Source organism: Lygodium microphyllum, chromosome 2, assembly GCF_053477565.2.
Source record: "Lygodium microphyllum isolate KBCC chromosome 2, Lygodium_microphyllum_v1.1.10, whole genome shotgun sequence".
Lineage (NCBI taxonomy): Eukaryota > Viridiplantae > Streptophyta > Polypodiopsida > Schizaeales > Lygodiaceae > Lygodium > Lygodium microphyllum.
In genome coordinates this window covers 69,485,582-69,557,670 of record NC_141136.1, presented here as the reverse complement: position 1 = coordinate 69,557,670, position 72,089 = coordinate 69,485,582, and positions in this window count along the sequence as shown.

The window sequence follows — 72,089 nt, the reverse complement described above, 5'->3', positions numbered from 1 at the left end:
CTGAAGTACAATTCAAGCTTATTTATCCATTCCTTCCACTCCAAAGATGAAGCATTATCCCCTTTGAAATTAGTGATATTGATCTTTTCCTTATACTCCTTTTCATTGTAAGATGGTTTCCCATAAGAATGTTGCTTCCATGACTCTTGGTTCCAAGAGTTTTGCCTAAAATTAGGTGGATCAAATCCATGGAATGAGGGTTGACCATTTGAAACATGCTCTTTGTTTGAAATATCATGGGATGATATTCTCTCATCATGTCTCCCACCTTCATGAACTTGATTGTTGACTACATTTCGTTTTTGTACATTTGAGGGCTGATGGTAAAAAGGCTTATAGAAGGGGTTGCATCCATGATGATCATCATCCCATCGATTGTTGTTTTGTTCTCTTTCATGTCTATGAATATCTTTTGGGCTGCTAAATTCAGGCCTTGATTTGTGAAGGGTGATGGTTGCCCCTCACTCTAGATGGTTCTCCCCTTTCAAAAGTATGCATAATTGGCTAAGAACTTTATTTGTTTGGATGTGGAGGATTGCCAAAAAGAGAAGCTACATGTGGATCTTCAATAGTTTGAGGTTCCCTTTGTGGCTTGCTCCCAATTTCCTTTATGGCTGAAATGAGTTCTTGGAATAAAGACTTGTTGCTTTGCTCTGTAGATCAGAGATTCCCTTGTTTACTTGTGTCATCCCTTGCAACAAACCTTGATTCAATGCATTAAGCCTTTGTTCAAAGTCTTCAAATCCTTGGAAAGGCCTTCATTCATATGTCGCAATTCTTTTGAAAGTAAAAGGTAATCATTCACTGTCAAGATTGTGGGAGAGAAGGAAGGAGTCTCGCTTGAAGCTTTCTTGCTTGCACAATGGGGGAAGACACACAAGGGTGGAGGCTGAAAACAGTTTTTCCTCTTCTTAGTTGTGTAAGCCAAAAGAACTCAAGTACAAAGAAATAGAAGAACCCTCTATATGGGTCTCAAACCAAACTCAACTAACTAAGGTGGCATACTAATTGAGCCACGAACTAGAGTAGATAAGGATAGCTATCATGTAGCTATTATTCATGGGCGGTGTACCAACCACGTCTGCAACTAACAAGTCGGTGACATAAATACACAACGGTCACCCTGGCGTATCACGAGTGGAGCTCGATATCTCAACACTCCCCCTCGAGCTCAATCCCAATTCCTGCACACCAAGCAGGTCTCTGAACTTGCGCAGCTTCTCTGCGCCCAATGCCTTCGTGAATATGTCAGCTACCTGATCCTCTGTGCTGACATAAACTAGATCAATAAGACTTAGTAAAACCCTCTCTCGCACATAGTAATAATGCACCTCAATGTGCTTTGTTCTAGCATGATAGACTGGGTTATTTGCCAAGTGTATACTACTCATGTTGTCACAATAAATGACAACTGGTCCATCTGTAGACTGATGCATATCATAAAGTAGCTTATGCAACCAAGCTACCTCACATGCAGCCATTGCTGCACCCCTGTACTCAGCCTCTGTGCTAGACAAGGCAACTGTAGGCTGTTTCTTGCTGCTCCAAGTGACTGCAGCACTCCCAAAAGAGAACACATATCCACTGGTAGATCGTCTATCAGAAATACTACCAGCCCAATCAGCATCAGTGTATCCATGCAACTGTATCTGAACCCCAGTCTCATAAAATAGTCCATACTGCAATGTGGACTTCACATACCTGAGTATGCGTCTAGCCGCATCCAAATGTGGTTTCCTTGGAGCCTGCAGAAACTGACTTACCAATCCAACAGCATAGCTCAAATCTGGCCTGGTAATAGTCATATAAATCAAACTTCCTACTATGCGTCTGTACATAGTAGGGTCTTCTAGAAGCTCACCTGCATCTATGCTCAGCTTCACATTCTGCTCCAAAGGAACTGAAATAGGCTTACAGTCTGTCATCCCATATTTGGACAGCATGTCCAATCCATACTGCCTCTGCAAAAGCTGTATCCCACTTGGTGATCTAATCACCTCAATGCCCAAGAAATAACGCAGCTCTCCCAAATCCTTCATCTCAAACTTCTGCTTCAATAGCATTTTCACATGAAGGATATCTTCATCACTATCACCTGTCATAATCAAATCATCAACATAAATGACAAGTAGCATAATACCTTTCTCTGTTTTTCTCACGTAAAGTGAGAAATCTGCCTTGGAAATCTGAAAGCCAATAGTGACAAGATACTGTCCTATCTTGTCAGACCATGCTCTAGGTGCTTGCTTCAAGCCATACAAGGCTTTCTTCAACCTGCAAACAAACTCAGGATGAACAGCATGCACATAACCTGGTGGCTGCTCCATATAGACCTCTTCTTGCAAATCACCATGCAAGAAGGCATTCTTTACATCCATCTGATGTAAAGACCATCCCTTTGATGCATCCATAGCAATGACCGCTCTTACGGTTGCCATCCTTGCAACCGGACTGAATGTTTCTTCATAGTCAATACCATATGTTTGTGCATACCCCTTGACTACTAATCTTGCCTTGTATCTGTTCACAGAACCATCTGCATTGTGCTTCACCTTATAAACCCACTTACAGCCAATTGCATTTTTACCTTTAGGCAAAGGTACCAATTCCCATGTAGCATTAGCTTCCAAGGCATCCATTTCTTCATCCATGGCTTTCTCCCATTTTTCTTTTCCCATGGCTTCCTCAAAAGAAGTGGGTTCTGGTTCCTGTATCACTTTGACCATATATGCATAGTGAATGGCTGTAAATCCATCATATTTCAGCCTATCCACAGGATACCTAGCTCTCGTAGACCTGCGCAAAGTAGGTTCACTCCCAGGTGCTCTCAAAACATCCCTGGTCTTCCTTACTCCAGGTGTAACAATAGAAGGAATACCCAACTCATCATCAATGCTCTGTTCTGAGCCACTGGATTCACCATCCACATAAGAGTGACCTACATTCACATCAAACATGGGCTGATCAACCTTCTCTTTTCCTTTTCGTGATACATGCATACCACTATCTGCATTACTTTGAGAAGATTCTCCTGATCTCAATCTGCCTGTCCATGGCAAAGAATGTGAACCACTGCTAGAGGACGCTCCAGGTCCACTAATATTTTGTGATTGCTGCTGTGAATTCTGTGCAGCATTACCATTTTGTGCATCTCCATCATCAATCACATTTACTGGTTTATACCAGCTACTCATCTCATAAAAAACATCTCTGCTCACTGTAAACTTACGAGTATAAGGGTTATAGCATCTATACCCTTTTTGCTGTAGAGAGTAACCAATAAAGATGCACTTCTCAGCTTTTGGATCCAACTTGGATCTCAACTCATCTGGCACATGTACATAGGCAATGCAACAAAAAATTTTCAAATGAGAAATATCTGGTTTCCTACCATTATACCTCTTCTCTGGAGTCATTCCATGTATTGCTGCAGTGGGAGTCCTGTTCATTATGTAGACTGCTGTAGCAACTACTTCAGCCCAATAAAAATCTGGCAAGTCTTTTTCATTGAGCATGGCACGAGATACCTCTCCAATATGCCTGTTTTTCCTTTCTGCAATTCCATTTTGTTGTGGGATATGACTGCATGAATATTGCTGCTTTATGCCATGCTCCTGCAGGAACCTTGCAAACTCATTTGAGAGGTACTCTCCCCCTCCATCTGACCTTAGGCATTTTATTTGCAGGCCTGTTTCTTTTTCAACCATCGCTTTAAGAGTTTTGAAATGCCCAAAAACTTCACTTTTCTTTTTCATAAAATACACCCAAACTTTTCTGCTATAGTCATCAATAAAACTGACAAAATAATGACAGCCTCCAAGAGATGCAGCTTTAGTTGTCCACACATCAGAGTGGATTAATTCCAATGGCTTCTTACTCTCTTGAACATGTCTAGGAAATGGTTTCCTTGCCTGTTTTCCAAATTGGCAGGCTTCACATACCTTATGCATTTCTGCAACCTTGAATTTTGGCAAACCTGCAACAATATTTTGGGCCTGCATTGATTTAAGTCGCTGTACATTAACATGACCAATGTGTTTATGCCAGATATCAATATCTGCAACTACACCGGTCCCATGTGCAAACATTGCTGCACTCAATTCAGACATGTCTGCATCCAATGTAAACATTATGCTCTTCTTCTTTCCTTTTGCTATCAAGCGACCTTTATTTTTCATATCCTCAACAAAGCATCCATGAAGATTAAATCTGACCTGCAAGCCCTGTTCAACCATTTGACCAACAGAAACCAGATTCTTGGTGATATTCGGGACATGAAATACATCGGACAGGTATTTCTTTTTCCCATCCTGCATAGACAAGGGAATTTTTCCAATCTGCACAATAGGATGTGCAGTATCATCACCAGTCTCCACAAATCCTGGTTTTTCCATTTTCCTTGCATCCTCCATCCATTCTGCATGACCTGTCATGTGGTTTGATGCACCTGAGTCAACATACCATACATCATTGCTTTCTTCTGCATTTGTCACAGAATTGTTCATGTGCTGCACCATAAACAGATGCTCATTTCTGTCATCACCCTGTCTACTAGAGGATGCATAATTTCCTTGTTATAGTTTTTCATTCATGATGTCATTCTGCTTTTTATAGCAGTCTTTAGCCATATGACCCATTTTACCACAATAGTAGCATTCAACATTACTGTTTGCATTTTGGCCTCTTTGCCATCCACCATGACCTCTTTGGCTCCCCCTGCCTCTAGAGTTACCACGTCCTCCTCCATAGGACTGTTTTTCTTGAGTTTGCTGCATATTCTGATTTCTACCACGGCCTCCATATCGGCCTCCTCTACCTCTGCCTCTACCTCTTCCAGCATTTGAGTAGAAGACAGCTTCTTTTGAAGTTCCTCCTGAAGAAGATGCACCACCATTTCTTTGCTCCTCAGAAATTAGAAGAGCAATCAGCTCCTCAAAATCAGGAAATCTTTCACGAACTGAAATGGATGTCCGAAACTGTGCATAATCCTTTCCTAGACCATTCAAGGTCACAGAAACTAAATCATCATCTTCCACTGGTGACCCAATGGAAGCAAGTGCATCTGCAATCTTCTTCACCTTCATGTGGTAGTCGTTGATGCTCATATTTTCTCTTTGCACATTGTGCAACTCTTGCTTGAGCTGCATTTTCCTGGCTTGCGTATTTGTGCTATACATTTTTGACAAAGTATCCCATGCCTCCTTTGGCATACTTGCATCCTGAATATGCACAATCATAGAGTCTGAAATGCTGATAGATAGCCAATACATAACTTTCCTGGCTCTCTCATGCCATGCTTTAAATGCCTGCATTTGCTGTTGATTGGGAATATCAGGAAGAACTGGTTCTTCTTCATTTCCTGCAACAAATTCCCAATATCCTTTTCCCATAAGAAAATTCGTCATTCTAAACTTCCATGCTTGGAAGTTGTTCTTGTCAAGCTTTTCAGTGACAATCTGTGAAAGAGAATCAGATGCCATTACAGAAGACTGCAAAAAATTCTGTCACTGCAAAAACCACAGCTTCACCCTCACAAGGGAAAATCTGCAAAACTGGCGAAAGTGGTATTTGACCACACAGTCACTTCCTAGTGACGATTTTGCATCAACAGGCAACAGGGATGATTCTGTAACTCCCAATGTCTCTGCGCACAAGCATACAATGCAATTTTTATAGTAACTATTCACCGACTTGTAGAACAGTGGCTGCACAGCATAAAACTGAGCCTTTTCCTGAGTGCGTGCAGAAAACTTCCACCTCCAAAACAGGCCCCGAAATGGCCTCAAATAAAAAAAACAAGGTCGCCAAGGGCTAAAGGCCTCGCCCGCAGCATATACTGCCCTCTTGCTTCACCGCGAAGGGCGTCTCAACCTGAGACAATGCACTCCTGCACTTTCCGGCTGTGCTACCTACAGAGATCTGCTCCCACAACAGAAGATGAAAGCAACACTGCTCCTCTTACCAGAACACCGCGAGCTTGGCTTGCTTTTTTGAGCTCCTTACCACGAACAAGGCTCTGATACCATGTCAAGATTGTGGGAGAGAAGGAAGGAGTCTCGCTTGAAGCTTTCTTGCTTGCACAATGGGGAAAGACACACAAGGGTGGAGGCTGAAAACAATTTTTCCTCTTCTTAGTTGTGTAAGCCAAAAGAACTCAAGTACAAAGAAATAGAAGAACCCTCTATATGGGTCTCAAACCAAACTCAACTAACTAAGGTGGCATACTAACTGAGCCACGAACTAGAGTAGATAAGGATAGCTATCATGTAGCTATTATTCATGGGCGGTGTACCAACCGCGTCTGCAACTGACAAGTCGGTGACATAAATACACAACGGTCACCCTGGCGTATCACGAGTGGAGCTCGATATCTCAACATTCACTGCATGCACTTCATGTGTGTCATCCCTTCCTTGGTGTGTGCTGTAAGCAATCCCAATGCTTAAATCTTCATCTATTTGTTCAACATTATGGGCTTCATTTGTGTAATTTGGATCCTCTAGAAAGTTCATGACACCATCATTTAATGCTTCAATAATGGGGTCTTTCTTCTTATTCATAGCCATTAGGAGACGATTTGTCAATAAATCCCCTACTTCTCTTAGAATATAGTCCCAATCCCAATGCTTAATAGATCTATGGGAAGATTATTATATGGGGATATATATTTCAAAAGATATAGACTTGGGTTGGAAACTTTGGGTGGAACAATGACAAACAATGACTCCCCATGTATGTTGTCTCGGTATTATCTCACTATAACTAGTGTAAAAAAATCAGCAATAACTTGAGCTTCCGATATCGGATTGCCAAATTTTTTTATTTAAATCAAAGCTTAGGATCCCCTCTTCAAATGAAGCTATCAAGTTCACAATTCGGATTAGGAAAATTTTTTATGTAATTAAATCTTTAGGTCTTATAAATAAAAGTTTCATGCACCCTGTCTTCCACCTCTGTAAGTACCTTGTTTGACCCTGTGGAAGTACCTTGAGTGGAAAAATCCCTTGTAAACCTTTGTAGCAACCTGAGGATGGTTATGGGGCACATGTAGGGATCAAGGATAACTTGTAGATTGGTAGGCACCTATTGTAAGACTTGTAAAACTATGACCACCACCTGTAAGTATCCTAAGAGTAGGAGATGCCCTGCATCTCTTCCAATCTTGTTCCAATGGAACCTTTAACCACTTGGGTACCCTAAATAGAGATGATCACTATTGTAATATTTCCAAAATTGACAATGGGGAATGTACCTGCACCTGAATTTGAAAATTTCATGGCCTTCGAGACTTGAGGGGCATGCAAAGTTCCTCCTCAAGTGAGGTTGTGCATCCCTTCCAGGTGATAATCAGGAAGTGAAGGTCACCTCTCTTTTATCTTCTCGATGAAAGGGAAGTGGAATCCAGGAGGAAGAAGCTTGGCGGTGAGAGCTATGGTGGATGGAGAGTAAGAGCCAAGAGAGAGAGAGACTCAAAAGTGAAAACTCCAACAATCACAATGTGTCGCCGGGCCTTCCTTTATTCAAACTGTCACTAAAAGAATAAAGAATAAGTGCCAGACGGGTGCTCACCATCTGCAATGTGCAGTGGTGGGTACTGTTAGTGTAGTAATACATGGGCGGCTAGGCAGAGGCACCTTTACCCCCAACAATCTCCCACTTAAAGGTGTATTTGTCCCAGTGAGAGAGAAAAAGAAAAGACAGTACAACATGTACACATGTACAACAGGACGAGGAAAAAGACATCATCTCATCCAATGCCCATCAATCTCCTAAGGAAGGCAAAGTGCTCGATAGTGAGGCTTTTCATGAGCAAGTCTACACGATTTTGCTCAGGCGAATCTTGGCAAGGTCAACAGAACTGTCCTCAATGACCTCACGAATGAAGTGATACCTCACCTCAATATGTTTCGTCTTCGCATGGAAGACCGGATTCTTGGCTAACTGAATGGCACTCATTGAATCCGAATGCAGTGTAGGCATAGCATATGTTATACCAAGGTCTGCAATCAAACGGCCTAACTAGATAGCCTCCTTGCAAGACCTTGGTCATATTTGGTGGACATATGCTTCTCTTGGTGAAATCCACCCTTTCAGCTAGTTCTAGTAGTAGTTTTAGTGCATTTTCTACTAATTACAGCAACCTGCAATTTTTCTTTTTTGCTTTGATTTGGGACAGTATGGATGGTCATTTGAAAGATACAACTCTCTTTAACATTGCCAAGTTGGATGGTACCAAGTATGGGTAATGGAAGTCTCAAATATGGAAGGTTTTTGTGCAGAAGTTGCAGATTAAACCCTTGCATTTCAAGGGTGTCAAACTTGAGGATATGGATGATGATGTTTGGATGGAAGTTGATGAGCTATGCAAGTCTACCATTATTTTGTCACTCTCAGAAGAGGTCCATCATAATGTTGTTGAAGATGAAAATCAGAGTGCATGGGATTTATGGGAGAAGATTCAAGAGCTCTATGCGCAACAGAGTTGTGCGTCACTGATGTATTGACTGAAGCAGTTAATGGACCTTCGCATGAAGGAGGGGACCTCCCTTTCATCTCATTTCAGTCAGTTTCATGCTATCATGAAGAGTTTGTTGTCACACGGTATTGAGTTCAAAGACAACCTGCACCCGTTGTTTCTGCTTGGCACCTTGCCTGAATCATGGGATGTCTTTTGTACTGCCATATGCACGAACAAGCTTGATGGGCTGAAAATCAAAGATGTTGAGAGTGCTTTATTGACTGAGGAAATCAAAAAGAGAAACAATGATGCTTCCCGCTCTTCACATGCATTGACCATTAGAGGTGCTAGACATGGCAGACATGATAATGATCATAAGGGTAGGGACTCTCAAAAGTCTAGGTCCAAGTCACGTGGTCGCAGTAAGTCCCGTGGACGAAAGTCTAATCTTACCTGTCATTATTGTGAGAAAGTAGGACATATTAGGCCGCAGTGCCATAAAATGCGCGATGATAAGAGTAAGGAAAAGGGAAAAGAAAAAGAGTAGGAAAAGTCTTTTAAGCATAGTATTGTACCTGCAAAGTCTAGTGTGAAGATAGAAGAGGTTAATGTCATGAAGGCCATTGATTGAGATGATGATTACATACTTGTAGCTTCTTCATGCCATGCCTTACAGACTTCTGAGATACATTCTATGTATGCGCAGTGTTGTCTCTTGGATTCGGGTGCGTCCTTTCATGTGACACCCTGTAGAGATTGGTTTCATACCTATCATACCATGTCTGGTTCTGTATGTCTTGGTGATGACATGTCTCTTGACATTGTGGACATTGGAGATGTTAGGCTGCAATTTTCTTCTAGCAGTTCTTTTGTCAATCATAATCAGTTCTAGGTTGAATTCTACATGCCCTCCAATGGGGAATAAGGGGATCTATTACACTCAATCTCTCTTATCAACAATAGGACTGGTTCAACAATTGGATGAAAAGAGAGATTAAGCTTAAAGAAATAGAATTTCCTCTTTAATATTGATGAAGAGTAGTAGATGAATCCATCCCATCAATATTCCACATAAACCACCATTCATGGACCAAGATTGAAGATCATAAGGCCGGTTTCAAGAATGTTGGGGGTAAAGGCGCCTCCGCCTAGCCGCCCGTGTATTACTACACTGACAGTCACCGCCACTGCACACTGCAGGTGTGGGCGCCCATCACCGTCACTTTATTCTTTATTCTTTTAGTGACAATTTTAATAAAGGAAGGCCTGGTCACACATTGTGACTGTTGGAGCTCCCATTTCTGGTCTCTCTCTTTCTTGCTCTTGCTTTCCCATCATAGCTCTCGAGTGCAAGCTTTGATCCTTCTCTCCTTTCAACTCGTATCAGAGCACGGCTTCCAACTCTTGGCTCGTGGCATTCTCAACTGTCTATCGACTCCCCACTCGCATTGGGTCTCCTTCCCGACAGCCATAGCTCATTCTCTTGAGCTCCCGTCACTCCCCGGATTCCCGAGCTTCTTCCCAGCCTATTGAGGCACCATCAGGGCATTGATATTGAGGTATTGCTTCATTATTTCAGAGATTTATCTCAGTCCACAGGTCTAGGTAAACAAGGTTTTCACAGATTGTGGGCAGCCATAGCTCACACCTCTTGGAGCTTCCTTCACCTAGATCTTGCTTCCAACCTATCAAGGCTTGCTGAGGCTTGGTGTAGGCCTTCTTTGGCCCCCATTTATGCCCCCATTGGGCCCCATTGTTGACACGTGGAATAGCAGACCCCCCAGCCAGTTCACGTTTTTTTTTGCGCCTATTTCAAAATCTGGCAAAAAAAAAAACACTCTTTTTGTCATATCTTGGGTATTCGGAACCCAATTCAGGCAAGGTAAGAGTCTAAGTTGGGATTTCGGCACACTTTGGACGCGATGGTGATGTCGGATTTGCCAAATTCTGATGACAGAATATTTTGCAACAGATTTCAGGTCTGAGACAGCATGTATTTGTATGCCTATGGCTTATGTGATGCTTCTACTAATATCTATTGATACCGGATCACTTGTGGATGTTATGCCTCTTATGTGAGATGCATTTGGAGCTGATTTAGCTCAGACATTGACTATTTTGAACAATCCCAGATCTGTCCAAAACAGGGCAGCCACCCGTTACTTCAATTTTATGGTTACAAGTCTTGGCATTTGATGCCCGATTATGCCCGGTTGGTGCCTATACATACGGGAAGAAGTGTGCATTTTTCAAGCGACAGATTGAATATCTGGGATTCATTGTATCAACGGAAGGAATTTCAATAGATCCGGCCAAGGTCAGAGACGTTCTGGAGTGGCCAACACCAACTTCTGTCAAAGAGATACGTAGCTTTCTTGGATTGACAGGATGGTACAAGGTCTTTATAAAAAAACTATGCTTTGATTGCAGCGCCTCTAACTGATCTATTAAAGAAGCAAATATCAATTGTATGGTCTGCTGAACAGACCAACTTTGACAAACTAAAGCAAAGCCTCGTATCAGCATCCATCCTGAAACTTCCTAATCTTAGTAAGAAGTTTGAAGTAACAACTGATGCTAGCGCACTTGCCTTGGGATATGTGCTCATGCAAGAAGGTCATCCCGTAGCATAATCTTCAAGAAAACTGGTTTGTATATGGATTTGAGCTTGGATTGAGCACTGATGTAAAGAAATCAGTCCTTATCATTGCATAATAGATAATGCATGTGTGTTTGTACATCTTTGCATGATATTGTTAGAGTGAGAATTACTTCTTCTCACTCTCATGTTGATTGTAACTGAGCTCTTCCCTAAGGGACTTGGGTTGAGCAGAAATACATTCCTTCGGGGGGGAGGGGGGGTTTGCCCATCTTCAACCGTCAATCTTGTCTCCATTACTTTTACATTTTCATGGCTGTAATTTTGTGAGTAATTTTCATTTTCAGCTTTAAGTGTTCGTTCTCTTTTATATTAAATCTCGAAAACAATCGAATATCATAATTGTTAAGCATACTACGTTGTTTGGGGCATTTACATCATTTCAGATAGAGACTCCAAATTCACAAGTAACTTTTGGCGTGCTTTATTTGAGAATTTGGGAACCACTTTAAAATTCTCCTCAGCTTTTCATCCTCAAACTGATGGCCAAACAGAGGTGATGAATCTCACTCTTTTGGATATGTTGAAAGCTTATGTTAGTGAACATAAGTCACAATGGGAGAAATATCTTCCATTATTGGAGTTTCCTTACAACAATACAGTGCACTCATCCACAGGGAAAGGTCCAAATGAAATAGTACAGGGTAAAGTGATTCCTCCTCCAATTATTCGCACTAAAGATAAGATTTTTGATGCTGATGAGTTTGCTTCAGATTTAAAAACCGCAATGGATCAAGTTCGAGCCACTATCAAAGTTGCCCAAGAGCGACAAAAGAAGCAAGTAGATAAATGAATAAGACCTTTGGCTTTTGAAAAAGGTCAATATGTCTTGCCAAAGTTTGATAAAAGCAGGCTCAAACAAGGTTCTGGTCAAAATTCATCTTTTCCAAAGCTCTCCAGTAGATACTTTGTACCCTTCAAAGTGATTGAGAAAATAAATGAAGTTTCTTATCGACTTGAGCTTCCTACTCATTGGAAAATACACAATGCTTTTCATGTAAGTTTGCTAAAACCTTACATAGGACCAGAACCAAAGGAACCCATTACTGAAGATCCCCCAGAAGTTGAAGAAACAGAGCAACTCTTGGAACCTGAAAAGATTTTGTTTCTCAAGGATCGAACCACGAGAAGTGGCCTTGTGACACGAAAATTCTTACTAAAATTCAAGAATCTACCCACAACAGATGCACAGCGGGTAGATGAAAAATTCATGAAGGATTACCCAAATATTCTACATCAATATCAAGAAGCTTTTCAGCTGAGGACAGCTGAATAAAAGCCAGAGGGCTGTCACAACTCTATAGAAACAGAATTTGTATCCTTTTTCATTAATTTGTCTATATAATGATTTAATAAATTTATTTCCTTTGCACTAATTAGATATAAAGAAAAGTGCATTGAAGCTAGCCATTGATGAGTGGTCACAGGTTATGGTGGACCCACACGGTGGGTTAGAGAAAAGATAGTTCACACTTCCACCTATATGGCCCGATTGGGCGCCTGTGACCAGAACTCACGCATATCAGGGTTAGACTCGCACACAGAAAAGATTGATGCCTTGAAGTGTGGGCTAGATCCACCAGAACAGACAGTTACAATCAACAAGATGGCATGATCATGAAATGCTTGTATAATGTGCAAGTGTGGGCTGAAAGCTTGAAATGCACATTTCTTTGCATAGGAAAGTCACATGAAGATTCGGATACCATTTTTGCGATGTACACGGAAAAAGCTTTCATATGACACCCATATTGGGGGGGGGGGGTCCCTAAATTTTAGGAGATCCCTAAATTTTAGGAGGTCCCTAAATTTTAGGAGCCTCGAATTAGCCTAAAAATGCTAGTCCTAAAAAATAGGGATGTCATTCTAAAAATAGTAAGTTCTATACTCTGACTGTGCTTACTAAATTTGGTTGTTTCTATTCTTGACAGTATTCAACCCAAAAAGGAAGGCCATAGAGAAGAGACAAGTGTCAAGACACTTGTCACACAAGTTTCCAAGTGTCCCACCACTTGTCACATCTCATGACATGTGGCTGGACACTTGTCTTGTGCTACTCCACTTTCCCCTTTTCTACTAGCTCTTCCCTCTCCTATAAATAAGAGCTCGTTTTTCTTCATTCAGCATCATTTTTCTTTGCTGTAAACTCATGTACAGCACCCACAGATAGCCAAAAACTAGCCCCATCCATCCCCATCATCATCCCCCACTTCTCCATTATCAAATTCCTCCATATTCCCTCTTTTATCACTGCTGTTTTACAGAACAGCAAGCCTGTAAATTCATTATATCACCTCCTTTTCAAGCTCTTTCTTCCATTTTAGCAACAAGAAGCAAGCCCTATCCATGTACTACTGTTCAACGATGGAGAAGGCTGATTTCCCCTTTTTCTTCTCTCATACTGTAAAGAAATCAGTCCTTATCATTGCATAATAGATAATGCATGTGTGTTTGTACATCTTTGCATGATATTGTGAGAGTGAGAATTACTTCTTCTCACTCTCGGGTTGATTGTAACTGAGCTCTTCCCTAAGGAACTTGGGTTGAGCAGAAATGCGTTCCTTCGGGGGGGGGGGGGGGGGGGTTGCCCATCTTCAACCCTCAATCTTGTCTCCATTACTTTTACATTTTCATGGCTGTAATTTTGTGAGTAATTTTCATTTTCAGCTTTAAGTGTTCATTCTCTTTTATATTAAATCTTGAAAACAAGCGAATATCATAATTGTTAAGCATATTACGCTCAGTTTACAAAGGTAATATGCTACTAGAAACTTCAGGGCTGAAGCTATTTATGCTACAGTTGGGTTATGCCTATTGGTCACGGGGTGCTTGGTATGATGTCATGATGTATTTGGACTATGTCACATGTCTTGTTTATGCTCCGGAATGCTTTTAAGCTAAGATTAAAGCTCGATTTGGGTTTGACTGCCACTTCTTTGTAGCTGGCATTTCATCTATGACATGGTTTATGCCTAGGCTACCCAGTACGTGTTATGATGTCTTGGTGAATGCTTTATGCTTTGGCTATGGATGGCAGTTGTTTAAGCTCGTCTCGACATTGATTTGAGTATTCCCTTGAGTAGTTGGACATTGACTTGGATTTTTCTGTTATGACTTGGCTTTTTCCATTACAACCTTGGATACTATTGAGGCATTGTCTTGGTTACTTGTCTTTGGTACTTTGACTTGGTTTGCTTGAGTTGTTGAGCTCGTTTATCCGCCTTTTGAGCCAGTGGGAGCATCTTGTATGCTTGATCGACATTGAGCAGGAGGTTTATGCTATTTGAGCATTTTGCAGATACTTGAGACTTTGGGATCTCTTACACTTACATGTTGCATGGTTCATGCACTGATATCTTGGAGTTGCTTTTGACCTGAGCTTGGGCTTTGCACTCTTGTGAGCATACACCTACTGGTGTCAGGTCTTGCCAGTGTTATGTATACTTTGCCCTACTATCCAGGTGGTATGCCTACTCATTGACGGATGCTTTGGTGACATATTTGGGTGTTTGCTCAGGGTCTTGATGACTGTTTGGTGTTGATTTATGCCCATTTATGGCTGGTCATGTCTTGGTTGTCATTTATTGACTTGGTGCAATGATTTGGTCAGAAATTGAACTCTCACAGTACCGTGCTGTCATTTATTACAGCAAGCATATAACTCCAGACTGACATGGATTTTTCATTGTTCTTAGGCATTTTAGCCTATACCCAGACTGGTTCTCAACCAATGCAAGCCATCTTTGAAACACAGCCAAGACATCGGATTTCAGCTTAATGGGATAAGCCCAAACTTTTCATGAAAAATCATCTATGAACGTAACAAAATACTTTGCACCACCCATAGACTGACAAGGCATGGGCCCACAGACATCTGAACGTACCAATGCTAAGGGCTCACTCATGCGTGGTCTACTAGACTTCTTCTGCGTAGACCTAGTTTGCCTGCCATAAAGACAATGCTCACATGAATCAAAACATGCATAATCAAGAGGTAGTAACTACTACAAACCAGAAAGCATTTTCATTCCCTTCAAAGACATATGGCCCAAACGAGCATGCCAAAGAGATACATGTGGGATAGAACCCACAGACAAAACATGATCAAGGGAAGAAGCGGATACAATCAAGGGGGGATAGAGGTTGCCAGCCTTGGCACCTCTCGCAATCACAAGTCTGCCACGAGTGATCTTCCATATAGAGTCTCCAAGAGATACATGATAACTTGCGTCATCAAGTTGTCCAGTTGACATGAGACTGCCTGTCAAAGCAGGTACATGCTGCCAGAAGGAAACTGCATCCTGACATCACCAATGCCCACAATATCAAGAAAGCTGTCATCACCTAAGCGCACAGAACCCGAAACAGTATAGTATGAATGAAGCCACTCTCGGCAAGGTCTCACATGAAAGGACGCACCTGATTCCAAGAGCCAGCACTGTGCATACATAGAGTGTATCTCTGTCATCTGTGAAACACTAGAAGAAGCTGCAAGGATATAATCATCATCAACATCCTCATGCTGCATAACATTGATCTTTTCAATTTTAACACTAGACTTTGCAGGCACTATGCTGCGATCAGAAGACTTATCCTGCACTTTGTCTTTTCCCTTATCTTTGCGCCTTTCATTGCACAGTTCATGGCATTGTGGCCTAATATGGCCCTTTTTCCCACAATGGTGACAAGTAACATCTGCATTCCTGCCATGGGATTTGCTACATGACTTCCCACGAGACTTGGACCGAGATTTTTGAGAATCCCGTCCACGGCCACTACCACTGCGATGCTTTCCATATCCATCATTCCTGCCTCTAACTGTCATAGCATGCGACACACGAGAGGCATCCAAATTTTTACGGTTAATCTCTTCTTGTAGAAGAGCACTCTCAACATCAGATAATTTCAAGGTAGTAGTAGAGGCACATAATGCACTGCGGAATACATCCCATGACTCATTAAGAGTACCAAGCAAGAAAAGATGAGTGACGTCCTCTGCAAAAGTGATGTCCTGCGAAGTCAAGTTCTTGAGTATAGCATGGAACTGGCTCAAGTGAGAAGACATAGTCACATTCTCCTTCATGAGCAGATCCATAAGCTACTTCAGCCAATACATCTGACTCGCTAGACTTTTCTTGTCATAGAGATTCTTGATTTTATCCCACAACTGCCATGCACTCTGTTCTTCCTCAAATACATTGTAATGAACCTGTTCTGTGAGAGATAATACAATAGTGGACTTGCATAACTCATCAAGCTCAAGCCATTCCTCATCTGGCATAGTTGCAGGCGGATGCCCGCTCAACCTCAATGGTTTGATCTGCGATTTCTGCACCAACACATGCCAAATCTGGCTCTTCTAATAAGAGTAATTTGTATCATCAAGCTTAGTGATGTTGAAAATAGCATGATCAGTGGACGAACTCACCGTAATGTAGGCTGGAAGACTGCAGACAGTTCAAAAACTGCTTGCTGTTTACTGCAGAAAATGACCAAAAAATCACCAAAATCGAGAGAAAAGTGTAACCAAAGCTGCTGCACACCAAGTACTAGTGAAAGTACATCATTTTAAAATATTTTAACATGAGGGGTGAGTATGTCTCATGTGATTTTGAGCAGTTATGTGATGAGAGGGGGCTTAAGCGACAGTTGACTGCCCCCTACAACCCCCCCCCCTCCCCCCCCGAATGGTTTGGCTAAGCGGATGAATAGAACTATCCAAGAGCGTGTACGTAGTATGCTTAGCCATGCAAGCCTACCACAAAGCTTTTGGGCTGAGGCAGTTAGTACAGCTATGCATATCATAAACAGATCACCTTCTAGTGGTTTGGATTTCCAGGTTGCAGAGGAGGTATGGATTGGAAAACCTCCCTCTTATGTGCATCTCCGTGTCTTTGGATGTGAGCCATTTTGCCATGTGCCCAGGGACAAGAGAAGTAAGCTAGATCCTAAGAGTGTCAAATGCATTTTCCTTGGTTATGGGGATGCAGGCGAGATGGGTTATCGTCTCTGGGATCCGCAGGCACAGAAAATCATCTGCAGTCATGATGTAGTCTTCCATGAAGATAAGATGCATCGGCAGCCTGAGAGAGTTGTTGAGATCCATAGGGTCATATTTTAGGAGGAGCCGAGAGCTGCCGCACAGCCAGTTGGACAGCCTATAGCTGCAGCAGATGCTCATGGTCACGGTGTTGGACAGGCAGTTGGGCAGGCAACAGAGATGGTCTACTAGAGACAGACGTCCACCTGATAGATTTTAGCCCTCGATACATTTATTCTTGGTTACAGATGCAGGAGAGCCTTTCACTTATGATGAGGCTGTGCGCAGGGGAGATAGTCACTTCTAGGAAAGGGATATCCAGTCTGAGATAGACTCCTTGCATAAGAATGACCCTTGGGATTTGGTTTCCTTGCCTATGAGTAAGAAGGCTTTGCCATGCAAGTTGGTGTACAAGCTGAAAAGTACCCCTGGACACCCCAAGCCGGCATACAAGGCTAGATTGGTGGCAAAGGGTTTTGAGCAGGAGCATGGTGTGGAATTTGATGAGGTCTTTTCTTCTGTGGTTAAGATGACCACCCTGCGCTTAGTCTTGGCTTTGGTTGCTCAACTTGACTTAAATTTATACCAGATGGATGTCAAGACGGCTTTCTTACATGGGGACTTGCATGATGAGATTTATATGGAGCAGCCTAAGGGCTTTGTAGAACCTGTCAAGGAGCACCTAGTGTGCAAATTGAAGAAAAATATTTATGGCTTAAAGCAGGCACCTAGGGAGTGGTATCATAAGTTTGATGCCTTTATGCAGTCACAGGGCTATAGCAGGAGTGCTATGGATCCATGTCTTTACATGAAGAAAGCCCATGATGGTTCTTTATTGATTTTGGTACTCTATGTGGATGATATTCTGATAGCAGGGAAAGCTCATGATGAGCTAGATGCTCTTAAGGCTCAGCTCAAGAAGAGCTTTGAGATGAAAGATCTGGGACATGCCTCTCACATACTTGGTATGTGTATTAGATGCAATAGGCATCAAGGTCTCCTCTACTTGTCACAGAGGGAGTACATTCATAAAGTTCTTGAGCGCTTTCGCATGCAGGACGTAAAGTCTATTGGTTGTCCATTGCCTTCTTATGTGAAGGTATCACAGGCTGATTGTCCACAGATAGATGAGCAGAGGGTCGAGATGGCCAAGATTCCCTATGCATCCGCAGTGGGTAGTCTTATGTATGCCATGATCGCCACTCATCCAGATATTGCCTTTGCAATTGGTGTTGTGGCATGCTATATGGCTACACCTAGCAAGAAGCATTGGGATGCCGTGAAGGGTATCATGAGTTACCTGAAGGGCACTACAGATATGTGCATATGCTATGGCAACCAGGATACAGGAGTCATGGGGTACACTGACTTTGATTATGCAGGACATGCAGATAGTAGGAAGTCCACTTCCGGCTATGTATTCACCTATGCTGGAGGTGCTGTTTCTTAGATGTCCAGGGTGTAGAAATGCACGGCCCTTTCTACTACAGAGGCTGAGTATTTTGCAGCCACTGAGGCTTGCAAGGAGGCCATTTGGTTGGGTCGTTTGATTGCTGACCTTGATATTGATGCTACCCCTACACTGCATTCGGATTCTATGAGTGCTATTCAGTTAGCCAAGAATCTAGTCTTCCATGCGAAGACGAAACACATTGAGGTCAGGTATCACTTCATACGTGGGGTCATTGAGGACAAGTCTGTTGATCTTGTCAAGATCTCGGCTGACCAGAATCCTACAGATCTGCTCACGAAAAGCCTCTCTACAGAGTGCTTTGCCTTCCTCAAGAGGTTGATGGGCGTGGGATGAGATGATGTCTTTCCTCATCCTGTTGTACATGTGTACATGTTGTACTGCCTTTTTTTTTCTTTTTCTTTTCACTCCTCACTAGGGCAGATTCACCTTTAAGTGGGAGGTTGTTGGGGGTAAAGGCACCTCCGCCTAGCCGCCCGTGTATTACTACACTGACAGTCACCGCCACTGCACACTGTAGGTGGCGAGCGCCCGTCACCGTCACTTTATTCTTTATTCTTTTAGTGACAGTTTGAATAAAGGAAGGCCCGGTCACACATTGTGACTGTTGGAGTTCCCATTTCTGGTCTCTCTCTCTTTCTTACTCTTTCTCTCTCGCCATAGCTCTTGAGTGCAAGCTTCGATCCTTCTCTCCTTTCAAAGAAAGCTTTGTCCCATGTGATTGATCCCATATAATTTTCAGCTCCCAATAAGATTTCTCCAATGAAATCAAGAGAATCCAATGATTTGATAGAAGTCTACAATGGCTTGTTGGAGAATATCCTTTGAGCTTTGAAAAGTGTAAATTCTTGTTAGAGTCAAGGATTCCAAGAATTTTCAGACATTGCCATGTTCAAGAGGTTGAAAATGCCTTCAATCTTGAAGAAATTCTTCAATATAAGCCTAATATTGATGGAATACCTTCAATTAAACCTTCTCAGGGTTGTAGACAACAAAAGCCCTATGAATTGAAGCCTCAAGGAAGCAAATTTTGATTAAGATTGATGGCTGCCCTGTTTTCCCCAATCTGAGATGAGAAAAATGCTTCAATCTTGTTTGGAAGCTCCAATGTTTGGCCAATGTCGATTGTAGATGCTTTATTTTCACTTCTTGAAGCCTATAGAGACCAAGATTGACTCAAAACTTCAAGAAATTGCTAAAATCTTCTCCATTTTCAACCATAGCTAGGGTTGTGAAGGAAGCTTCAGGGTTGAAGGAGAATGAAAGATCAAGTATTAGAGGGTAAGTACTTTATGTCAAGACTGGCATTAATCATTCAAATGAGGTAGAAGCTTGAATGGTGGAGAAGATGGCTAAATATCTAGGAAGAGATGAGCAGGAAAGAATGACACAAACTATCTAGGCCCTTCTCTTGCATTACATGGTCACTATTTTGCTAAAGGTCAAGCACAAGGGTAGTCAATAGTTTGCCCAAGACATCAAGAATCATCCCCTTTAGATTGCATGAAGAGAAATAGCCATGGCAGAGAGAAATGAGAAGAGTTATCCATGGCAGTTTTCAGCAAGAAGCTTGGAAAGAGGAAAGAGAAGCTTGCTCCAAAAAGTAACCATGGTTTAACCCTTCTAAACCCCGTTTAGGCTTTAGTTAAGTCCATGTCATTCAAAAATGGTCCCAAATTGACCACAAACAACCAAAATGACCATGAATCCGCCATTATTTCTTCAAACATTCATCAAGACCATCAAATCTAGTCATGACTTACTGTAGAGACCTTAACTAGTCATTGTTTTAACTGTGTCAAATCGTGTGACTAATTCTTGTCCCCAGTTACTTTGTGCCATAAATTTGTAACTAGATTCACCATGAAAATGACCTTCCCATTGGATCAAATATGTGCACAAAGAAATAGACTATTTAACCAAGAAACCATAGCCAAAGTGGCTAGGCATGAAATGATATTTACCATTGTTGGCTGAGAATCAAATGATGAGAGGTTGCAACATGGTATGCATCCCAATCTATGGTGGCCAAGAGTATGCACCTCTTAGATTGTGGAGGTAGAGACCTCAAGTATGTAATGTTGTGAAATGGCAAAAAGATGCAAGGCTAGTTACAACTTAGCCTTTTATACTTAACCCTAGTCAGCTAAATATTGACTAAGGCATTTAGGCACTTTTACTCCATTACAATGTCATACAAAGCTTAGTGTTGAGTGGATGAAAAAATCGGGTTGTTTAGGTGACTATATGAACTTATATGTGTGTGCTTCTGCTGTGGTGTAAGAAAAAATGAGAGTTAGAGCGCCAAGGTGCAAGGCCTAAGAGGAGTGTTAATCTAAACATTTGATGGGTGTCGTAAGATGGCTGAAGGGTTGTGTTCATAGAACTACCTAAGATACACATGGGTACACACATGCATGCACAAGTGCACACTCACATACACTAATGCACACTCATGTATAAAAGTGCTCCTATGCATACCAACACACAATGTTTTACTAGATTATACACTTTTGCATTTATTACAACAATGCTATAATTATTGTTTTCAGCATTCTTTTGGAGAGTAGATACTTTGCTTTGGCATTCTTTTGATTGTAGTTTGTGGATAGCTATACCCTCATTTTTTTCTATCCATTTGCCCACCCTTTTTGGGGATGTTTTGATGTAATTACAACAATAAATACTATTGTCATTTATAGTCCTTTGTAGTCATTATGGAAGGTACTTCGCATGCAACAACTAATAGTGCTATTTTCAACATTGAAAAAGTTGATGGTAACAACTTCCAATACTCGAAGGTGCAAATATGATAAGTTTTGGTGTAGAAGAAGCAAGTTAAGCCAATGAAGTTAGAGGGCATAAATCCCAAGCTTTATGATGCAGATGATTGGGAAAAGCTTAATGATCTATGCACGTCCAATATTATTTTGTCATTATCAAAGTAGGTGTACTTTGATATCATTAACACAGTGATGCTTATGCATTATGGAAAAATATTTGTGATCTTTATGACAAGCAAAGTCCTACATCTCAGTTGTATTGGCTGAAGAAGCTTGTGGACCTTCACATAAAGGAGTTCACACCTATGTCTACTCATTTGAATGAGTTTCACTCTATTTTCGATCAACTTGTTTCATAGAACATCAAGTTTGAGGATAATATAAAGTTTTTGTTCTTGCTGGTCACGCTGCTTGAGTCATGGGATACTTTTTGTAGTGCTATGAGTGCTAATCCCCATGAGGCTGATTTTAAATGCATTGATGTAGAGCTCTAGTGGCAAAATAAGTAAGCAGGAAGAATATCAATGCAGCCCACACTTATCATGCATAAGCTGTTAGATGCAAAAATGGTGAAATTTGTAATAATAATCATGGTAGAGACACACCCCAATAGGGGTGAGTCTCAATTTCTTAGACAATCTTGTAAGTCCCATGGTCATAAGTCCTCTTTGGCATGCCATTATTGGGGGCAACAAGGTCACCATGTTGCAATGCATGTGCAATGAGAAAGGTAAGGAAAAAGTACAAGAAAATTGCAAAGTCCACTGATATTGTACCTAAGTCCAATGTGAAGATAGAGAAGATAAATGCATTGGAGTACAATTTTGATGACTACACTCTTGCAGTTTTATCTCTTGATGCCACTCAATTGACTGATGTACTATGTGCTTACTTTCAATATTGGCTTCTTAATTTGGGGGCTTCCTTTCTTATTATCCTACATCGCCATTGGTTTCATAGCTACCACATTGTTATGGGTTCAATTAGATTGGGAGATGACACTACATTGGATATCATTGACAAAGGTGATGTTGAACTGCAATTTGGTATTGATACTCCTTTTATGCTCCATGATGTTCATCATGTATTGGCTTTGACTAAAAGCCTTATTTAAGTAGGGCAATTGGATGATGACAAGTACCACGCATCTTTTGGCGATTTCTCCATTTTAAACCATCATTTAGGCAACTTAAGTCTCATTGAACATGGGAATGGAACTAGAGTATTTACCACTACTCTTATTAAGAGGTTGACATCAATAATACTATTTTCAACTTGAAGAAAGAGATAAAGAAAGCCGTCAATCTATACATGTACTTTGAGAAATCCAAATATCAAGAGAGATTTAGAGAGCACATTAAATAACAAATAAAAAAGAGTTGATTTGTCTTTCCTGATGCACCTAGTATGCTTGCGATTACTCTTATAAAAAAACCTACTATTGTTGCTAGATCTACTGATATTACTCATTCAAGCTTGTAGACATGTTGATGCTCCTTTCTATATGCAAACTGCACTCTTGATACTTCTTGCTACATTTTCACTTGCATGGCTACTACAACAAGAATTGGTATTATTAATGAGGTGAAATTTCTTGCATTGTTAAGTCTTGTTACTACTTAGATAGCAACACTCTTTTTTCCTCAAGTGCCTTGTTAGAATAGGGTGCAACAACAATGGAAGTATAAGAATCTATTGTAATAAATTGCACAAATACAAGGAAAGAAGAGAAACACACGGAAATAAGAACATTACAAAAGAACTTAGAAGATAGATGCTCAAGAAATGGAATCCATATACCAGGGTAAGAGACAATATAGAACCAATAGTGAGTCACTGATTGAATAATCGAAGGAGGAAGAGACTACCTAAATATAGGCCCCAAACATGAACTAGTCGGCTAGCAATAATGCATCGCATAAATGTAGGTTAGTAGATACAAAAAGCTAGTGCAAATGATGTAGTCATAATAAATACCAATTGGCTATAAATCCTCTTAGATCATGGGTGATCTAGTACAATATATGATAATGAATCATCATAGCACATACAACAATGATACTAAATTAGAAGCATGGATACCCAAGCAGTGGGTGATGAAGCAATCACCAAGGTGCCTCAAAGAGAGTCTTATGTTGATGTTGATCATAGCAACCCTAAAAATAGAATGCAGTCATAGTAGTTCTCTATGTCTACCAACAATGCCTATATAGTAAGCATACATGACCATACATTCCCCACATTTCACTAAACTACACATGTCCCCCCTCATAAGAGCTTAAACTAGGAGCAAGGCCCACTCTCTGAGCACAATAGCTCGTTATGAACTTGGATGTCAATCTTGACTTTGAGATTTCAAACTTTCCAAACTTCATCCATACATAAGGGAAGCTGCTCTTCAATCCCTTTGCACTTGCATATGGATAAGGCTCAATAGCCCCACCACCCTCTCACTCCCTCTTCGGCACTTGAGAGTCATGAGGGATGACCGCATCACCAAAACTAAAAGACAAAAGAGGGTGCACGGAGAAATGCAAGTAGCATTAACTTTGACCGAGTTAATACAACATATAGCATCCCCCACCACAAGAAGCAACTTATTTGGGGATAGTGGTGTTGTAGTGTGTTGTAGCTGTGAGGGATCTTGAAACATAATAGTAGTCCACTTGGAGCTTCGACAGTATTCTAGGAAGATTATATCAATAAATGCAGGTTCAAGACTACAAAATGTAGATCTGATTAGGTTTGTGATGATGTCAACTCTTTAGATGATAGCAAGAGGCTATATGATATATGGGAATGTCTCCAATCGGGTCATTTGAAACAAAACTAGTGTTGCTAGGTTGTAGATGGTGTCATGTAGTAATGGAAGCCTCAAGAAGAACTTGTGGAAGTTGGAACATGTTATGCATTGCAGAAGATTTATCTAATAGTATCTCTATGTAAAGATTCGCCATTGATGGTGATTTTTCCAAACAAGTAGCATGCTAAGATGGAGTAGCAATAGCTTCGGATGGTGTGTAGGCAGTAATGTGAGGGTAGAGGGATGATGCATGATGGCTGAGTGTGTAATAACGAGGAATAAAGGATGCACTATAGATTTGACTCCATGGAGACTAATCAAACTTTGAGCTAGTTTATTAAGCTCTTGAGAGGAAGGTCATTGATCTCTAATGGGCCTATAAGACCAAATATTGGCATAACACATAGATCCACTATCCAGAGTAACAATCGACTATCCTTCCATACTCAATACAAAAATCATATCTACCTTGTTCATAGCCAAGAACTTAAGGTTTCATCCTCACACAAAGGTCCACTACAACTATGTCTAGTAGTTAATCCTTGATGGATATAGTCCTATTAATGTTGACATGGAGACACTAAGGCTCTTTAACTACCTATATTATTTTTCATCTGTGCTCATTAGGAGCCTAGTTCACCCAGGACCTCAGAAGGGGTTGAATATAGTCATCCCTTTGCTAGTGAGCCCCCATACAAAGGACTGGAAATAGGTATCCAGGTCCTATAAAACAAGAGATTACATTTTGCCACATGAGAGTAGTAATCAATATATAACTGATAGTAGGCTCTTCTAGACGAATGCAATGACAAGGGATTTACTAGACATTTTCCCGCATATACATGAAGCTTATTTGCATTTCAAGGTTTTAAACAAGGGTTTAACATAAATGAAAACATTAGCAATTCTAGTTAGGAAAAATGGGCCCACCAAGATAAATAGACAATATACCTATAAGCATGTGCATTATGCTAAAAAAAAGGGTTTTGTCTACCAAATATATTGTTCATATTTTATAATCAATTTGGAAGCACCATAAACATTGCACACACCATTTTAGGGATAGATAGGCAGCACGTGATGGTAGCTAGTATATCTCATTATAATGTTGTGATAGTACAAGCCAACTCATGCTAAGAGTCTCTTAACATTTCTCCAATCCCTTCAAATAGAGTAAGCCACTTATTCTTCTTATTAACATTCTTCCTAGCTTTACATGTTCCCACATGATCCTGCCTCTATCATGCCCCATGACTCTCTACCCCCAACTTGATTGTGAAACATGAACATGGCATTTGAAGCACAAAGCAAAATTCAAATGCAACCTCACTTAGAGCTTGCAATGGAAAATCCCACGTATTTTTCTTCTCTCATACAAGTTTAACCACTCACGTAGGATCTACTACGCAATCGTGTTGTATGTTGTGCATGTTGTTGTTCAGTTGGTCTAGAACACCGACAAAGCACTTACTATAAGCAAGCTTAAGAATAGTGCAATGCTTGTTGAAGTCACTTCTTTGTAGAATCAATGTAGATTATACAATATTTTTCATGGAGAAAGTAATTGAGAACCTATAAGGTAAGACACTTGTATAAGTCATATCAATCAATCTTTGGACTAGAGAAGAGTTGGCATCTATAATGGAATATCAATGTCTAGAACATCATGCATCTTGGGATTGTCCTTGTAACAATTGGTTTTTGCCTTGTCCCTAGTGTTTAGTAAAGCTATAATTGACACTACCAATCAAAGTCAAAATAAATATTGAATCTTGATCACATCCCTTTCATATTTGAGAACCTAGTTTTCAACAATTATATGAGGATAAATAGCAATGTAAATAAAAATCTACCTTTCATTTCGATGAAGATAAAAATACACTCCCCCACTCAATTGGTTTACAAACATGATAAGGTTGAAGCGTAAGCATAGAAGTACAAACAATGCTCAATCCAATAGGTTCCATGTGTTGCTCCGACATGCTTCCACAACTTCAAACACTATAGATCTTATCTTTGTCCCTTGTTAGTTGCTTTTGACATCTTGGCCCCTTCCATCTCTTGTGCATAATCGTAAGATCACCATCATAGCTATTCATCACCAGAATCTGATGCATCTAAATCATCTAAAATGTCATCCACTAGCAAGCCATCATCGCCATCTGACTCGAGTTCACCTTTTGAGCACCCCAAATCACTATTAGTTAGATTATCTTTGGTACCACCCAACTCTGTTTCTAAAGAAACTTCATCATGCGAGTGTGCATCATTGCTTTATTACCTTTTGCAAAAAGTCAAATTTTGGCTCTATAGCCTCATGGATGCTCATGACTAGTAGTTGTGGAAAGTTTGGGACCATTGTGGCCACATCATGAGCACTGAGACCTACATCTAACAAGTAGGCTACTCTTTCATGGCCAACGACTCCTTTATATAGAGCATCTTTAGCAACTTCTCCAATATTCTTGGCACATCACAAGGATCCACCGTCACATGCTTCACAAGCCACCGTGTCTTTCTCTGTAGCTTCTCATCTAGATTTTCTCCTTAAGTATCAGAAAATTGAGTTACAACATCAGCTAAAGCCTCCTTTCTCACACCAGCTTCAAGAAGCCTATCTATTATAGGTTGCATTAAATCCGAGTCCAAGCTCAACCCCAGTAAGTAGGGTATTATAAGGTTCATAAGTAATTCCACCTTAGGCTTGATTGTGTTTGTCACTCTCATTCCCAAAATCTCAGGATATTGCATCAGCATGGGACTGAGGGACTGTGTTTTGACCCGAATGCTCACGAGATAAGCTACAGAGGTACTTATTGTACCCTCCAGTCTAAAGCCTAGCACTTTAGGGAACCACACCAAAACATGTGCAATGTCCACTTTCTTGATGTCCAAACCACATAGAAAATCAATAATTGGATGTGACACAAAGCTTAGGGCACCACACCAAAACATGTGCAATGTCCACTTTCTTGATGTCCAAACCACATAGAAAATCAATAATTGGCCTCAAACACTACACTGAAGGACCATGGGGTACTCTCTAAGAAGGCCAAACAACTTGTTGGATGTGACACCAAGCTGCTTGAGGTAGTCCAGCATCAGGATTATATTCTTCTTAATGCTGCAGTTGATGACAAGGGGATATTATTGATATCATCCTTACTTAGCCCTAGCTTCTGCAGAAACTTGATCTGCTCCTGTACCACATCCAGGGAACTAGCCTAAACTCGATAAGAGCTTCAGTAGGTCTTTTTGAAGACATTCCTACAGGAACTGTCTTCACTTTCTTGTCCGTGATTTCAATACAAACAGAACCAGCTACACTTGCTTCAAAATCCTATCTTCTTCCTTGCCTTCTTCTGAAAGAAGTACAAGCAGAAAAGGTATGCAATTGAGAAATTCAGTTTATAATCGACTGTAGTATGCAACCACAACTTTCACTCTGTACACAATCTCCTAATCACTGCAATTCCAAGGCGTACTTTGCAGCTTCCAAGTTAGCAAGGCCAAATCCAACTTTTAGTGCTAGGTTCAATCATAGAGTCACACACAAAGCATACTTCCGTAATTCACCATGTGAACTACAGTGATTTTTATGCATTCTTCATATCCAGTGAATGTCAACAACAAAGAAAAACCCAAACTTTCAACTTCCAGACTTCGGCAATGAGCCGAATGAACACAAAAAAGACTCCATGATTGTTCTTGAATGATATAAATGGAGAATTCTAGTCATCCAGTTAATGTCAGTAACCAAGGAAAACCTAATATTTCAGCATCTCAGTCTTTGGCAATAAGCCTAATGAACATGAAAAGACTCCATGATTGTTCCCTGAATGATATCAAATGGAGAAGTTAGGCAATTCCCTTTTATGTCTCAACATGTTTTCTTTGTTTCTTAATCTTCTTGTACTTATGACATGCATGAGGTAGCATATACCACTGGCTTCTCATTCAAGAAGCTCCTTCCCTCCAAGAGCATCAAAGTCGAAGCTATCGTGTTCTGATCCTTTGTCAGAAGCTGCTCTAGTTGTGCAAGACGGCCGACTATAGGAAGAAGAAGGAGAAGAAGGAGGCCGCGGGCGCTTGAGGCTTGGTTATAGCTCCGCATCGGACGCCATCGCTCCAGGCTTGCTTCCTGGCATGTCGAGATTCAGGGTTTTGTGTTTGATCGCAGTTTGTTTGAATTGGGGTGGACATAATAAAATCCCTTCAATCCACATGCCAACATGGGACTTCAAGAAAGCTCGGGCGAAGATTAGCAGCTCAAAACTCACAAGCTAGCCACTATTTAAAATCACAAATTTGCTATTGAACCCTATGCTCTCATTCTACCTACCCTTCATCAAATTGGGGCCAAAGGAAGAGAAACAATGAAACTCCACCTTTGGCAACTTCTTATGGGGAAAGATGTCCAGGAAAAGATACTACATTGCCCTCATCTCAATAAATACACTCAAGCTTCCAAAATGTCGTGGAAGTTCGACCTTGCTTCAAAAAGCACTACCCCAAGAGCCAAGCTTCTAAAGCAATGTTGGATGCAAGACACCCCTTGGGTTTGTATGCTAGTTGATATTCTCTTCATCTTTGTTCAGAAATTCTGCAATTCTTGTTCTAAGAATGGATTAGAGATCATTCAATCACATTTAATCAACAAAGTTAGAACACTTGGGCTCTTGAGATGCTTCCTAAAGGACTGAGCAACACCGATCTTGAGAAAGGCGAAAGGCAAACGTGCCCCCAAAAATATAGAAATGAATGAGAATGTCTTTTGATCAGAGTGTTTTGATCCCCTGCCCTGGTAGTTGTTGAGCTTGGCAAAAGAGGCATCTATTTGGCTAAGGCTAGCTGCTTTCACTTCAAGCATTGTGGCTGAAGCCCAACCTTAGTGAGGAGTCACTCCTGGACTGTTCTAATGGAATTAGTATTTAGCCTTTCCACTTAATGAATTTTTTTAATTATGGAGGGTCATGGTTAGGGCACTATTCTATGGCCAAAAGCTAAAGAAGAGAGACATGACAAGTGGCTTGTGCAGTTGTGGATAGGAGGAATCCTTTGAACCCATCTTTTGGAATGGATGCTTTGCATGCCAAACCTAGGCCCTAGTTCACTTGGATTTCACAATATTAGGGGACAACCCTCATCAACACATGAAGGCTTGGATTTATGGTATCAATAGCATTAAGAGTAAGCAAAAGCTACTAACATTCAATGTGATGAGGCGGTTTATGATCCTTAGAATACTATGCAAGACCAGAAATGCAAGAGTCTTCAAAGGAAACATTGCTGAGATTGTCTAGAAGGAAATAACCCTCAAAGCATCATGGTTTTTTGAAATGTCACATAGTCTTGGTAATCTGAGGAAATCTAATAGGACCAAGTGTTTGGCTTATATCATGTTCCCAATAACTTCTAACTCCTGATATTTACTAATTCAACTAACTATCTTTTTGTGTGGAAAATCTAATAGCAACCCTCTCTCTCTTTCACCCTCTGCACATGACTAACCAAGGTAAGTCATGGCCAATAAAGGTTCCATGAACTACATTTTGATCAAATGGATTTTTGGCACACATGATGCAAGTTTAATCAGTGTAGTGAACCATTTTAAGTAAATGTGATAAGCAAAAGTGAGCTTTTAAAAGCCAACTCCACCTTTTACTTCTCACACATGGAGCTATTATACATATGACCTATGGTTTAAGGATTGAACACACAATTTTCCCATAGTTATCAGAGTAGTCTCAATCGATTAAAAGATTAGCCAAAACCTTTATTCTTTCACAAATAAAAGCTCAAAATTTAAAGTGTTTTAGTTTTCAAGATTGTGAGAAAATCTCAAGTTAGATCATGTATGGACTTTTGTAACGTGTCCGCTTGACCACTTCTGGGACACTCTTAGCAGCCCATCGGGAGGGGAGTCTAGAAAGCGCCACCTGGGACTCGCAAGGAATGTCACAGGGTTTGCGATCTAGGTCTTCTTGAGTTTGCCCCGAAGCGAAAGTGTCCTGACGTTCCCACTTAGGACCATCCTAAAGTCAGGGTTTCTTTCCTATCAGCCAAGTCTCTAGGAAGTAGCTAGCATCGAGCTCCAGATGACCCACTTTGAGTAGGAACAACAGAGTCGAAGCAAATTTATGCTGCACTTGGTTCATAGAGAATGGGAAACGAGAGGGATGCACCGCTCAACCTAAAGTCATCCGCTTGTGAGAAGCCTCCCAGTTCTCTAGGACCACCCAGCCGTAGGACAGACCCGTCGAGGGATTCCGTCCATCCGCTTCCCTTGATAGCTTTAGTTGTCTAATTAGGTCCTACCACATTTAAAATCAGCTTCATTAATTAAGCCTTTTAGGGCACAGAGTTCGTTCATGTAATTTACAACACATACACAAAAACAAAACAAGTAGTCCTTTTATCAAACAAGTTCCTTAACTTATCTTTAAGTTAATCTTTGTCTCTTGCCCATACAGGAGAATTATGTATCCCTTCTGTCTAACAGAAGTACCGGGTCCAAATCTCATGGCACCAAAATTTCCATCCTTTATCTAGAATAGGATCTTCCAACATCCCAGACGTTGGGCTCACGGGGATCTCCAACTCCATTCTGGATAGGCAAGGGGTGTCTAGAGCTCCACCTGACCCACAAGTGGTCTAGGAGTGAGATGCCATTTCCGTGGTTGGCCTTTTCACCACTCGACCATTGGCCTGTGAATCGAATAGTGCCCTCTCGGGATAATCCGCGATGTGATCTTAGAGATGATCCACGCGTGCAAAATATCATTCCTTAATTAATCCAATTAAAATTCAAGCATAATCAAAGCAATCAGCCCTAATATCATATTCTAGAAAAACATTCCTTTATTCCCATGGCAACTTGTGATTACAGACCCCTGCCATGCATTTGCCATCAACACAAGCCTTGGAATATTTATCCAAATCATAATGCAACAATCCCTTGATTGAAAGAAAAACATTTAGGGTGTTGTTCAATCAACCAACAAAACTAATTGTATTTTTCCCAAACAATACAATAATAGACACGACAATAAGTCCATCGCATATTCGCTCTCCGCCTTGGGGCCAAAGAGTAGAATTTACTTAATATTCCCTTCTTTAGCCTAAGGCATATGCTAAAGGTTCTAATACTATACATGACGTAAGTCCTATCATTCCAATGCAAATTAATCAATCTAGCAAGAGCATTTATACCTCTTCTCTAAGTGACAATTATCTTTTAGCATTTCCCTACTATGCAACATTTTTTTCTTGGCTTTATCTTCCTTTCTCCTAAGGCAAGGAGCCGCATGTCATCGATGTAAAGTTTACATAATCTCTCCCATGTATGTACCGTGTATATGCATTTGCGAACTTTAAATAATATTATCCTCTATAAAGATTAATCAAAGACTCATTGATGCTCAATACTTTAGTGTCCCATATGTTGCTTATGCTATGCATGGATTCATCACATAGTAACTAGGTGCAATTTAACTCCCTTTGATACAAGCACCTCACAAACTTTATCTTTGAATATTTGAGATGTGATTTATCCTTTTCAATGACCTATTCTAGCACCACAAGGTACAGAGCCTAATGCATATCTTGCGAGCATTAAAACTAGCATCTATCAATTTGAAAATACATTACTTACGACCGGTACCGCAATTGGATTGATAGTGATGCCTTCGCCCGAAGCTCTATTGCTAGTTGTAGGATTGTCATCCGCACGCGACATTCTTCTCTTGGAGGCCATCGTCCGCAAGTAGGCTCAAGAGATTAAGAAGGTGGAATAGATTTGAGATGGGCGAGCGAAAGAGAAGATGGTTTAATCGAGGATCGAGATAGAGGGAAATAGTGTAGCCTCTCGAGGTAACTCCTCTCTCTCTCTCTCTCTCTCTCTCTCTCAAGCTCTCTCTCACAATCTCTTGGAGGGATATACTCTCTCTCTCCCTCTCTCTTGCAGACTTTCGGGGTCTCCTTATGCTCCCTTGTGCCTCCCCATGCCTCATATTTATAATAGATTAAGTTTGAGAACAAGAGTGGAGGGGATCTTAGAAGACTCAGTGATCTGATGCTTAGATCATAAATCTGATGGTTGCATTGGCTCCAAAAGGGGGGTAAAACTCCAAGACACTTGTTTAGAAAGCTCTTAGTTCACTCCTTTTTCTTTTCTCTGTTCGAAGTGTTGTCTATTGCCTGTAGACTGCGATCGCGGTGCGCACGATTTTGCCAGTCACTTTTCTTTATTTCTCTTTTTATAAAATCTCCAAAACTAACTAAAACATCACTTGTATTTTCTTTTAAATGACTTTTAGTTCTATCTTTTTATGATAATATCTAAAATATAATAGTTTTTTTTCCTCCCCCAAGAATCTAATATTTTTGGACCATTCAAACTATACACATTAATACTAGTGATTAATATGGCTCATAAGTCCCGTTCACATTGTACTTTTCGTGAAGGGTGGCTACGGTCCTTATCAATCCAAGAAAAATGTCAGATTTATGAATCTCGATTTTTTAAATATATTTTTTATTAAATGAAAAGTATTAGCTATTAATGCTAGTCAATTTTTACCTTAGTTAGTCTTTAGTTAGTAATCTTACTAACTTATTAATTGACTAACTAACTTTCAAACTAACCAACTAACTTTTATTGCGTGGAAATATTACAACTTTTAAACTACAAGAGATTGTCAAGATTGTGGGAGAGAAGGAAGGAGTCTCACTTGTAGCTTTCTTGCTTGCACAATGGGGGAAGACACACAAGGGTGGAGGCTGAAAACAGTTTTCCTCTTCTTAGTTGTGTAAGCCAAAAGAACTCAAATACAAAGAAATAGAAGAACCCTATATATGGGTCTCAAACCAAACTCAACTAACTAAGGTGGCATACTAACTGAGCCACGAACTAGAGTAGATAAGGATAGCTATCATGTAGCTATTATTCATGGACGGTGTACCAACCGCATCTGCAACTGACAAGTCGGTGACATAAATACACAACGGTCACCCTGGCATATCACGAGTGGAGCTCGATATCTCAACACTCCCCCTCGAGCTCAATCCCAATTCCTGCACACCAAGCAGGTCTCTGAACTTGCGCAGCTTCTCTGCGTCCAATGCCTTCGTGAATATGTCAGCTACCTGATCCTCTGTGCTGACATAAACTAGATCAATTAGACCTAGTAAAACCCTCTCTCGCACATAGTGATAATGCACCTCAATGTGCTTTGTTCTAGCATGATAGACTGGGTTATTTGCCAAGTGTATACTACTCATGTTGTCACAATAAATGACAACTGGCCCATCTGTAGACTGATGCATATCATAAAGTAGCTTATGCAACCAAGCTACCTCACATGCAGCCATTGCTGCACCCCTGTACTCAGCCTCTGTGCTGGACAAGGCAACTGTAGGCTGTTTCTTGCTGCTCCAAGTGACTGCAGCACTCCCAAAAGAGAACACATATCCACTCCTAGATCGTCTATCAGAAATACAACCAGCCCAATCAGCATCAGTGTATCCATGCAACTGTATCTGAACCCCAGTCTCATAAAATAGTCCATACTACAATGTGGACTTCACATACCTGAGTATGCGTCTAGCCGCATCCAAATGTGGTTTCCTTGGAGCCTGCATAAACTGACTTACCAATCCAACAACATAGCTCAAATCTGGCCTGGTAATAGTCATATAAATCAAACTTCCTACTATGCGTCTGTACATAGTAGGGTCTTCTAGAAGCTCACCTGCATCTGTTCTCAACTTCACATTCTGCTCCAAAGGAACTAAAATATGCTTACAGCCTGTCATCCCATATTTGGACAGCATGTCCAATCCATACTGCCTCTGCAAGAGCTGTATCCCACTTGGTGATCTAATCACCTCAATGCCCAAGAAATAACGCAGCTCTCCCAAATCCTTCATCTCAAACTTCTGCTTCAATAGCATTTTCACATGAAGGATATCTTCATCACTGTCACCTGTCATAATCAAATCATCAACATAAATGACAAGTAGCATAATACCTTTCTCTGTTTTCCTCACATAAAGTGAGAAATCTGCCTTGGAAATTTGAAAGCCAATAGTGACAAGATACTGTCCTATCTTGTCAGACCATGCTCTAGGTGCTTGCTTCAAGCCATACAAGGCTTTCTTCAACCTGCAAACAAACTCAGGATGAACAACATGCACATAACCTGATGGCTGCTCCATATAGACCTCTTCTTGCAAATCACCATGCAAGAAGGCATTCTTTACATCCATCTGATGTAAAGACCATCCCTTTGATGCAGCCATAGCAATGACTGCTCTTACGGTTTCCATCCTTGCAACCGGACTGAATGTTTCTTCATAGTCAATGCCATATGTTTGTGCATACCCCTTGACTACTAATCTTGCCTTGTATCTGTTCACAGAACCATCTGCATTGTGCTTCACCTTATAAACCCACTTACAGCCAATTGCATTTTTACCTTTAGGAAAAAGTACCAATTCCCATGTAGCATTTGCTTCCAAGGCATCCATTTCTTCATCCATGGCTTTCTCCCATTTTTCTTTTCCCATGGCTTGCTCAAAAGAAGTGGGTTCTGGTTCCTGTATCACTTTGACCATATATGCATAGTGAATGGCTGTAAATCCATCATATTTCAGCCTATCCACAGGATACCTAGCTCTCGTAGACCTGCGCAAAGTAGGTTCACTCCCAGGTGCTCTCAAAACATCCCTGATCTTCCTTACTCCAGGTGTAACAATAGAAGGAATACCCAACTCATCATCAATGCTCTGCTCTGAGCCACTGGATTCACCATCCACATAAGAGTGACCTGCATTCACATCAAACATGGGCTGATCAACCTTCTCTTTTCCTTTTCGTGATACCTGCATACCACTATCTGCATTGCTTTGAGAAGATTCTCCTGATCTCAATCTTCCTGTCCATGGCGAAGAATGTGAACCACTGCTAGAGGATGCTCCAGGTCCACTAATATTTTGTGACTGCTGCTGTGAATTCTGTGCAGCATTACCATTTTGTGCATCTACATCATCAATCACATTTACTAGTTTATACCAGCTACTCATCTCATCAAAAACAACATCTCTGCTCACTGTAAACTTACGAGTAGAAGGGTTATAGCATCTATACCCTTTTTGCTGCAGAGAGTAACCAATAAAGATGCACTTCTCAGCTCATCTGGCACATGTACATAGCAATGCAACCAAAAATTTTCAAATGAGAAATATCTGGTTTCTTACCAGTATACCTCTCCTCTGGAGTCATTCCATGTATTGCTGCAGTGGGAGTCCTGTTCATTATGTAGACTGCTGTAGCAACTGCTTCAGCCCAATAAAAATCTGGCAAGTCTTTTTCATTGAGCATGGCACGAGATACCTCTCCAATATGCATGTTTTTCCTTTCTGCAATTCCATTTTGTTGTGGGGTATAACTGCATGAATATTGCTGCTTTATGCCATGCTCCTGCAAGAACTTTGCAAACTCATTTGAGAGGTACTCTCCCCCTCCATCTGACCTTAGGCATTTTATTTGCAGACCTGTTTCTTTTTCAGCCATAGCTTTAAGGGTTTTGAAATGCCCAAAAACTTCACTTTTCTTTTTCATAAAATACACCCAAACTTTTTTGCTATAGTCATCAATAAAAGTGACAAAATAATGACAGCCTCCAAGAGATGCAGCTTTAGTAGTCCACACATCAGAGTGGATTAATTCCAATGGCTTCTCACTCTCTTGAACATGTCTAGGAAATGGTTTCCTTGCCTGTTTTCCAAACTGACAGGCTTCACATACCTTATGCATTTCTGCAACCTTGAATTTTGGCAATCCTGCAACAATATTTTGGGCCTGCATTGATTTAAGTCGCTGTACATTAACATGACCAATGCGTTTATGCCAGATATCAATATCTGCAACTACACCGGTCCCATGTGCAAACATTGCTGCACTCAATTCAGACATGTCTGCATCCAATGTAAACATTCTGCCCTTCTTCTTTCCTTTTGCTATCAAGCGACCTTTATTTTTCATATCCTCAACAAAGCATCCATGAGGATTAAATCTGACCTGCAAGCCCTGCTCAACCATTTGACCAACAGAAACCAGATTCTTGGTGATATTCGGGACATGAAATACATCGGAGAGGTATTTCTTTTTCCCATCCTGCATAGACAAAGGAATTTTTCCAATCTGCACAATAGGATGTGCAGTATCATCACTAGTCTCCACAAATCCTGGTTTTTCCATTTTCCTTGCATCCTCCATCCATTCTGCATGACCTGTCATGTGGTTTGATGCACCTGAGTCAACATACCATACATCATTGCTTTCTTCTGCACTTGTAACAGAATTATTCATGTGCTGCACCATAAACAGATGCTCATTTCTGTCATCACCCTGTCTACTAGAGGATGCATAATTTCCTTGTTGCAGTTTTCCATTCATGATGTCATTCTGCTTTTTATAGCAGTCTTTAGCCATATGACCCATTTTACCACAATAGTAGCATTCAACATTAGTGTTTGCATTTTGGCCTCTTTGCCATCCACCACGACCTCAAAATCAGGAAATCTTTCACGAACTGAAATGGATGTCCGAAACTGTGCATAATCCTTTCCTAGACCATTCAAGGTCACAGAAACTAAATCATCATCTTCCACTGGTGACCCAATGGAAGCAAGTGCATCTGCAATCTTCTTCACCTTCATGTGGTAGTCGTTGATGCTCATATTTTCTCTTTGCACATTGTGCAACTCTTGCTTGAGCTGCATTTTCCTGGCTTGCGTATTTGTGCTATACATTTTTGACAAAGTATCCCATGCCTCCTTTGGCGTACTTGCATCCTGAATATGCACAATCATAGAGCCTGAAATGCTCATAGACAGCCAATACATAACTTTCCTGGCTCTCTCATGCCATGCTTTAAATGCCTGCATTTGCTGTTGATTGGGAACATCAGGATGAACTGGTTCTTCTTCATTTCTTGCAACAAATTCCCAATATCCTTTTCCCATAAGGAAATTCGTCATTCTAAACTTCCATGCTTGGAAGTTGTTCTTGTCAAGCTTTTCAGTGACAATCTGTGAAAGAGAATCAGATGCCATTACAGAAGACTGCAAAAAATTCTGTCACTGCAAAAACCATAGCTTCACCCTCACAAGGGAAAATCTGCAAAACTGGCGAAAGTGGTATTTGACCACATAGTCACTTCCTAGTGACGATTTTGCATCAACAGGCAACATGGATGATTCTGTAACTCCCAATGTCTCTGTGCACAAGCATACAATGCAATTTTTATAGTAACTATTCACCGACATGTAGAACAGTGGCTGCACAGCATAAAACTGGGCATTTTCCTGAGTGCGTGCAGAAAACTTCCGCCTCCAAAACAGGCCCCGAAATGGCCTCAAATAAAAAAAACAAGGTCGTCAAGGGCTAAAGCCCTTACCCGCAGCATATACTGCTCTCTGGCTTCACCGCGAAGGGCGTCTCAACCTGAGACAATGCACTCCTGCACTTTCCGGCTGTGCTACCTGCAGAGATCTGCTCCCAAAACAGAAAATGAAAGCAACACTGCTCCTCTTACCAGAACACCGCGAGCTTGGCTTGCTTTCTTGAGCTCCTTACCACGAACAAGGCTCTGATACCATGTCAAGATTGTGGGAGAGAAGGAAGGAGTCTCACTTGTAGCTTTCTTGCTTGCACAATGGGGGAAGATACACAAGGGTGGAGGCTGAAAACAGTTTTCCTCTTCTTAGTTGTGTAAGCCAAAAGAACTCAAATACAAAGAAATAGAAGAACCTTATATATGGGTCTCAAACCAAACTCAACTAACTAAGGTGGCATACTAATTGAGCCACGAACTAGAGTAGATAAGGATAGCTATCATGTAGCTATTATTCATGGACGGTGTACCAACCGCATCTGCAACTGACAAGTCGGTGACATAAATACACAACGGTCACCCTCGCGTATCACGAGTGGAGGTCGATATCTCAACAGAGATTGCAACTACAAATCTCTCTCCCATGCATATGCTTCCCCTTGGCCTTTTTTAAACTTATTAGTATTTTATTATGAGATTCTCAACTTACAAAATCCTGCTTGTGACATTTCTAAATAGATGTGCACCCTCATTTTTGTTGTACCATAATATCATTTGTCTCTTCCATTATGTATTCTTTGTAATGCTATTATATATCTTTCCACTTATTCCATACTAAATTTAAGAGAATGTGATTTGACACTCGTGCCTTTCACTATAGTAATGTGATTATTGTGTTGTTACATTAGGGCTTTTCTCACTTTGATTTAAGTCTAATTTGATGCAGATCATTGAAGATGTTGGTGAGCATAAGGACACTTTGGAAGATAAGTACCCTTACAATGACGTTACCAATGTCGGATAACATAATGTTGTGGAGCAATTCGACTGACAGTTAGGTTGTAACTACTTGGCATACGCTTGTAGAATCATGTAGTGAGAAGGTGGTGCAAGTCCCAAAAATATTACCCTTTATTAACTTAAGTTAAGTGGTCCACTTAGCCTTGAATGTGTGGATACCTTACTTTTTGAGAAAGAAAAGTTTCTTTTAGAAAATTAAACAAAAAGGGTGTTCTCTCTCTCTCTCTCTCTCTACGTGTGTCTTTCTCTCTCTGTCTCTCTCTCAACAAGACTGCCACCTTTAACTCTTTTTTCACATTCCACTTAGCCTTGAAATGCGTGGATATCTTCCTTTTTGGAAAATGAAAATTTATTTTAGAAAATTAAAGAAAAAGGGTGTTCTCTCTCTCTCTCTCTCTCTCTCTCTCTCTCTCTCTCTCAAAACAAGAGTCTTGCCACATTTAGCTATTTTTTCACATGTTAGTAGGATATATTTTTGAGTTGCACAACATGGTTGCTACTTTAGGCCAGGATTTCACATACTAGGAGTCTTGCCATTAATCAATTAGATCTTCTAAAGGCACCGTGTGCAATTTGTAGTTAGTCTCAAATTACAACATTTTCATATGCATAAAAGGGTGATACAAAATATCATATTGATCATATTGATATTTTGGATTATGGTCTCATACATTTCAAGGTCTCCTTCAAAGTGTGTGCTAGACTAAAATGCCTTAATCACTTCATGTAGAGTCAATCTTGATAGTACTATGGAATATATGTGGCTAGGGGGATATAATTAAAATATTAGTGCAATGGAATGTATGTGGTTATGTAATATATTGAACTCTCTCTCCCCTCATTTTTTCATTCCACACCCTCATGTGAACCCCCCCCTTACCCCCTCCCTTACTTTTACAATTGGAGAAGGAAGTTAATGGGAGCCTACCTCTAATGTATACCCTTATGTACTTTTTTGGAAAACTCCCCTTTCTTGCACTTACGTGATTCCATAAGTTGGCCATGCTGAACCCCCTCAGGAGCCTATAATCCTAATTATGTTACACAAGGATGTGATTCTCCATTGAATGATTTAGTTAAGCAATGTTATAAAGATATAGGTAAATAAGTGCATATACATATACAAGTGAGCTATTTTCCAAGAATGGGCGTATTTTCTTTGTTAATTCATCAAACCCTCTCATGGGTCTCTCCAATAAAACTACCTAATCACTTGGAGAGACATGATGCATGGAAATTACTTAGGATGGGATGTTATAGCTGTGTGTGTGTGAGAGAGAGAGAGAGAGAGAGAGAGAGAGAGAGAGAGAGAGAGAGAGAGAGAGAGAGAGAGAGAGAGAGAGAGAGAGAGAGAGAGAGAGAGAGAGAGAGAGAGAGAGAGAGAGAGAGAGAGAGAGAGAGAGAGAGAGAGAGAGAGAGAGAGAGAGCGAGAGAGAGAGAGAGAATCAAGTCTAACTATTGACTCCCCTCCTCCACCTTTCCCCCCACCCTTTCCCACTCCATAGTCCCCCTCCATAGCCCTCTTGAGCCCCCCCCCCCTTCGAAAAGTGTAGTTTTGAAAAACTTTGAATTGAAAAACCCCTAATGTAAAGTTTACATGAGGTACATTTATAAACCCCTCCCATTTTTGAAAAGTTGTAATTCAACATAATAAAATTATCATTTATTTTAACCTCATGTGGCACATTACATGTTTTACAAGGTGACTTGAGGTAGGTTGGTCCACTACTAGGTTGGATTATTCAAACAATTCATCAAAAATAGGCAATGCTCAATTATGGAAGCATGACTCTCTGGCTAGGGATCTTGCATAATGCAAGCCTCTCATCGGGGGCTAGGATAGCCCTAAAAGGTTATGGTTGTTAAGTCAAGGGACATCATAAGGAGCAACAACGAGATTGTTTCCTTATGGGGATCTATCATGAGAATCGAGGTGTCTTGTGCATCTCTCTAACTCAAATTTTCATAGGCCAATCAATATTATGCTCTTCAGTGAATGGGAGAATAAGGTGGCAAGAATTTGCATCTAATCTTGCCCGTCCTTAGGAGAATGAATGTATTGGGGCTCTCCATGTAATAGTGTTCATATCTTGTGGAATATGGTGGGATATGGTGGAATTTGGTAGGATCTATATCTTCTACCCAACACTTTCATCCTTGTTAGACTAACAAGTTACCTTTAAGTAGAGTTTTGAGTGAAATGGTAACTTTAGTTGATACAAGAGCTAGAATCATGGTTATGCTTCAATGGTTGTGTAGACATAATGCAACTTGCTTACATTAGGAACAAGAGAGGTCTCTTGTTTGATAGGTTGTGACTTGAATAGGGGTTCAGTTGTGATAGCATAGAGTTTTTCTTGGAGAGTTGAATAGGATAGGCTTTGAAGGCTTAAGATCTCATCGACACACCCTATCAACAACTCATCTTCAGTTGCCTTTACCCATTCTTTGACCTTGTTGATTGGAACTAGCTCTATTCAGCTAGGTCAAGATATACCTTGTCCTTGGAAATGATTTTTTCAGCAGTTTGCAGTGTTGTTAGGGCAACCAAAATAGTTACTATCTCTAGTGCAAACATTGCCATGACATCACTGCAAACTTCTAAAGAAATCATCGCCAAAGATAACTAAGTTATATCCTGACCTAGTTTAGTAGCTAGTTGCAATCGATAAGGTTAAAGAATGGGTAAAGGAAACTCAAGACAGGTTGTAGATAAGGTATGTTAATGAGATCTTGAGCCTTCCAAGCCTGTCTCATGCATCTTCATAGGAGAATCCCTGACAACTCAAGGATTAATCTTCATAGGAGAAGCCCATTAATCTAACAAGGATTAAGTATTAAGTAAAAGGTATGAACCTTGTTAGATCCCACCATATTCCACAACCCAGCTTTAGTGCAACCCCAACCCTAAGTGTTTTAGGGGCAAACACATTTTGGGTCGACCCATACACCACTCTCTACATGTAGACCCTTGGATGTACTATTCATCCAAAAATTGTAGATATTGGAGCTAGTGTAAGCATAGTTAATCAAGATGTACTCTAAGCCTGGGAAAGTCCACTAATTGAACCAATACACTTTAATATGATAATTACCGATGGATTTAAAGTTGGAACAATGGGAGTTTTAAGAGATTGGATGATCAAGATTGTGGGAGTGCAATTCAAAGTTAATTTTAGGTGTAGACTACGACCTGTTGCTCGACTGACCATGGATGTGCAATTCAAAGTCCTAGAAATTCTCACAAGTCAACTTGGACACTATCTCAACACTTTTACATGGAGAGGCCCAATGTATTCCCTTTCTTGAGGATGAGCAAGATTGCATGTAGATTCTTGCCACCTTGGAATTGCCATTCATAGAAGATCCAAAATATCAATCGACCTATGAACACTTGAGTCAAAGAGATACACAAGACACCTAAATTCTCATGATAGATCCCCATAAGGAAACAATCTCAATGCCGCTCCTTATGAGGTCTCTCGACTCAACAATTGCAACCTTTTAGGGCTACCTACCCCAATGAGAAGCTTTCATTATGCAACATCCTCAGCTAGTGGCAGCTACACTTCCATAATTGAGTATTGACTATCTTGACAAATTATTGAACAACCCCACCCAATAGTGGATCCTGTTCAATTCCCATAACAACCGATTATCTCACCGATAAAGGAGAAAGGTATTGAGATGTCAAGCTCAACGTGAGCTACACTCACGTACCTAGATGACCATTTTTACATTCATATCACTGACATAGTTGGTACTTTCATTGGTATATCATTCTAGTGATACTTTACAGTTGGGTCCACCTACCCAAGTTATGAGATATCTATCTAGTCATCTTTCTACTTAGCGTGTTCACACTATGGGCTACTTGTATATTATGTAGTTGTACTCTCTTTTATTCTTGGTAGACTCCTATAGTGAAGAAGAAGAAGAAGAAGAAGAAGAAAGACTAGGGTTTCAACTTCCTATATTGTGTGCATTCTCTCTGTGTTTTTTGTCTCTTGCAAGAGTTCAAGCTCCCTCTCTCTCTCCACCCCATCTTTTCATGGTGTCACAGTGGTATTCAAGTAAGGAGTTGTGAACCATAAGCACAAGATTCTACAAGGAAACAAGTCTATTTTGGAGTATACTTGTGGACATCTCTCTCATACTATCTCTAATTGGTGACTTGCCTTTGGGAGCTTGTAGTACTCGAGGGAATGCTATAAATTGTGTGGTTGGATTCACATATCGGGTGCATTTCGGCTTTTGTTTGGGAGTTTGAGGCTATTCATATGCAAATTGGGTAAGCAAACAAGTTGTAGCTATTGGGTGTGACACACAATATGTGTATACTATAAAACATTAGAGGTCTTGTTTTGTGGATTTTATTGCACAATATGTAAGGGATTTAATATGATTTTTGGCATGCAACAAGCTTGACAAACATAGCTTCCATGCTTGTTAGTTTTGACTGACCAATTTCCTTATGGGTAAAGGTTATTGAGAGTACATCAAAGGAGATAATGCTAAGGCTCTAAAGCTATCAAAGAAAAATGCCATGCCTAAGCAGACCAAGGCATTTAAGGAATGGAACCAGGGCGCTCAGAATGTTATGTACTAGCTTTCCATCAATGTTTTAGATAATATGATTGGGCATATGCAAGATGTAGACAATCTTGTAGGAGCATGGAATAATTTGGTCAAACTATTTGGTACAAATACTAAAGCTAGAAAGTTGTAGTTTGGAAGATTAAGAGTATTGTTGAAGCTCTTGGATCTATTAAAGTGCATGTTGATAATGATGATATAGTGGCTATATGTTTGGATGGATTGAGTGAGTAGTACAAGCAATTTCAAACCTCCATTAATACAAGAGACACCATCATTGATTTTGCAGATCTAATATCTATGTTGATATTAGAAGAGAAAAATTTAGGTCTTGTTGCATCTTTGCCTCAGAAAAGCAGGAATAGTTTAAAATATGTGCTCTACTCTAACATAAGTAGAGGCAGAGAGTGGTGACAGAGGCTGTGGTGATAGCCATTAAGGGCAATCTCATGACTCATAGGAGCAATCACATACATGTGGTAGAGGCCAGAGTCTTGAGGTAGGGGGAGCCATAGAGGATGTGGTAGGTAAAATGGAGGTTATGATAATAAAGAATTCTCTAATTATGGTTAAAAATGTCATATTTCCATAACAAAAATGGGAGAAGACAACATAACAATTATGCATCTACTAGTAATCAAGTTGATAATGAGAAGTGATTTGTTATGCATCATATGATGAATGCAGTAAGTGCAAATGCATCAGTAATGATTGATGATATATGGTATGTAGATTCAAGTGCTTCTAACCATATGATGTCTCATGGAGAATGGTTTAGAGAAATGAAAAATCCCGAAATGCCTAGTTTTATGAAAACAAGTGATAATATAATGTATCCTATTGCTCATATTGGGAGTGTTCCATTGTCTATGCCACAGGATGGAAAAGTTAAGTGTTTGGTTTGATGTGCTACATGTGCATAGCATCACAAAGAACCTATTTTCTATTGGGAAAATTCTTGGGTAGAGATTGCAAGTAAAGCTCAATTAGAATGGTTGCTTTATAGAAGATTTCTAGAGCGGAGGTAAACTAGTTACAAAAGGCAAGCATGTGGGAAGGATGTTTACCTTAGATGTAAATGTACTCAAGTTGAAGGCTACTATATTTGCATAAGGTGTAGGAGTTGTGGTTGATATTGACATTTGGTATAAATGCATTGGCCATATAAATGTGTAGAAGTTGAAAAATATGCAATCACATGTAATTGTGATGGGCTTGTCTAAGTTTAAAGTGGTTGATATACATAAAGTGTGTGAAGGATACCAATTTGAAAAATAGATCAGGCATGCATTTGCTCATGATAAACATATAAGCATGCATTTTCTTGATATTATACATTCAGATGCATGGGTTCCTACACAAATACTACATCAATGGCTAGATGTAAGTATTGTGTGTCCTTTATTGATGATTATACAAGGAAGGTATAGATGTACTTCATGAAGGAGAAAAGTGAGGTGTTCTCTTACTTTCAAGCTTTTAAGATTTTGGTTGAGAAACGAATTGGTGTGTAAACTTGAGGTCATATGGAGGGAAAGAGTACATCACTAATGAATTTAGTAATTTCCTAAAATAGCATGGAATTCACAATAAGTTTACATGCAAGTACACAGCAATAGGATGGTGTTGCTGAAACAAAGAACAAGCACATTGCAAAAACTGCACAAACCTTGATGTGGCTAAAAAACACATGCCTCATTATTATTAGATTGAATTTGTCTCAATATCTATGTGTATTATGAACAAGATTCCCACCACTATTACAGTGTATGATGTGACATGAGAGGAGAAGTTCATCGGCAAGAAACTAGATTTCTCACATGTTAAAGTATTTGGATGCATTGCATATGTATATATTCCTCATGAGCTAAGAAAAAGCTTGGATCCAAAAGTTGAAAAATGTGTGTTTGTGTGTTGTTCCCTTGAGCAAAAGGATTACAATTGTTATAATCATGTTATATATAAGTGCCGATGAGTAGAGATGTTGTGTTTGATGAGATAAGTAGTTAGTATGCTGTTATAAAATAGGTTGTTGTAGATGATGCAAAAGAAAAGATGATTGTAGAAAATGTGGATCCATAGTCATAGACATTGAGTGGACCAAAAGAGTCCTCTTCTAGTAGGTCTCTTGAGAGACCATGGAGTGGTAGGTTGCATGTGAATAGTACTCCTACAAGTGCAAAAAATATATCGCACAAGGAAAAAGAAAAGGTAGTTGAGTCACTTGGTGTGCCAGATTGTTTTGTAGGCATTTACATGTAGATAGTGAGTTTCATGGCTCACATTAGAGTATGCATGAGGAGTTTGATATTTGAGTTGCTTGTATGCTTGGCGTACGAAAAATCAAGGCTGATGCAAAATGATCATAGAGTGCTCCGCAAGTGTGGAGGTAAATGAGAGTAAGGTCTTCCATAAATAGGTTGATATATGATGGTTACATTGCTCACCATTATGTGTATATGGAAAAGATTATAAAATAAGTTGAGCCCACTTTTTTTGAGGAAGCTATTGGTCTCATGTGTATTGGGAGAAATCCATGGATGAAGAAATGGCTGCATTAGATGTAAATCAAACTTGGGATTTGGTGCCACTATATGAGGGGAAGAAACCTATAGGATACAAGTGGGTTTGCAAAGTAAAACATAATATAGATAGTAGCGTGAGCAAGTATAAGACAAGATTAATTGCTGAAGGCTACACATAGACTTATGGGATTGATTATGAGGAGACATTTGCTCTAGTGGTAAAGATGGCAATCACAAGGACTATCAATGTAGTGGCTACCAAAAAACGTTGGGATTTGCATCAAATAGATGTAAAGAATGCATTCTTGCATGTGAGCTACAAAAACAAGTGTACATGGAGTAGTTATAGGGTTATGAGATTGTGGTTCACCTCGATTATGTGTGTAGTCTATGTAAAGCCTTGTATGGATTGAAATAAGCACCAAGAGCATGGCATGATAGCATATCACAATATCTTATCTCTATTGGTTTCCATGTTGAAAATACAAATCACTCACTTTATGGCCATTAGAGTGATAGAGGTATTAGTGTGATTACCTTGTATGTGGATGATTTGATTGTTGGGGGTGATAATGTGCAAGAGGTGGAGAATGTGAAGAGTCTTCTCAAGCAAAAATTTGACATGAAAGATTTGGAAGAGCTAAAGTACATTCTTGGCATTGAGATGATATGAATATCTAAGGGGGTATGGCTCTCACAAAGGAAATACATCTTGGATATGTTGATGAAGTATGATATGGCTTATTATAAGCCAATGTCAACGCCATTGGATCATAATGTGAAACTAAGTGCTGATGTGGGTAAGATATTGGAGGATCCCACAATGTGTAGGAAAATGGTTGGAAGTTTGATCTTCATTACTATTACCAAGTCAAATTGTAATTACACAATTAGCTTGGAGAGTTAATTTATGTAGATGCCTTGTAGGCCTCATTGGGATAGTGTGAGATGTACCTTGCAGTATCTTAGGGTCACATTGAATTATGGTATTTTTTAATGAGGTTGACTTGGTGGTGTAGTTATTTGGTTATATTGATGTAGACTAGGTAGGCATTGTGTCTGACAAGAAGTTCAGTAGTGGTTGTGTATTTTCATTTGGGAGTGGGGCTATGACTTGGAGTAGTAAGAAATAGCCCACTATTGCATTATTGAGTATAGAGATAGAGTACATGGGTGATGCTATGGCAGCATGCAAAGTAGATTGGATGCAAACACTACTTGATGATTTGGGGATACAAATATACAGGAGAGTTTCATTTATTATGACAATATGAGTAGTATACAATTGGCTAGGAATCCAATGTTTCATGCATACACAAAACACATTGAGGTTCATTACCATTTCATTAGAGAGTGTTGAGATGACAAGCTCAACACATGAGAACATTGATGATGGACCGCCTGGTTAGATAGGCCCACACGTCTACACTTAGTACATTGGTGGTCATATGACTCTCACATGGCCACTGGCTCATTACTTATTATATTCAGGTTGTTACACCTATTTACAGCTGGCATAGTTATAGCGCCAGTCGATTAGTGTAGTCGGTTATGCATTGTTTGACTTAGTAGGCCACTTTCCTTTATGTTGTATCTTATCTATACTTTGTGTACATTGTAAAGTGTGTGGAAGAAGAAAAAGAAACCAGCAAGAAAACATTTTGGCCTCCATCTCTCTTCTTGTCTCTTGAGTGAGCTTCTCCTTGTGCATTCTGTGTGTGTTCGGCGCAGCATCTTGAGCAAGTCCCCCCACCACGCGATTCTTGGCATGGTATCAGAGCTGCGCCACTGAGAGAGGCTGATTTCGAAGGCTGAAGCGAAGGAGAAGAAGCAAGGTTCAAGCAAGCAAGCCACGGGTAAGAAGCTCTCCCATTCTTCCACTCTCTCTCTTGGATAGTGCCTGTGGAGGCACTGGAAGCAGGGTCGAGCAAAAATCTCAGATTGCAGTGAGATTTGGTGTGCGCGAAGAGTGCTGTGTATTCTACAGATGTGCCCTTTAGGGCTTTTCCATAGTTATTTTGGGCATCTGAGGCCGTTTCAGGCCCCGTTTTAGATCCACAAGGTTGTGGACAGCAATTTGAGGGTACATTGTGATTTCGACTGTATTGACTGGAAGTGGGTGCACAGGTTACAGATTTCAGATCTGTAAGTTCAAAGATATTTACCAGCAAGTAAACACAAGGTTTATCTGCAAACTGGTTGTATATTGCATGTATTATTGAGCAGACAGTGAAAAAGGCTGTCTGGTGTATTGCTGTGCACTACAGGTCGAGGGTTGCAGAAAATTTGCTTGCTGTTGGTATTAATTTTGTGATAATGACAGAGAATAGTGGAAGCCCCATCATTGAGAAGCTCGACAAGAACAAGTACCCTTCATGGAAGTTCCATGTCACGAACTTCCTTATTGGAAAAGGCCTCTAGAGTTTGTTTTAGGTGAAGAAAAGGAGCCGGAGGTGAGTGATCCTCCAACTATAGAAGGGACAAAGGCACGGAAGGAATGGAATGCAAAAGATAAAAAGGTCATGTATTGGTTGTCTGCAGTAATTGACAATAATATGCTGGGACATATTAGAAATGTAGAGAATTCATATGTAGCTTGGACCATACTTGAAAGTATGTTTTTTGTAAATACAAAGGCACGAAAGATTCAACTCAAGCAAGAGTTGAATACATTGAAGAAAGGGAAGATGTCTATCAATGAGTATGCATTCAAGGTAAGGAGCATTGCAGATGCCTTGGCAACGATTGATGTAATGCCCGATGATGATGATTTGGTGTCGTCTACCTTAGGTGGACTTAACAATGAAAAGGCTTGAAAGTCTTTTGTAACTTCTGAAAGGTGAGAAGGATCGAAGCTTGCACGCGAGCTATGGCGGGAGAGCAAGAGCAAGAAAGAGAGAGAGAAGAAATGGGAACTCCAACAGTCACAATGTGTGACCGGGCCTTCCTTTATTCAAACTGTCACTAAAAGAATAAAGAATAAAGTGACGTGACGGGCGCCCGCCACCTGCAGTGTGCAGTGGCGGGTACTGTCAGTGTAGTAATACACGGGGCGGCACGGCGGAGGCGCCTTTACCCCCAACAACCTCCCACTTAAAGGCGAATCTGCCCTAGTGAGAGAGAAAAGAAAAAGAAAAGACAGTACAAATGTACATAGGTGAGGAAAGGTGACATCTCATCCAACGCCCATCAACCTCCTGAGGAAGGCAAAGCGCTCAGTAGTGAGGCTCTTCGTGAGCAAATCTGCAGGATTCTCGTCAGTGGAGATCTTGACAAGGTCAACAGACTTGTCCTCCACGACACCACGTATGAAGTGATACCTCACCTCAATGTGTTTCGTCTTCGCATGGAAGACCGGATTCTTAGCCAACTGAATGGCACTCATAGAATCCGAATGCAGTGTAGGTGTAGCATCAATCCCAAGGTCAGCAACTAGACGGCCTAACCATATGGCCTCCTTGCAAGCCTCAGTGGCTGCAACATACTCGGCCTCAGTGGTAGACAAAGCCGTACACTTCTGAACCCTGGACATCCAAGAGATAGCCCCTCCAGCATAGGTGAATACATAGCCAGAAGTGGACTTCCTACTATCTGCATGTCCTGCATAATCGGAGTCAGTGTACCCCACGACCCCTGTATCCTGGCTGCCATAGCAAATACATATATCTGCTGTGCCCTTCAGGTACCTCATGATACCCTTCACGGCATCCCAATGTCTGCTGCCAGGTGTAGCCATATAGCGTGCCACAACACCAACTGCATGTGCAATATCTGGACGAGTGGCTATCATGGCATACATCAAACTACCCACGGCTGATGCATAAGGGATCTTGGCCATCTCGGCCCTCTGCTCATCTGTCTGCGGACAATCGGCCTGTGATACCTTCACATAAGAAGGTAATGGACAGCCAATAGGCTTTACGTCCTGCATGCGGAAGCGCTCAAGGACTTTATGAATGTACTCCCGCTGTGAGAGATACAAAAGTCCCTGATGCCTATCGCGCTTAATGCGCATCCCAAGTATATGTGAGGCCTGTCCCAAATCCTTCATCTCAAAGCTCTTCTTTAGCTGAGATTTAAGAGCATCTAGCTCATCATGAGCTTTCCCTACTATCAGCATATCATCAACATAGAGTACCAAGATAAGCAAACTGCCATCACGGGCTTTCTTCGTGTAAAGACACGGATCCATAGCACTCCTGCTGTAGCCCTGTGACTGCATAAAGGCATCAAACTTATGATACCATTCCCTAGGTGCCTGCTTCAAGCCATACAAGCTCTTCTTCAACTTGCACACTAGGTGCTCCCTGCCAGGTTCTGCAAAGCCCTTAGGCTGATCCATATAGATCTCATCATGCAAGTCCCCATGTAGAAAAGCCGTCTTGACATCCATCTGATATAGATCTAAGTCAAGCTGTGCAACCAAAGCCAAGACTAAGCGCAGGGTGGTCATCTTAACCACAGGAGAGAAGACCTCATCAAAGTCCACACCATGTTCCTGCTTAAAACCCTTTGCTACCAATCTAGCCTTGTATGCCGGCTTGGGGTGTCCAGGGGTACTTTTCAGCTTGTACACCCACTTGCATGGCAAAGCCTTCTTGCCCTTAGGCAAGGCAACCAAATCCCAAGTCTCATTCTTATGCAGGGAGTCTATCTCAGACTGCATAGCCCTCTCCCAGGAGTGACTGTCACCCCTGTGCATAGCCTCATCATAAGTGAAAGGCTCTCCTGCATCTGTAACCAAAACATAATGCATAGAGGGCTGAAATCTGTCAGGTGGACGTCTATCTCTAGCAGACCGTCTCACCGCAGGCTCTGCTGCCTGTCTAACTACCTGTCCAACATCCTGGCCCTGTGGAGGAACTGCTGCAGGCCGTACTACTGGCTGTGCTGGAGCTTTAGGCTCCTCCTGAAAGATCACTCTGCGGATCTCAACCACCTTCTCAGGCTGCCTGTGCATCTTGTCTTCATGGAAGACGACATCATGGCTGCGTACTATTTTCCGCGCCTGCGGATCCCATAGGCGATAGCCCATCTCTCCTGACTCACCATAGCCAAGGAATATGCATTTAATGCTCTTTGGATCCAATTTACTCCTCTTGTCCTTGGGCACATGGCAGAATGCCTCACATCCAAAGACACGGAGATGCGCATAAGAGGGTGGCTTACCAGCCCAAACTTCCTCTGCAACCTGGAAATCCAATCCACTGGAAGGCGATCGGTTTATGACATGCACTGATGTACTAACTGCCTCAGCCCAAAAACTCAGGGGTAGGCCTGCATGGCTAAGCATAGAGCGCACACGCTCCTGAATAGTCCTGTTCATGCGCTCAGCTAAACCATTCTGGGGTGGGGTGTAAGGGGCGGTCAACTGACGCTTAATACCCCTGTCATCACAAAACTGCTCAAAAGCATGCGAGACATATTCTCCCCCATTATCTGTCCTAAGGCATTTCAGCCTATACCCAGTCTGGTTCTCAACAAGAGCAAGCCATCTCTGAAAAACTGCCAAGACATCGGACTTCTGCTTTATGGGATAAGCCCACACTTTCCTAGAAAAATCATCAATGAAGGTAACGAAGTACTTCGCGCCACCCATAGACATGCAAGGCATAGGCCCACAAACATCGGAATGCACCAATGCCAAGGGCTCACTCATGCGTGGCCTACCCGATTTCTTATGCGTAGACCTATTCTGCTTACCATAAAGACAATGATCACACGAGTCAAAACATGCATAATCCAAAGGCGGAAGATACTGCAAACCAGATAACATTTTCATTCCTTTCAAAGACATATGCCCCAAACGGGCATGCCAAAGTGATACATGTGGGATAGAGCCCACTGCCAAAACATGGTCTACAGAAGACCCAGATACAACAAGAGGATAGAGGCTGCCAGCCTTGGCGCCTCTAGCAAGCACAAGTCTGCCTTTGGTAATCTTCTAGGTAGAATCCCCAAAACAGACATGAAATCCTGCATCATCCAACTGTCCTGCAGACATAAGACTACGCGTAAGCGCAGGTACATGACGTACATCCCTGAGCAAAAAGGAACTGCCAGTGGAAAACCGCAACTGAATATCTCCACAGCCCACAATATCAAGAGACCTGTCATCTCCAAGTTTTACTGATCCAGATACAGTACGATAAGAGTGAAACCACTCACGGTAAGGCGTCACATGGAAGGACGCACCTGAATCCAATAACCAGCACTGTGCATACATACTAGGTGTCTCAGTCAAGTGTGAAGCATCAGAAGAACTAGCTGCAAGTATAAACTCATCACCACCATCGGACTCTTCAGTCTGCGTGACATTAATTTCCTCAATCTTGACGTTGGACTTCGCAGGTACTATGCTGCGATCAGAGGACTTCTCCTGCACTTTATCTTTCCCCTTATCCTTGCGCTTCTCATTGCGCAACTCATGACACTGTGGTCTAATATGGCCCTTTTCCCCACAATGATGACAAGTGACATTTGCATTGCGTCCACGCGACTTACTACGCGACTTGCCACCACGAGATTTAGACCGACCCTTCTGCGAGTCACGGCCTCGGCCATTACCACAGTCATACCTGTCATTCCTGCCTCTAACTGTCAAAGCATGACTACCACGAGAGGCATCCAAGTTTTTGCGATTCACCTCTTCTTGAAGAAGAGCACTCTCAACATCTGCCAATTTTAGAGTAGCACTAGAGGCACAAAGAGCAGTGCGGAATACATCCCATGACTCATTCATAGTTCCAAGCAAGAAAAGAGGAGTTACTTCCTCTCCAAAGGTGATATCCTGCGAAGTCAGGTTCTTCAGTATAGCATGGAACTGGCTCAAGTGAGCAGACATAGTCGCATTATCCTTCATGCGCAGATCCATAAGCTGCTTCAACCAGTACATCTGACTCGCCGGACTTTTCTTATCATAAAGATTCTTGATCTTATTCCATAGATCCCATGCACTCTGTGCTTCCTCAAATACATTATAATGTACCTGTTCAGTGAGAGACAATACAATCGTGGACTTGCATAGCTCATCAAGTTCAAGCCAGTCGTCAATGTCCATAGTTTCAGGCTGCTCCCCACTCAACCGAAGTGGCTTAATCTGAGATTTCTGCACCAAAACCTGCCATATTTGACTCTTCCAGTAAGAGTAGTTGGTACCATCCAACTTTGTAATGTTAAAGATGGCACTATCATGCGAAGATGACGCCATTATGCAGGCTGGAAATGCCCAAACAGTCCAAAACTGCTTGATGTTTTACTGCAGAAACTGCCCAAAAATGACCAAAACGGGGTCCAAAGGGTGAGCAAAGTGTGCCAAAAGTTGCTGCCCACTTAGTACTAGGTGCGGTACACCAAATCAGGATATTTCAGCATGAAAAGTACACCTCAATCCACCAATAACTGCTTGCTGTAATAAATTGCAGGTATGCAGTCTAGAGAGCAAACTGTCCCAAAATAGGATCCAATGTCAAGCAAACAATGCTAGGTCCAAAGCCGGCATGAAACGGACATAAGCAAGGCCAATGACAGTGAAAAGAACATGAGCTCAACACCAAGCATGTCAAAATAACATCTGCCAGTGAAAGGCACACCCCCAGACACTCTAGGCAAAGTGTTCCTGTAACTGCCAAAACCTGACACAAATAGGTATCTGCTCAAAGAGAAAGATCCAAATATGAGACTCAGCTCATAAGCATCCTGTGAACCAAGAGTACATCAATGCATATCCATAAAGATCGGAGTATGATCCCAAAGTCTCAATGTGTATGTAGCTGCTCAAGACATAAACTGCTCCAAATACATGTAAGTGCTCCAATAGCATGCAACTGTCAAAGGTCAAGAAAGCATGTAAAATGCTCCCACTGGCACAAAAGGCGTACAAAGCGAGCTCAGAAGCTCAAACAACCCAAGAGAAAGCACCAGTGATAAGTGACCCTGTCAATGCATCAAGCGCATCCGAGAGAGCATGACATACATGAAGCACCGGTCGTATTAACCATGAAGCAATGCATAAGCCCAAATAAGCTCTCGGTCAACTCAATGACATCCAAATAACAACCAAGATCAGTGATCAAGTAAGCCGGGAATGCTCAAATACATCCAAATCCAAGCTCCAAATATCGGTATGGCATACATGAACCAAATAGCATATGTCACGAACCAAAGCATGTAATGCAAAAGCCTAACTGTCAAGCAGAGACATGAGGCATAGGCGGTCCACGAGCATGCCGAGTCGGTCCAAATGCCAGTGAAGACGGAGCTAATGCGAAGCTCAAAAGCATCCCATAATCTCATACATATGCTCCAAGTCGTCCCCAAATGTCAAAGATATCATGCCAAAGCTCAAAGCATACATCCGGTATCGGTAGGTAAGTGCCAAAGCATGTAAAGTACCTTCAGCCCACTGTTATTCCAGCATGTATTTACTGTTCTAAACAGTAGATTTCAGCCCCAAATTCAAGCCAAAATCATGGTCAAACCAAATGCATACATCCCCAATACATCCGGGTAGGAAGTAGACCGCATACGGGCATCAAACAAGGTAACCGGAGTAGAGTATAAGCATTAAATGCCAATGCCAAGTGTGGCTGCCCTGTTTCCAGCACTGTATAACAGTAAATAACAGTCCCAAATCAGCCAATATTTCAAGCCAAAATCATGGCATAATCATGTGCATACATTCCCAAGGCACTAGGCATCATGTAGACCGCATACGGGCATCAAATAGCACAACCGGAATGGAGTATAAGCAACAAATGCTAATGCCAATGGTGCTGCCCTGTTTTCAACCTGTTATGACAGTTTATGACAGTCCCAAATCTGAAGAAATCAGCCCCGAAAGATCAAGACCAATACCCAAAGCTTGAATGACATCAAACATGAAGTCTATAGCCCTCTTGATCAAGGTAGAGAGCAAGAAGCAATGGCCAAGTGTGGAGCTGAAGTAGATGAGTGCTCACAGCCTGGAAAAAATGATGCAATCTGCCCTGTTGGTGCTGAACTTGCTGTTGCTCCACATGGGCTGAAAAGGGGGTAATGGGGGGCTCAATGATGGCCCAAGGTAGGCACATACCAAGCCATGAAGGCCCAATGCAAAGGGGAGGGAAGATATGAGCTATGGAGCTCAAGAAGAGTGGCTGCCCTTTGTTCCTGCCCTGTTTCAATCTGAGAATACACTCAAATGCCTGCAAATGCTGAAGCAATACCTCAAGGGCAAGGCCCTGATGAAGCTCAAGAAGGCCAGGATGGAGCTCGGGAAGCCGGGGAGAGTCGGGAGCTCAAGAGGTCGGCTATGGCTGCCGGGATGGAGACCCAATGCGTGAAGCGAGTCGATGCGAAGGTCGGGAAGCACCGAGTCGAGCTCGAGCAAGAGAATGCCAAGCTCTGATACCAGTTGAAAGGTGAGAAGGATCAAAGCTTGCACGCGAGCTATGGCGGGAGAGCAAGAGCAAGAAAGAGAGAGAGAAGAAATGGGAACTCCAATAGTCACAATGTGTGACCGGGCCTTCCTTTATTCAAACTGTCACTAAAAGAATAAAGAATAAAGTGACGTGACGGGCGCCTGCCACCTGCAGTGTGCAGTGGCGGGTGCTGTCAGTGTAGTAATACACGGGGCGGCACGACGGAGGCGCCTTTACCCCCAACAACTTCCGTATATGTCAGAAAGCCATTTCCAGATTTCGATGAGTTGGTCTCCCTTATGATCACTGAAGAGATCATGCAGAGTGAGACATTTGAAAGAAGTGTTGAACAGGTCCAGGCTTTCTACTCCAGTTCAGGAAGGGGACGTGGTAGGTTCTCCTCAAGAGGTCGTGGTACAGGACGTGGTAGTGACAACCAACAAAACAAATTGAAACAGCAATTTGGAGATATGTAGGTTTCAGGAGGTCGTGGTAACTTTAGAGGCAGGGGGAGCTTTAGAGGAAGAGATGGATGGTAGAACAGAGGTTCTAACAACTCTGGTATTGTGTGTCACTACTATGGCAAAACAGGTCATATTGCAGCCCAATGTTATGCTAAGAAAGATGATATCCACAGTGGTAAGTTGCAGCAAGGAAACTATGCATCGTCTTCACAGCAGAATGAAGACAAAAATGAAAATCTGTTTGTTATGCAGCATATGCTGAATGCTGTTACAGGAAAGGGAACACATGATGATGTTTGGTATGTTGATTCAGGTGCATCTAATCATATGACCAGCCATGTAGAATGGTTTGGAGAGATGCAGGATTTGCAAAATGCAGGTTATGTGCAGACAGGTGATGATTCATGCCACCCAATTTCACATGTTGAAAAAGTTGCCTTGTCCTTGCATTATGGTAAGACAAAGAGCCTTTCAGGTGTAGACATGTGCCATCTATTACAAAGAACTTAGTGTCAGTCGGTCAGATGGTAGAGCAAGAGTTGCAAGTCAAATTTAATGCAAAGGGTTGCTTTGTAGAAGACTTCAATGACAAGTGTAGGTTAGTTGCAAAGGGAAGTAGAGTTGGACGTATGTTTACTCTGGATAATGGAATTCCTACTATGAATGCTGCTATGTATGCTAAAGAAAAAGGTGTTGTTGCAGACATTGAAATTTGGCACAAATACATTGGACATGCAAATGTACAAATGCTGAAATTAATGCAGTCCAAAGGGTTGGTTACAGGTTTGCCTACATTTAGAGTTGCAAAATTTCATAAGGTATGCGAAGCATGTCAGTTTGGTAAGCATGCAAGACAACCCTTTTCACATGACAGAGATGTAAGCAGAAATATCCTTGATGTTGTGCATACAGACATTTGGAGGCCTACACAAAATGTATCTCTTGGAGGTAGTTCATACTTTGTCACATTCATTGATGATTGTTCTAGAAAGCTGTGGGTATATTTTATGAAGAAAAAGAGTGAAGCGTTTGAGAACTTTAGAACTTTCAAGGCTGTAGTTGAAAGAGAAACATGCTTGAAAGTAAAGTGCTTGAGGTCAGATGGAGGGGGAGAGTACCTCTCGAATGAGTTCAGTGATTTTCTGAGGTCTCATGGGATAAAGAGATAGTTCACATGCAGGTATACCCCACAGCAAAATGGGGTTGCAGAAAGGAAAAATAGGCATATTGCAGAAGTTGCACGTGCCTTGATGGCTGAAAAGAATATGCCTAAGCATTTTTGGTCTAAGGCTATTCATACTGCTGTTTATATTATGAACAGAACTCCCACAGCTGCAGTTCATGGTATGACTCCTAAAGAATGCTTTACTAGCAAGAAGCCTGATGTATCGCACTTGAAAGTGTTTGGTTGCATTGTGTATGTTCATGTGCTAGATGAGTTGTGGAAGAAACTGGATCCAAAGGCTGAAAAGTGTGTCTTTATTGGATACTCTTTAGAGCAGAAAGGGTATTGCTGTTATAACCCTGTCACATGTAAGTTCAGAGTGAGCAGGGATGTCATCTTTGATGAAATGGGCAGTTGGTATGCATCTAGTGGTGATGCATTGGATGATGATGATGATGATCATGACACTCATGTGCAGGCTGAAAAGCAAGAATCACGGACTATTAGTGGACCAGAGACATCATCTGGTAGTCCTTGGTCTGGGAGACTAAGGAGTAGCTCTACATCTTTAGGTGCATCTAGTAGCACTACAGGTAAAGACAAAGGAAATAATAAAGTGTCAGATGGCATTGATGCAATTCTTGATGGAGACTCCAGTGGCTCATAGAGCTTGGATGATGAGCTTGGCATTCCTTCAGTGAGGACTCCAGGTGTGCAGAGAGCATGCTTCAATGCAAAGACTCCATTGAGTGATCTAGTGGTACGCAGGTCTAGCAGGGTGAGATACCCTGTTAAAATATCTGGTTTTGAAGGTTATGCAACTCACCATTATGCTTATATGGTGAAACTAGTTGAGGATGTTGAGCCCACTTGTTTTGAGGATGTTGTTGGTCATACTCATTGGGATGCAACAATGGATGAGGAGATGGCTGCATTAGAGGCCAATAAGACTTGGGATCTAGTATCATTGCCAAAAGGCAAGAAAGCTATTGGATGTAAGTGGGTTTATAAGATTAAGCACAATGCAGATGGTTCTATTAGTAGGTACAAAGCTAGGCCGGTTGCAAAAGGCTATGCCCAGACATATGGCATAGATTATGATGAAACCTTCAGTCCAGTTGCTAGGATGGTAACTATCAGATGTGTGATTGCTTTGGCAGCAACCAAAGGTTGGAGGTTGCAGCAAATGGATGTGAAGAATGCCTTCTTACATGGTGATTTGTAGGAAGAAGTGTATATGGATTAGCCAGTAGGTTATGAAGATTTAAAGCATCCCATGTATGTGTGCAGGTTGAAGAAGGCGCTCTATGGGCTCAAGCAAGCACCTAGAGCATGGTCTGACAAGATCAGAGAGTATCTTGTTAATATTGGCTTCTATGTTTCTGATTCTGATCACTCACTTTATGTGAGAAAGGGAGATGTAGGTTTGGTCATCATAGTCATCTATGTGGATGACTTGATTATTACAGGTGATAGTGATAGTGGGATTGCTGAAGTCAAGGATTCTTTGAAGAAGAAGTTTGAGATGAAGGATTTAGGTGAGCTAAGATACTTCCTTGGCATTGAGGTGATCAAATGTGATGATGGTATATGGCTCTCCCAAAGACAGTATGGCTTGGATATGTTGTCCAAGTATGGTATGACAGCATGCAAACCACTTTCAGGCCCGTTGGAGCAGAATGTAAAGTTGAGTGCTGATGTTGGGGATAAGATAGAAGACCCTACTATGTTCAGGAGGATAGTGGGGAGTTTGATCTACATGACCATTACAAGGCCAGACTTGAGCTATGATGTTGGTCTTGTGAGTCAGTTTATGCAAGTACCTAGAAAGCCACATTTGGATGCAGTCAGACGCATATTGAGATATGTGAAGTCTACATTACATTATGGACTTTTCTATGAGGCAAGTACAGATGTATAGGTGTTTAGATACACAGATGCAGATTGGGCTGGTAGTATATCTGATAGAAGATCTACCAGCGGATACATATTCTCTCTTGGTAGTGGAGCAGTTGCTTGGAGCAGCAAAAAGCAATCTACAGTTGCTTTGTCGAGTACAGAGGCTGAGTATAGAGGTGCTACTGTTGCAACATGTGAGGTAGTATGGCTACAAAAGTTATTGGCTGATTTAGATGTGCAGGTGGAAGGTGCAATTGTCATTTATTGTGACAACATGAGCAGTATACAGTTGGCTAGGAACCCTGTGTTCCATGCGAGGACAAAACATATTGAGGTACACTACCACTTTGTGAGAGAGAAGGTACTAGTAGGTGAGATTGACTTGGTGTATGTTATCACATAGGATCAGATAGCTGACATCTTCACGAAAACATTGGGTACAGAGAAGCTTCAAAAGATTCAAAGCTTACTTGGAGTTACAGAGATGCAGCTGAGCTTGAGAGGGAGTGTTGAGATGACAAACTCAACACATGCGGACATTGATGATGGACCGCTTGGTTAGATGGGCCCACACATCTACACTTAGCACCTTGGTGGTCATTATGACTCTCACATGGCCACTGACTCATTACTTATTATATTCAGGTTGTTACATCTATTTACAGTTGGCATAGTTATAGCGCTAGTCGACTAGTGTAGTCGGTTATGCATTGTTTGACTTAGTAGGCCACTTTTCTTTATGTTGTATCTTATCTATACTTTGTGTACATTGTAAAGTGTGTGGAAGAAGAAGAAGAAACCAGCAAGAAAACGTTTTGGCCTCCATCTCTCTTCTTGTCTCTTGAGTGAGCTTCTCCTTGTGCATTCTGTGTGTGTTTGGCGCAGTATCTTGAGCAAGTCCCCCCACCACGCGATTCTTGACAGAGAGTGGGTCTAAGTAGGTCACATTGATATTATATATGTGAGCACAGAGGAGCATATTGCATATATTTTTATCAAGGCTCTAGGAGTAGAAACACTTCAGTGTTTTCGAAGCTTAGAGTATAGGTCATGGAGTTGAGCTTGAGGGGAAGTATTCAGTTGTCGAGTTCAATACAAGTTGACACTTACTTAGAGCATAGGTCATGGAGTTGAGCTTGAGGGGAAGTATTGAGATGTCAAGCTCAATACCAGCTGACACTCATGTATCTAGATGACAATTTCTACATTTATATCATTGACGTGGTCCGGTGCTTGCATTGGCATTATCATTCTGAAAGGTGAGAAGGATCGAAGCTTACTTGTAAATGAGCTATGGCAGAGAGCAAGAGCAAGATGAGAGAGAGACACAAATGGGAACTCCAACAACCACAATGTGTGGCCGGGCCTTCCTTTATTCAAACTGTCACTAAAAGAATAAAGAATAAGTGACTATGACGGGCGTTTGCCACCTGCAGTGTACAGTGGTGGGTACTGTCAGTGTAGTAATACACGCGCGGCTAGGCGGAGGTGCCTTTACCCCCAACAACCTCCCACTTAAAGGCAAATTTTCCCTAGTGAGAGAGAGAAAAAAGAAAAGACAGTACAACATGTACACATGCACAACAGGATGAGGAAAAAGACATCATCTCATCCAATGCCCATCAATCTCCTAAGGAAGGCAAAGCGCTCAGTAGTGAGACTCTTCATGAGCAAGTCTGTAGGATTCTACTCAGTTAGAATCTTGACAAGGTCAACAGACCTGTCCTCAATGACCTTGCGAATGAAGTGATACCTCACCTCAATATGTTTCGTCTTCACATGGAAGACCAGATTCTTGGCCAATTGAATGGTACTCATAGAATTTGAATGCAGTGTAGGTATAGCATCTGTCATACCAAGGTCTGCAATCAAACGGCCTAACCAAATAGCCTCCTTGCAAGCCTTTGTGGTTGCAATATACTCGGCCTCTGTAGTAGAAAGGGTCGTACACTTCTGCGCCCTAGACATCCAAGAGATAGCCCCTCGAGCATAGGTGAACACATACCCAGAAGTGGACTTCCTACTATCTGCATGTCCTGCATAATCAGAGTCAGTGTACCCCACAACTCCTGTATCCTGGCTACCATAACAAAGATACATATCTACTATGCCCTTTAGGTACCTCATGATACCCTTCACGGCATCCCAATGTTTCTTTCCATGTGTAGCCATATAACATGCCACAACCCCGATTGCAAAAGCTATATCTAGACGGGTGGCTATCATGGCATACATAGGGCTGCCCACGACTGATGCATAGGGAATCTTGGCCATCTCGGCCCTCTGCTCATCTTTCTATGGACAATCAGCCTGTGAAACCTTCACATGAGAAGGTAATGGACAGCCAATAGGCTTAACATCCTGCATGTGGAAGCGCTCAAGGATGAATGTACTCCCTCTGTGATAGATAGAGTAGTCCCTGAGATCGATCGCGCATAATGTGCATACCAAGTATATGAGAGGCCTATTCCAGATCTTTCATCTCAAAGCTTTTCTTGAGCTGAGCCTTAAGAGCATCTGGCTCCTCATGAGCTGTCCCTGCTAAAAGCATGTCATCCACATAGAGTACCAAAATCAGTAAAGAACTGTCACGGGCTTTCTTCATGTACAAGCACAGATCCATAGCACTGCGGCTGTAGCCCTGTGACTACATGAATGCATCAAACTTATGGTACCATTCCCTAGGTGCCTACTTCAAGCCATATATACTCTTTTTTAGCTTGCACACTAGGTGTTCCCTGCCAGGGTCTGCAAAGCCCTTAGGCTGCTCCATGTAAATCTCATCATGCAAGTCCCCATGTAAAAAATCCATCTTGACATCCATGTGGTACAAGTCTAGGTCAAGCTATGCAACCAAGGCCAAGACTAAGTGTAGGGTGGTCATCTTGACCACAGGAGAAAAGAATTCATCAAAGTCAACACCATGCTCTGCTTAAAACCCTTAGCAACCAATCGAGCCTTATATGCCGGCTTGGGGTGTCCAGGGATACTTTTCAGCTTGTACACCCACTTGCATGGCAAAGCCTTCTTACCCTGAGGCTAGGAAACCAAATCCCAAGTTTTATTCTTATGCAATGAGTCAAGCTCAGATTGCATAGCCCTCTCCCAAGAGTGACAATCACCCGTGCGCATAGCCTCATCATAAGTGAGAGGCTCTCCTACATCTGTAACCAGTACATAATCCATAGAGGGCGCAAAACTGTCAAGAGGTCATCTATCTCTAGTAGAATGCCTCAATCTAGGCTCTGTTGCCTGACCAACATCCTGCCTAACATCAGCATGTCTAGCATCTAGGCCATGAGTACTAGGTGATGATGCGCACTATCTAGCATCAGGTGATGCTGCGCACTATCTAAGTGGCCGTGGAGCGGGCTAAATGGGAGTAGGTGGCTCCTCTTGAAAGATAACTCTACGTACCTCAACCACTTTCTCAGGCCACATATGCATTTTGTCCTTATGAAAGATGAAATCATGGCTGCGGATCACTTTTCGCGCCTACGGATCCCATAGGCAGTAACCCATGCTCCTGCCTAAAACCCTTAGCAACCAATTGGCCTTGTATGCTGGCTTGGGGTTTCCAGGGGTACTTTTCAGCTTGTACACCCACTTGCCTGGCAAAGCCTTCTTACCCTAAGGCAAGGATTCTTATGCAATGAGTCAAGCTCAAGACTGCATAGCCCTCTCCCAAGAGTGACAATCACCCCTGAGCATAGCCTCATCATAAGTGAGAGACTCTCCTGCATCTGTAACTAGTACATAATCCATAGAGGGCACAAAACGGTCTGGAGGCCATCTATCTCTAGTAGAATGCCTCAATCTAGGCTCTGCTGCCTGACCAACATCTTGCCTAACATCAGCATGTTTAGCATTTGGGTCATGAGCATCAAGTGATGCTGTGCACTATCTAGCTGGCCATGGAGCGGGCTAAACGGAACATGTGGCTCCTCCTGAAAGATAACTCTACGTACCTCAACCACTTTCTTAGGCTGCATATGCATTTTGTCCTCATGAAAGATGAAATCATGGCTGTGGATCACTTTTCGCGCTTGCGGATCCCATAGACTGTAACCCATCTCTCCTACATCTCCATAGCCAATGAAAATGCATTTGACACTTTTAGGATCCAGCTTATTGCGTTTGTCCTTGGGCACATGGAAGAATGCCTCACATCCAAAGACACGCAAATGATCATAAGAGGGGGGCTTGCCTACCCATACCTCCTCTGCAACGTGAAAGTCTATGCCTCTGCTAGACAACATGTTAATGAGATGCACTGCAGTAGTAACTGCCTCAGCCCAAAAGTGCTGCGGTAAGCCAGCCTAGCTAAGCATGCTACGGACCCTCTCATGAGTGGTCCTATTCATGCATTCAACCATACCATTCTAGGGTGGAGTGTAAGGGGCAGTCAACTAATGCTTAATACCCTGCTCATCACAAAACTGCTCAAAAGCACGTGATACATACTCACCCCCATTATCTGACCTTAGGCATTTGAGCCTTTTCCCAGACTGGTTCTCTGCCAATGCAAGCCAACACTAAAATGTGTCTAAGATATTGGATTTTCTCTTTGTGGGATAAGCCCAAACCTTACGTGAGTAATCATCTAGGAAAGTAATAAAGTACTTTGCCCCACCAAGTGACAGACAGGACATGGGGCCCACATACATTTGAGTGCACAAGAGCCAAGGGCTCACCCATGCGTTTCTTGACACTTTTTGTGCGTATTTCTAGTCTACCTGCCATACAAACAATGATCACAAGAATCAAAATGCGAAGAGTCAAAGGGCCAAAGATACTGCAAAGCACAGAGCATTTTCATTCCTTTAAGAGACATATGCCCCAAACGAGCATGCCAAAGGGATACATGGGAAATAGAACCCACAGACAAAACATGATCCAATGTAGCTCCTGATACAAGTAAGGGAAAGAGGCTGCCAGACTTGGCATCTCTTGCAAGTACAAGCCTGCCACGAGTAATCTTCCATGTAGAGTCTCCAAAATACACAAAATACCATGCATCATCAAGTTGTCCAGCTGACATAAGGCTGCCAGTCAATGCAGGTACATGGCGTACATCATGCAAAACAAAAGAACTGCTAGAAGGAAACTACAGCCTAGCATCTCCAATGCCCACAATGTCAAGAGACTTGTCATCACCAAGACGAACAGAACGAGACATGGTATGATAGGTATGAAACCAATATCTATAGGGTGTCACATAAAAGGACACACCCGAATCCAAGGCAATAACTAGGCATTGCATGAAGAAGCTGCAAGTATGTAATCATCATCTGAATCAGTGGCCTGCATGACATTAACCTCTTCTATCTTCACACTGGACCCTGCAGGTACAATACTGCGCTCAGAAGACTTTTCTTGCACTTTATCTTTTCCCTTTTCCTTGCCCTTATCATAGCGCATTTTATGGCACTACGGCCTAATATGTCATGCTTTCCCACAATAATGACAGGTAAGATTAGACTTCCATCCACGGGACTTACTATGACCACATGACTGGGACTTGTAGTTCTGAGAGTCCCTGTCCTTATGAGCATTATCATGCCTACCATTTCTGCCACCTCTAACGGTCAATGCATGTGAAGAGCAGGAAGCATCATTGTTTCTCCTGTTGATTTCCTTAAACAATAAAGCACTCTCAACATCTTTGATTTTCAGTCCATCAAACTTGTTCGTGCATACAACAGTACGAAAGACATCCCATGATTTAGGCAAGGTGCCAAGCAGAAACAATAGGTGCAGGTTGTCTTTGAACTTAATACCCTGTGACAACAAACTCTTTATGATAGCATGAAAGTGACTGAAATGAGAGGAAAGGGAGGTCCCCTCCTTCATGCGAAGGTCCATTAACTACTTCAACCAATATATTTGTGACGCAGGACTCTGTTGCACATAAAGCTCCTGAATCTTCTCCCATAAATCCCATGCACTCTGATTCTCATATTCAACAACATTATGATGGACCTCTTTTGAGAGTGAAAAAATAATGGTAGACTTGCATAGCTTATCAACTTCCATCCAAACATCATCATTCATATCCTCAGGTTTAACATCCTTGAAACACAAGGGTTTAATCTGCAACTTTTGCACTAAAACTTGCCATATTTGGGACTTCCAATACCCATAGTTGGTACCATCCAACTTGGCAATGTTAAAGAGAGCAATATCTTTCAAATGATAGCTATACTATCCCAAATCAAAGCAAAAAGGTAAAATTGCAGGTTGCTGTAATTAGCAGAAAATGCACTAAAATCACTGCTAAAAGTGGCTAAAAGGGTGGATTTCACCAAGAGAAGCACCTGTCCACCAAATATGACCAAGATAACATCAAATAGTAAGTATTACCCTCATAGAAGTGCTCAAAATTTGTAGATTTTAGTTTGCTGTAATAAATGAGAGCAGTATGTAAAACTATCCCAAATTGAAGCAATCACTGATACATATGTCACTGCAACTTCCAGGTAACAAGATACATCCAACAGTGAGTTTCTAGGGGCAAGAAGGTACCAAGAATTGTCAAATCAATAACTTGTCAAGCAAGAGACATCTCATAGGTCCGGAAGTCATGCATGTAATGGGTCTCGGGTTAAGAGAAGAGACCAAGAACAAGCATAACTAATAGAGCAAGAAGTTCAATACATAACCATCTAAGACACACGCAAAACTGACAAACCTGTGATAGAGATAGGTGTCTGCCCCAATAGGCATATCAAATCAGCCCACTATAGACAAATTGCAGACATAAAGCTCTCAAGAGGGTAAATGCATGTAACTATCCCACAAGTTCAAGCTCATCTATAAATAAGACTCTGTGTAAATTCAAATATACCAAGAAGCTCCCACTGGAAGTGAAGTCAGATGCAAAGAGAGCAAGAAATGCTCTAATACATCAAATACATAGCATCAGACATGCCAAATCCCAGTAGGGTACATCCAAAGCATAAATCCCAAGACCCGCAAAGCATAAGCCTGAAAGCATTTAAGGAGCATGTAATTGACAACCAAATATAATTCCGAGTAGATCCAAAATGCTCAAATACATCTGAAGATGAAGTTCCAAGTAACTGTCAAGCATGGGAAAACCAAGTGGCATCCATATCTGACCAAAGCATAAATGCAAGAGGCCTAAATGTCAAGCAGTGACAATAGGCATAGATCGGTCCAAAGCATGCTAGCTGAAGCCAAATGCCAGTGAAGAACAACCAAGTTGGAGCTTAATACAAGCTCAAAAGCATTTTAGAACCAAAGACAATGTCGATTTCATACCCCGAAGGCTAATACTTCATTGCATATCCCAAAGACATAGCCCAAAACCAATAGGCATAACCAAACATGAGATAATAGGCTTCAGCCCACTGCGGTACAATAGAGACATAAATGGGAACTCCAACAACCACAATGTGTGGCTGGGCCTTCCTTTATTCAAACTGTTAGTAAAAGAATAAAGAATAAGTGACTATGACGGGCATCCACCACCTGCAGTGTGCAGTGGTGGGTACTATCAATGTAGTAATACACGGGCAGCTAGGCGGAGGCGCCTTTACCCCCAACACATTCTAGTGATACTTTACAATTGGACACCAATTAGTCTACCTACCCAAGTTACGAGATATCTATCTAGTCATCTTTCTATTTAGTGTGTTCACACTATGGACTACTTGTATATTATGTATGTTGTACTCTCTCTTATTCTTGGTGGACTCATATAGTGAAGAAGAAGAAGAAGAAGAAGAAGAAGAAGAAGAAAGACTAGCTTTCTATCTAATGTGCATTCTCTTTGTGTTTTTTGTATCTTTTAAGAGCTCAATCTCCCTCTCTCTCCCCCCATCTTTTCATAAGGCATAGATGTAGACTAAGTGAGTGGCTTCAATGATGACTGTTAACTATATGATGGAGGACATAGAGAAAAAAAAGAAGAAGACATAAGTAAGAGAAAGACTTTAAAGGCCCTCCATACTTTTTTAAAATAAGAATATCTATGGAATGCTATAATGAGAGCTGGGCTCCCTCTTGTCCACATTATATTTATTATTAATAGCTATCATAGCCTTGGTAAGTGTAATTTGTTAGTAATCTACTAGTCTCAATTGTATACAAAGGAAAGACCAATCACTAGCCCCAAAAAGTGGACTTGATGTGACCAAGGGGAATGGAGAATCTCTAACCCTAAGTTTGTGCATAAAAAAGATGAAAGATAATGGAAAAGGCTATTCATGTGTGTCTAAAGTTTTGTTCTTTCCATCTTGCTTTTTTTCATTGAGAGAGAGTGTGGGTGAGAGAGGTTGAGGTTGAGAGCTAAGAGAGTGAGAGTGTAAGTGCAAGGGACAAGTGTGTAAAGCCTTCTCATCCTTCTTTAGTTCTCTCTCATGCATTATCCATGCTCTCCTCATGCATGACTAAGGCCATAGAGGGCTTGAAAACTATGGAGTGCATTATGGACCTTGGGGCTAGCAAGGTGCATCCATCATGCTTGATGGAATGCCTAGTAAGCCCACTACAAGTGAATCATTATTCATCATTCATGTGAGTGGCTAGGTGAGAGCTACCTATTGTATTATGTGATTGAAACTCATGAAATACTAGGACTATACCAAACATCTCATTGTTGAGCATGTGTGCCCAACATTTTGGTTTTGTTGGCTGGGACCAAGGACATGTTGATCATAGAGTCACTCGTACATCATGCATTGTGGAATAGGAGGGGTGTGTCCCCCAACTCAAAAAATGTGCACAAGTAGTTAGGATAATCACCGTATGGTTTTATGTAAAAGCTCTTGATTTAAAATGAATAAATTTTCTTAATGTTTATTTTGGTTGAGAATGAAGTTTTAGAAAATTCAAGAATAGCATAATGTTAAGCAACAAGCACAAGTCATAGACTAGAGCTTGGACACACATACACTTAATATATGCAAGGAAGATGAAGTGAATTTGTCATGCATTTCATTTCTTGAAATATTTGCCTTGGCAATAACAGTTTTTGGGTGTCTTGGAGATGCTTGTGGAAAAGGCATGAGAGAAGAAGGGGTTCCTCATGTGTGAACATGGCCTAGACTTGATTTTAAGCCTTAGAAAAGAGAAAAAAGGTAAGGGAAAAGAAAAGTAAGGGAAAGAAAGAAATAGTGAGGGGGGCATGTGTGCCACCCCCTTCCCTCTCCTTGATTTTTGGAGATCACTTTCCCTCCAATCGCTCGCCTAGAGCTAGTCATTATTATCACCATGATCATCACCGTTATGAGAGCCTACTACTTGTGATCAATGCCATCGTCATCACCGACATCTTCTACAAAAGTGTAGGCTATTTGCTATCTAGCAATGCCATCATCGTTTTCATCATCTTCATCATGATTATTTACTGTCTATCACATGTTTCTTACAACATTGTGGCAAGAATGATCATCACAACTTGGCCTCATCATCACCATTGTGTAGGCTCTACTAGACTACAACACAAAATTCCATTCCTATTCATCATCATGATCATCTTCACCTATTTAGGCTAGAACACGTGGTGTGATGGTAGCAAGCCTCACCATCATTGTTTGTATCATCTTCAACATCTCCTCAGCATGTGTTGTAGAATTGTCTTACCCGTAGGTAGCAACCATCACCATCAACATCATTGTGTGTAGATTATAGCAATCATTATGTGTAGGTTGTAGCAATCAATGTATGCTACATCAAGGCCAATTTGTTATCATCATCATTGTCTCCTTCATCTCCCTACATCCATCATCTCCATCTTCAACATCACCTTGCATCTTCAACATCATCTTAATCCTTATCCTCATCTTCACTATCATCTTCACCTTAGTTTGTACCTTTAGATACGACATAAATATGAACATAGCTTTGTGGATCACGATCAATTGAAGGATCAAAGGTGAAGGAAGGACCACTACCATGGAAAGAAGAGTTGCCACAAATGAGGAGGAGTCATCTCAGTTGAAGAGTAGAATGGCCACAACAGGTGTGTTCCTAGTATCACATATGTATTACATTAATATTGTGAGACTAGTAGATTGATGCATTGAGTGTTGTGAGATAGGGGTGTCTATGTACTAACTAGGTTGAACCCTCAACACAACCCCACAAGTGACTCTTTCCCCTCTTGGTGGGGTGAGAGTGCACTAAGGGAAGAAGAAGGGGACCCAATAGTTTGCATGAGTGCACATGGGTGATTGTTAGATGCAGCATGTGTTGCATTAATGCCACGAAGTGTGTGTAATGGAAATTTTCTTGGCTCGATGCATGTGATTTCAATCCTTTTTGTGGCGCACTAATTACCTGAGACACTTCTATGAGTTGGATAACAAGATTTTTTATTGAATTTCTTTTCTTTTTGTTAGAAAATTTTCTCTTTCTGTTTCTGTTAAATTGTTTCTAACATGCTTTTGTTCATCACATGCATCTAGGTGTAGTTGTGTGAGCATGGACTTCACCTTCTCACATAATCGACTATCCATCCTATTGGGATGAGAGGATTGGTAGGAGTGGAAAGATAGGGGTATTTTTGATGCACTAGTGCCACATGCATCTCAGCAACACTTGCAACACACGCACACGCACACGCACACGCACACGCACACGCACACGCACACGCACAGGCACACGCACACGCACGCGCATCCAAAAGTGAACCACATCGAAAGATCACCTTGTTTCAACAATCCTATGTCCTCCCTACTAGGAAGGGGGGATCAAGGGAAGTATAGTAGGGTGGTTACACATAGTGTACCATGTAGACAAATTGCAGCAAATAGACACGTGTAACATAGTGCACTATTGTGGCACACAGACACATGTAGACACATGTGCACACATACCTAGTTAACACCTTAAATATCCACACATACACTAGGATACACATTAATAATAGAGTGCACATGCAATCCTTATTGCAACCACTAGTGTATGCATGTAGAGCACTCAATCCACATCAAAGAGCACTCCAATACACAACAACATATCATATGTAGACATAAGACATGTTGACATAGTATAAACCTTCCAAGAAGTTTCTCTTCTCAAACTCCGTGATTTCATCCTAGTGGAAGGAGGGAATTAATAAAGCACTGAGGTAGGAGAGGTATCTTGAATGAGTGTACTACGCCATACCTAAGCACACCACCCTACACAATGTAGTCCATGTACCCAACATGCTAGCCTAGTGACACATACACACATACACACACGTACCACATATACATGCATAATAGATACACTCTAACACATCTTAGCATCAAGCTTGCCGAGCCCTATTGCACCCACACCAATTTAGTAAAACATTGTGTATTGGAGTGCACCTAGGAGCACTTCTATACACGAGTATACATTAGTGTACATGTGTGTGTACCCATGCATAGGTATGTGTACATGTGTGTATCTATAAGCATTTGTGAACACAACCCTTCAACTATCTTAGGACATCGACCACATATGTAGATTAACACCCCTCTTAGGCCCTACACCATGCACTCTAACTCTCATGTTTTCTTGTGCCGTAACACAAGCACACACACATAGGTTTGCATAGTCACATAAAAGACCCCATTTTTATATCCACTCAACACTAAAGCTTTGCACGACATGCATCCACCTACACATTACATGTTAGAATATCATTTTATCAAGGAGCATATTCATTGTTATGGTTTGTATTCTCTACTAAATCAAAATAAAAAAATGGAAATATAGACAAAAACAAAGTCATGTGGGCAATTGCATTTGGAAAATTTGGATACATATAGGTGATTCTGCATTCATGGCAACATTGGTCAATATCATTGACCTTAGACTACTCTCATTTTTAGGGGCACCTTAAGAAAATGTGACCCTAGCTACCCATAATTCCAATAGGCAATGGGATCTTGATTTGTAGATATGCACTTTCCCATGGCCTCATCCTAATGTCATAATGGGTATAGGACATTAGTCCATGAGGATTAGATGTCATTCTCATCGTAACAAATAAAATGATTCATGTGGTTCTTCAATGAAATGGACTAGGGTATCACTGGGTGGATGCATGACAATTGGCATTAGATGTCTAGGAATCCCTAAGGGATTAATCTCACCACATTGCATGTCTCGTGGCAAGATTGGGAGTGCCATGTTGTAGGATAAGTGGAGGCTATCTAGCATATTTTGTGCCTTGGTTAAATTGTTGATAAGAAAAGTTAGGAGTAGGGAGCCTTTGCAAGGATTTGGAATATGTTTCCTCTTGGCCAATTCATCCATAGGTTGTACAAGGCTGAGGTGGTTGGGGACATGTTGAAGGTAGGTGTGTCATGCACAGGATGGCCTAATTGGTGACCCGAAATAGCATTCATGGGAAGGCAGCTAAAAGAGGCCATCAATTCTGATGGTAGCACATCGCAAGCTATAAAAGGAGTGGGGAAGAAGTGTTGTGGTCTTCTCCTCCTCCAACAGTCTCTACATGGACTCTTCCCTAGTTACCCCTTGCTCATCCCTCTCCTCTTGCCTTTGCATCCATCCTTCTTCCTCTTTACTTCCTCCTTTGACCCTCGGGGAAGTTCCTATATGTATATCCTCTACATCACGTGCGTTTGAGGCCTATTTATAAATATCCTTATCTATGAATTTTTCCTAAATAAAACATAACCCTTTTCTATTCAATCTGTAAATAACCCCTTTATATTACACCCTTTTGTATGTAAAAAATGGTATTTTAAAAATACCTTATTTTGAGCCCACGTGATGCACACATATATTCATTAGTAACTTATCTGAGCTTTGACCCATTGTTTGGGTCCTAACATTTCCTAAACCCGAATTATTTGCATATCATCATTCAATATACTGTAACACTATGAGGGTAGCCAAGTCAATTTAGTTCATTGTCATGTATTTCTTATGAATAGTTACCTTTTGGGATGTACCTTTTGTTTCAATGTCTGTTATCAGACCCTGTACACACTAGATGGAATACACGAGCATTCTATTTTCTTAATTAAGTATTTGTCTCAATAGTGTATAATGGTAGTTAACTTTGTCGATATGCTCTATTGTTAAGCTACAATGCTAGCATACCCCTTGTGTTGGGTCTAGGTATGATAAGACTCTACTATCCCACAGAGCTAGTGCAACCAGTTTGTGCCTAGCAACCACATTCAGAACTTGGTCCGATTACACATAGTGACCATGCTGATCTTTCCCATGCATGTTACTTTGCATGCAGACATGGTCATGAGGTCCGTTGAAGGATGTCCAATCTATGGGTATGAGCAAAAGGTTGGATTTGTCTCTTGAGGAAAATTCATTTCTCAATGATGACCATTTTTGCATGGAATAATCACATTCGGCAATCCATTAAACACTGCTTATGTTCTATCCCTAGAACTTGGGATGTGCACCTTGTTCTACC